Source organism: Triturus cristatus, chromosome 1_2 (assembly GCF_964204655.1).
Source record: "Triturus cristatus chromosome 1_2, aTriCri1.1, whole genome shotgun sequence".
NCBI classification, from domain to species: domain Eukaryota; kingdom Metazoa; phylum Chordata; class Amphibia; order Caudata; family Salamandridae; genus Triturus; species Triturus cristatus.
Genome location: NC_140580.1, coordinates 838444155 through 838516243, shown reverse-complemented (window position 1 = coordinate 838516243; position 72089 = coordinate 838444155).

Sequence of the window (72089 nt, the reverse complement as noted above, 5' to 3'; positions counted from 1 at the left end):
GTGACATAAACCCAAAACCTACTCTGACTTTGCAGAGGCACAATTCTTCCTCCTCTCTCAACAAAAGCTGTCTCCACTCCAATCTCATTCCATACCTACCAATAACCTTTCAAATCTGTTTGCTCTTTCTACCTGGCCCCCTCAACCTCATAAGAAGCACTGTTGCACTCTCTCGAGTAACTCATCCTTCTCATGTTCAGTCTTTCACTCCTCTCTCAATGGAGTGCATGCCTTCCTCATCCACTGAAGCAATCTGTTAATAATTCCACTTACTTTTTGGGAGTTCTCTTATGGGTAACGGCGTTCGGCATAGCCAATAGGTCTCGCCTTTGGGACCTTATAAGTATTTAAATCTGCAGCACAATATCCTTTGTGCAACGTCAACTGTTGCATGACTAAACACTTAGAATGTCCCAAAGGCGAGACCTATTGGCTATGCCAATGCTTGTTTTTAGGGTGCCCGGGCCTACATTTGATGTAAATCCAACCATGAGTACACTGTACACAAAAGGATGTGTCAGCATTTAATTTAAAGTGGTCTGCTTTTATTTGTGTACCAAAACACAACCTCCTCCAGAACATCACGCCTATCAATGTCTGTCACACATAAGACTTAACCTTTCTCACTGGTTTGGCATGTCACTACTTATCTTCACCAGTCGTCCAGCGCACCTTTATTCAAGTCTTGATAAAGTCACATTAAATTGAGTACAAATACCAAGAGGCCTTGGCATTCTAACTCCGACCAAGAAGCTCCAGTAAATATGACATGATCATAATGCACACATCCCTGCTCCCATCATGAGGTCAAAGTAACATCAGTATGGATGTGTCCTCAAAGTCAAACACACCTTCTTAGCTACAATTCTGTAGTCAACTCTCACACATATCCCACATCAAAAGGCAATGTCACTCAATGGGATTACATAGTAGCAGTGGGTACAACATTCTAAGGGCACAATGAAAACACTCTGCAGGATACCTAAGCCTCCATCGGGGGAACCCTGAAAGACACGGGCAGTGGGCCACACTTAATTTTGCACATGCCTGATAAATGCCAAGAATCAAATGTATGTTTCAAGTGTAATTGAACACTTGACCCTACCCGCACTGCGTGTGGCAAACAACTGATTTGCCAAATGTATACCAACACAATTTATGAAAACATTTATACAATGCACATCATTTTAATGCTTTGATTTTACAAAAAAACTTTTCATCAAAATAATCTCTCAAAACGTATTTTATACATTAATGAATGATATGTGTTGAAACCAATATCAAATATGATTTTTTTACATCAACATATTACAAATATTAGAAAAAATATCGCATTCTTGTAATTAATTTGTTGTTTTGTCCCAATGCATTTCGGGATGCAAGATCCCTTCTTCAGGGGAACTGTTGAAGTAAAATATAATAAACATGAATTTTCCTTGCTCTATTCAGCACAACTATCTAGTAGAAAAATCACTTGTGACTGTATCTCAAAAATATAATAAGAATTTGAAATTCTATTAATAAATCAAAGAAACAAATCGAAGAAAAACCTTCACCAACATAAAACACCCAGTGTATGTGTCTCCACAGAACAAACATCAAGTTCATATACCACTTACCAACTATAAATGAATGACCAATCTCTGGCGCTATCCAATTCAAAATGCCTATTGTGCTGTAATCAGAAAGTAAATGAATGTATTCAACAATGCAAACCAATGTAGATCGCCATTTAAGTTATGTTCTGTGGTCGACCTAACGAGTTACCTTAGGCGCAATGAAGTTAGACAAATCTGATGTCTATACAAATTCAGCTTGCGCTGATCAAGAACTGCTGTTCGCCTTCACACAAATTTTACCTTGAATTATATGTGGATAATTCACCAAGGCTTGCGGTGATCTTAAGTACGTTAGAACACGTCTGTATGTTCAATGGTTTCCGTCATAATCTACAATCAACCGTAAACCCGGCAATGAGAAAGCTGTTATTTACACGTACCACGTAGCATAATGCAGTCCTTCATACACGCCCAAATAGACGAACGTACCTGTAAAACACCTATTCTTCTCCCGCGAAAACGTGTGTAGTATAACTGCTAACTTCCTGTATCCTCCTCTCTACCGCGTAAATTAAACTACCGGCAGACACATAGAAATGGAAATAAGACTAACGCTCACGTCGATCATCAGCCTAAAACGGCGGCCATCTTTCCCTGAATATTTTCATTTCAGTGCCATTTGAAAGAATGGTGCTCGAAATTAAAAAAGAGATGAAAAAAAGAGTTGAAATGAAAGTTGAAATGAAAAAGTAGAACAAGAATGTAACCATAAATATTATGAACCATGTATTGCTAACTTCCAAAGAGTTATCAATGTAGCGTAAAATGCAAGTTATCGGCGTCAACATACCAAGGGTCAACATTGCAATCAATTTTGTTACAGAAAACATATCATGTCAATTTTGTCATTTAATCCCGTTGGTAGCATTGTATCCAAAAAATGTATCCACCAAATTTCACGTTGAGAAAGCATTTTTGCATTATCGTAATCTGGACGTAATCTAAGTTTTTCTAATACTTGGAACCTTAATTGTGGAATTGTATGGTTTAGTTCAGCCCAATGTGTTGCAAGACTGGAAGTACTGACTTTATTTCTGATTCGACTTTTGTGTTCTGTAATTCATACTTTTAATTTTCTCTCTGTTTTCCCTACATATAATTTGCCACAGGGGCATTTAATGCTGTAAATTACGTGTGTTGAGTTGCAATCTGCCTGATCTTTTAATTTAATATTCTTGCCTGTTAAGGGATGTTGAAAGGATGATCCAACTATTACATTATTGCAATTAATGCAATTCTGGCATCTTTTCATTCCCGGTTTAGTTGTGTTCCCCGTGTTACTTTGAGATTCGGCTGTCACCATTTCTTTCAAATTCTTACTCCGGGTGTAGGCAAATAATGGTTTACTGTTGAATAATCCTTTGAAATCTTCCTCATGTTGTAACAACTCGCAACAATTGTTTATGATCTGCTTGATTTTGTTTGATTCTGTCAAGAATTTAGACACAAATACGGTCCTTTCTAGTTTCTTCTTAGATTTCGATTGTAGTAATTCCTCCCTTGGTAAGTTTGCAATCCTTGTCTCAACTCTTTGTAAGGTCTTCAACGGATATCCCCTGTCTTTAAATCTTTTCCTCTATCTTTCCATTTCTTCTGAAAATGCTTGCTCAGTAGAAGAAATCCTTTTAATCCTCATCGTCTGTGAGAAAGGGATATTTTGTAAGAGAGCTTTCGGATGAAAACTAGTGTGTAATAATAAAGTGTTGTTCCAATCAGTAGGTTTATGATAAACCGCTGTCTCCAATTTAGATCCGCTGATAGTTACCGTTACATCCAAAAATGCTATCTCATTGTGATTAATCGAATGTGTAAATTGAATTCGACTGTTCTTCTTGTTCATTTCTTCTAGTTTGGATCGTAATAATGCCTCAGTTCCAATCCATATTAAAAAGATATCGTCAATGAAACGTTTAAAGAATATCATGTTTTTATTCCATTCTTCGTCTGCCAAAATGTGATCATTTTCAAACTTTGCCATAAAAATATTGGCAAACGATGGGGCTCCTGGAAACCCCATCGAAGTGCCACTGATTTGTAATTAATAATTTTCCTTCCAACAAAAATATGAGTGGCGTAAACAAAATTGTAATAGCTCCAATATGAACACTTTATGTGCCGCTATGTCTGTTAATTTTAATAGAGCCCATTCACAAGCTTCCATGCCTTCTGCTAATGGAATTGATGTGTACAGTGCTGTGACGTCTACTGTACACAATATTGCTTGCTTATTTTCCAAATTCACTGTTTCAATTGTTTGCAGGAAGTGAGCCACATCTCGTACATATGTGGTCCATTTCTGAACAAATGGTTGCAAGAACTCATCTATATATTGGCCAAGCGGTTCAAAGAGTGACCCACAACCACTTACTATGGGTCTCAAAGGAGGATCTTGTATACTCTTATGAATCTTCGGTAACATGTACAGTTTAGGGCACCTGGGATACAAAGTAGTCAAAAATCTTTTAGTATTGGTATTGATCCATTCCATTTCTAGTGCTTTTTCCAAAATCTCAGACAAAGCTTGCATTATTTCCGTGGTTGGATTGTGTGTTAATTTCAAATATGTTGAATCATCATTCACGTGTTCAGCCACTTTTTTCTCATAGAATTTGGTGAGCATGATTACCAGAGCTCCGCCTTTGTCAGCTGGTTGAATGGTTAGTGAAGTATCATTAGCCAACTCCTTAATGAAGTTTAATTCATATTTAGAGATGTTGGTTTTCACTCGAGTGTTTCTTTGGAGTTTATGCAAATCTTGTTTGACCAGTATTTCAAATGTATCAAGAATTTTGTGTGAGATTGGTGGCATGAAAGTACTGGAAGTTTTAAATTCTTTGTACTCAAGTGTTTCTCTGTTCTGTGCGTACTCCGTTGACTGCGATATGATGTTGGAAAAAAAGTGGCGTAATCTTAATTGGCGCATGAATTTAAAAAAGTTGATCTCAATTTTGAAGCTATTGCTGTGATATGTAGGCACGAAAGAAGTGCCTTTATTCAGCACTTGGATTTGTTGTTTATTCATACGTTTGGAGGAGATGTTGATCACTAAGGTTGAGTCTGGCTTCTCAGATTTTGACTGACTGTTCCTTTGTCCCCGCTGGGTTTTCTTGAATCGCTTTTCTCCGGTGGTCTGCCTGTTACCGAACCCTTCTCTAAAAAAAACGATTGCTGTTGTTGTGTGACCCCGCTTGTAGATGGTCTTTCCCCGTTATTTCCAACTGAAGAAGATGTTTCTGTGTTTAAAGGTCTTCTGGAAGTAGATAAATATTGATCTGATACTACACGTTCCTGAGATGATGTGACTGTTTTAGAAGGTTGTCTTCTCTGAGCGTATACCTCAGCCCAGGTATAGACCTCATTCAACTTTTAATCTATAGTGTCTCTTTTATACTTCCTTAGTTTGCGATCTTGAGTCTCCTTCCTTCATTTTTCTAATTTGTTGTTTAGGTCTTTCAACATTGTCTCCCATTGCTCCGTATCTACTTGTTTAGACAGTTCACATTGCAAAGTGTTGATTTCTTCCTCCAGTTCCTTTATTGTTTTAGATAATTCTTCCACTAATAATAATATGAGGTCCAGCGAACATTTATTCAGTATGGCATACCACTTTTCCATGAAATGCTTATTGAATTGAAACCGAAAAAGCATCGGTTTGATAGGCAGACGAAGACCTCGTAGAATCCTTTGTACTCTGTGGTATTGTATGAGCGTCGATGCATGACATTTTTGGGTCAATGCTCCTCTCGATAGAAATTCCAATTGGCATAACTGTTGCGTGACTGATCCACCTTGAGTGCTGAATGTTAGCATTTCCGGAATTAAGGAATAAATATCAGTAGATTGTTCTGTAGTGTAAATTTTGGTTTCAGCTTTAGTATCCGTAATATTTGATATAGAATCACACGACATGTTTAAATAGTGGGTGCTGCAGCCCTGATGGCTGAGATTGCAATGAACAAGAATGTGATTTCTGCTGCGCACACCTAATTTATTTAATTTAACCAAGGTCTGCTTTTAAACCTATGTTTAATCTGGGCGCGCTGGGGGGGGAAACTGAGGTAGCTGTCCTCCCTAGTATTAATGAATCAAATTTATGTTTCAAGTGTAACTGAACACTTGACCCTACCCACACTGCGTGTGGTAAACAACTGATTTGCCAAATGTATACCAACACAATTTATGAAAACATTTATACAATGCACATCATTTTAATGCTTTGATTTTACAAAAAAACTTTTCATCAAAATAATCTCTCAAAACGTATTTTATACATCAATGAATGATATGTGTTGAAACCAATATCAAATATGATTTTTTTACATCAATATACTACAAATATTAGAAAAAATATCGCATTCTTGTAATTCATTTGTTGTTTTGTCCCAATGCATTTCGGGATGCAAGATCCCTTCTTCAGGGAGACTGTTGAAGTAAAACATAATAAACATGAATTTTCCTTGCTCTATTCAGCACAACTATCTAGTAGAAAAATCCCTTGTGACTGTATCCTTTTAATCCTCATCATCTGTTAGAAAGGCATATTTTGTAAGAGAGCTTTCAGATTAAAACTAGTGTGTAATAAAGTGTTGTTCCGATCAGTAGGTTTATGATAAACCGCTGTCTCCAATTTAGATCCGCTGATAGTTACCGTACCATCCAAAAATGCTATCTCATTGTGATTGTGATTAATCGAATGTGTAAATTGAATTCAACTGTTCTTCTTGTTCAGTTCTTCTAGTTTGGATCGTAATAATGCCTCAGTTCCAATCCATATTAAAAAGATACCGTCAATGGGGGGCGTGGCTTGGCTGCAGAGCGGAATGGCTGCCTGAAACCGCAGCTCCGCCGATCGAGCGAATTAATCCGGAAATTATAGGCTACACAGGTACCTGAGCTCGGTCCTCTCGACCCCAGTAAAGTGTGCTGGGTACCTGCCCTTCCCGGCGAAACTCCTGATCCCGTGGCTGGAGCTGTGGCGGAGATCGGCCCGGTGGGGGATGTGCGACGAAGAGGCCTGAAGCGTGCGTAGATGCCGGGGACTGGCGTGAGGCTGGGCCCGTGGAAGCGACGCACTGTGGAGCGACGATCTCTGGGTCGGCGGGGCCCTGTGATCACGGATTGCTCAACTGACACCCCCGCCGGCGGAGTGGTGGTGCTGCATCAGCGTACGTACCGCAGCGGATTCCTGCTGACTATGGGGAAGAGAGGTGAGGAAGCGGTCCTCCGTGCCCCCGGGCTCTGAAGTCTCGAGGGGTGCCGCAGTTTCGGAAGTACGGAGCCTGAGCCGGCGTTCCCAGTGGGCTGAAGCACTACGAGCTACGTGGTCGCTGTGCCCGATCTAGCGCGAAGGGGAGTCGCCGCACGCCCGCGGGGAGCCTACCCACCAATTGAGCACCTGAGGACCGGGACGGGCCCGGGGGCGGCCATCTTCTGCGGGGAAGCTGCGCTGTTGTCCAATGCCAGCGGGAACCCTGTGGTGGCGGCCTGGGAGCGTGATCGACATCGGGGCTCACCTTTTACCCTGCGACAGTGCGGGAGAAAACGCGCTGTGGTGCTGCGGCCCCTGGCGAGGCGGGGGTACCGTTTGCGCTGCCTGAGAGGCAACTGGATCTGGCGGCTGAGGCGCGAGGCGCGGACCGGCGTTCGCTGGACCCGGTGGGTGCCTGCTCTGGGGCGCTGCGGCAGACGGCCGGGTGCGCTGAGCGGCTCTGCACAGTGGAACACGAGTGGCGCCGCTGCGTGGGAGGCAGTCCGAGTCTGAGAGAGCGCCCTGCGGCTGATCTATCCTAGTGGGTCCGGATCTCTGCACTAAGGCCATACCCCAGTACGGGGGACACGGCTATCTGGTCTGCTGAAGACGCTTGCCCTTCCTGCTTTCTGCTGCGGGAGCCTGGTGCGGGGCGGCCTGTGCCGCGAGGGAGCCTGTGGTTCGGTGGCCCCTGTCCACTGACTGTACTGGGAAGCAGCCATGGGCAAACCAGACACGCGTCAGCCAAAACTTACGTTCGACAAGTCCAAACAGAAAGCGTCGGACCAGGATCACCGAGACGCTGACGCTGCGCGTGAAGAACAGAATGGCTCGCAAGAATCGGACATTAAATCGATGTTTAAAGAATTAAAGGCGGGACTGCAGGGCATAGACAGCAAAATGGACGCGCTGGCGGCGCATATGGACGGCATCACGACGCGTATGGACAAGCAAGAAGGCAGAGTAGAGGCGCTTGAAACACGCTTGGCCGACACGGAGGAAGGCCAGACCGATCTGGTCAAACAACTGCGTGGAATGGATAAAGTCCTGGCGTTAATACAACAAAAGAACGAGGATTTGGAAGCGCGCTCGCGGCGCAATAACGTCCGCATCACGGGTGTGGCGGAAACAACAGACATTACCAACATGGAGCAATATGTTGAACAGATGTTGAAAGACCTGTTTGGGTCGGGGCTATCCTTGATGTTCCTGGTGGAAAGAGCACACAGGTCGTTGGGGCCCAGGCCTAAGCCGGGAGCACCGCCTCGGCCAATCATTGCGCGCGTCTTAAATTACAGAGACCGAGACACGGTATTGTGAATGGCAAGAGACATGACGGATCTGCAATATAAAGGTAAACACATCGCAATCTACCCGGATTATACTATGCAAGTGCAAGCTGCTCGTAGAGAATTCATGCCCGCGAAGAAACTTTTCTAACAAACGGGAACGAAATACTCCCTCATCTACCCTGCAAAGCTCCGGGTACAGGGCCCCGGAAAACCGTCTTTCTTCCTGGATGCGAAAGCGGCCCTGCAATATGCGAAACAACTGGCTAGAGACCAAAAAAACCAACCGTCTGCTGAGGGTCCGGATCGACAGGACAGGCTAAGTGATATTGAGTGACTGAGCATGTTTGATGTTTGACATACTGTGGTGGACTCCTTGTCCAGTCCGGGTCGGGGCCTACCGTTTGATTGTTGTGCCGGGAGGGCTGTGTGAATCACTGTGGTCTGGGGGGGGGGGGGTCCTTGAGCCGGCACGCTGGACCAGTGCTCGATCGCCCTGTCACGAGTACGGGGTTAGTAGGCGGCCAACCTGCGCACCTCAGGGGATGATTCCCACTAACAGGTTACTGATGATGGGTTTAGTTGTGTTTTTTATGGCAGGGGGGGTGACCTGGGGGGATATTGCACAACCTAATTGGGGGGTTGGAGCGGGTGGGGGGGTCCACTTGAGATTGGGGGGTGGTTTTGGGGTTTGTTTGTTTCGTAGTGTGGAGTCAGAGGAAGCGAGATCTACTGCTGAATCGTTTACCGTGTGTTTTGCACTGCCCTGTCGACAGTCACTTTGCTTACTGTGCAATGCTCGCTTACATGCTATGTGGCCCTCTGGGCCGTTGGGTTATGCTGTGCACTTCGCCTGGTGGTGGCCGGGTGGCGCGTTACACGGCTTGGGTACGCTGTTTAATCGTGGTTTGTTCATGTCCCTGTCGCTGTGACACGTATAAATTGCCTTACCTGGAATGTGCGTGGTATGAATGATAGACGTAAAGCCAGGTTGGTGCAGGCCTTCTTACTCAGAAAAGAAATAGACATATGCCTCTTGCAGGAGACTCACTTGACAGCTAATGCTACACAGTTGCTCAGACATAATAGATGGGGAGAGATAGTTCATGCATCTTATTCCAACTACTCCAGAGGGGTGGCGGTACTGATAAGACGGGGTCTTCAATGGACGACGCACGAGGAATTCAGGGACGCGGGAGGCCGATACGTGCTACTTGTGGGGACGCTGTGTGGCATGAGACTGGTGCTGGTGAATGTGTATGGCCCGAATGATGATAACCCAGATTTTTTCGGGGAATTATGGCATAGGGTGCAGGCTCGCGGCCCGGCAGCAATCTTGTGGGGGGGAGACTACAATGTGGTACTCTCAGACACTATGGATAGGCAGGGCGCTACTAGAGAACATCACCCCAGGGCATCAGAGGCGCTCGGCGGTATTATGCAGGATACAGGGCTGGTGGACTCCTGGAGGTCGCTGCACCCCGGGGACCGCGCGGGTACATGTATAACGACTCACAGAGCCGCCTGGTCCAGGCTGGACTACTGGTTGCTCTCCAGAGACTTACACTCGTCAGTACTAGAGGTGGTGCACTTGCCGAGGTCGCTGTCTGACCATGCCCCGGTACTCCTCACGATGTCCACTCCATCCCAATATATCCAACCGTTTAGTTGGAAGTTTCCCTCTCGGGCGCTGCGCGATCAGGTATTTCAGCAGGCACTGCGCGAAAAGCTCGAGGAATACTTTGCGATTAATGAGGGCTCCGTGGATTCACCAGGCACGCTATGGGAGGCTTGTAAGGTGGTGACGCGAGGGCACTGCATGTCGATAAAAACGGGTGTGCTGAGATCAATACGACACACCTTGAGCAAATTAGAAACTGAACTTGCACGACTGGAGTCAGACTTGATAGATGCGCCGACGGATAGAGTGCGTGCGGACTATCGATCGCAGCTCACTAGATATCAGGAGGAGGCGGACAGGGAAGTCGCGTACCTGTCTAAAGACTGTCAGGCCAGGCGGTATGGTGAGGGGGACCGTGCCGGACGCACGTTGGCGCACATGCTGCGCGTGCCACGAGGATCGGCCCATATACTGGAATTACAGAGTGCAGAGGGGGACGGGGTACGAGAGCCACCAGCTATCCTTGCAACAATGACAGAATATTATAGGGACTTATACACCACCAGGGTGACACCAGAGGAGAAGGTGCTAAGCGACTACCTGGACACCATAGCCTTAGCGTGGTTCAGTAATAGTGCCAGACAATACATGGACTTGCCGTTCACGCAAGACGACATACGGGCGATAATTGCTGGCCTCCCACCTTGCAAAGCACCGGGCCCGGATGGGCTGACGGCGGCCTTCTACAAGGAATACGCAGACATCCTGGTCCCGCGACTACATAGGGTGTTTGAGGAGGCAGTAGAAAAGGGGGTCCTTCCTCAATCAATGCGGGAAGCACTGATTATCACGCTGCTTAAGCCTGGCAAAGACCCCATAAGCCCGGACTCCTACCGCCCACTTTCACTAATAAATTTAGACGCCAAAATATACGCTAAACTACTCTCCGATCGCTTAAAATACATGCTGCCACAAATAGCGCTATCTGATCAATCGGGATTTGTATTGGGGAGGTCCACTTCTCACACCTTAAGAGTACTATTTGGACTTCTGCATTATTTAGATCCCAAGGTCCAGGCCGCAGCGGCATTGTTGGATGCGACAAAGGCATTCGACTCTCTGGAATGGCAGTTCTTGCGGACGTTATGTACCAGAATGGGGTTCAGTCCGCTATTCGCCCGGCGTATTGGCATACTGTATAATGCTCCGACGGCTAGGGTGCGGGTGAATGGCCAGACGTCTGCCCCTATTTCCATAACCAGAGGGACCCGGCAGGGATGCCCACTGTCGCCGTTGCTATTTGCAATTGCGACGGAACCGCTGGCGGCCCGCTTGAGACAACACCATACTCAGCGTAGCATTGGATTCACGTCACGCGGTCTGCTAATATCTATGTATGCCGACGACATCACCATATATATGATGAACCCGTCGGAGAACTTTGACCCGTTGATGAGAGAGGTGACACGCTACAGTGGGCTCACCGGTATAGATATTAACTGGTCAAAGTCGGCAATGCATCCCTTAACGGAGGGCACGAACAAGTGCCATACGGAATTTCCGATCGATTGGGTCACGGACGAGGTCAAGTATTTGGGCATCAGGATGAGCCGCTCAGTTCAAGACATATTGCTGGCCAACTTTGGAGTGGCCATGGGGTGGCTAGAGAGTAAAGTGCAGAGATGGAAAGCGCTGCCGCTGTCTTTGACGGGCCGCATAGCCATTGCAAAAATGGTTGTGGTACCTAAATTTCTCTATCTATTCACAAACGTCCCCGTGCCGTTGACGATGGCGTTCTTTCGCCGACTCCGCTCAGCTCTGATCGAACTGGTGTGGGCGGGTAAGCAGCCCAGGGTGGCCTGGAACCTCCTTACGCTCCCCTTCCGGCAGGGGGGTCTCGCAGCCCCGGACATTGAGTTGTATGCGTATAGTGCACAGGCCCAATATTTGCACTATTGGCATCACCCGATCCCTTACCAACCCCACGTGGCAATAGAGATGGACATGGCGGCTCCTTGTCCTATATGGACAGCGGTGTACCAGAGATACAAGCGGTCCAAAGATGACATTGACACCGTTGAGATGGTGCGATGGGCCTGGTCGAACATTGCGAAGCGCGCGGGCATAGCGGACTTATATGCCCCGAGTATGCCGTTGGAAGCCAACCCTCTGCTGGGTCCGCTTACAGACACGGCGGTGACGCGACGAGCGCACGCTTGTGGCTTGAGGGTGGCGGGCGACTTGTATCCGGATGATACTTTTCTTTCACTGCAGAACTTGACCGCAGCGCCTGAGCCGACGGCCTCGGAGCTCCTCTTGTACTATCAATTGCGGTCGGCTTGTAAGCACAAATACCCCACGTTCCCAAAAGCTCCGCCGACACTGGCAGCTTTGGAAGACATACTGTCAAACTCCTCCTCGCGTAAATTGATAACACGCATTTATAGGACCACTCAAAACACGGCACCTGTTGCGCACGTTGATTCCAGGACACTGTGGGAGGATGACGCAGGCATACGTATCACAGAGAAGCAGTGGGAATTCTGTTGTACCCAACTTGAACACCTGTCGCCTAATTATAGACTGCGGCTGATACATTTTAATTACCTGCACAGGACATACCGTACACCCATACAACTGCTTAGGATGGGTCTCCGGGCCGACGCGACTTGCTGGAGATGTGGCGAGAGTGAGGCTACGTTCTACCACCTCGTTTGGGTATGTGGACCAGTGCACAGTTTCTGGGTTACAGTCTTCAACATCATAGGGGAAATAGTGGGAGCGGCAATGGAACCGGACCCGCTTATGGCCCTCCTGGGATTTGTGATGAATATACCTCGTGCGTCGCGTAAGCTCGTGGCCCTCTTATTATTGCTTGCCAAGCGCCAAATAGCGATACATTGGAAGAAAAAAGCTCCCCGAAGGCGTCTGGCTGGGTGAGATCAGCGGTATACTGTAGGGAGCAACTGACTGCCTACTGGGACCAAATGCCACAGCGTTCAAGACCTGCTGATGTGTGGCAGCCGTTGGTGGAGTGGCTGGCAGGAGCGGAAGTGGATGAGGATGAATGAGGTAGTGGGTCGGAAGACTGGCGCTGTGTTGCAGCTTGGATGGTGCTGCGTCTTGGGGCACGCAGGTGGTGAAGGTGCCAACCTGGTACGAGTGTTCTGTCAGCTGAAAATGCGTCTAGCAGAGATGGGAAGACTAGTGCTTGTGCAGACAGGATGTTGCGTGGTCGCAAGGTGGTGGCAGCTGGGGTATTTGTCCTTAATACTGGTGGTTCTTCCCTGACTCTCGCTGACAGTTGGTGTTGTTGAAATGTTCATTAAAATGATTTTATTTGTGCTTTACTTCAATGTATGCTGCGGAATCGCTCACGTGGTTAGCCGCGCCGCAACAATGCTGCCTGCCTCTGGGTTGTTGGCTGAATAGCAGTGTACGCTTTGATGAAACAATAAAGGTTTAAAAAAAAAAAAAGAGACCGTCAATGAAATGTTTAAAGAATATCGTGTTTTTATTCCATTCTTCGTCTGCCAAAATTTGATCATTTTCAAACTTTGCCATAAAAATATTGGCAAACGATGGGGCTCCTGGGAACCCCATCGAAGTGCCACTGATTTGTAAATAATCATTTTCCTTCCAACAAAAATATGAGTGGCGTAAACAAAATTGTAATAGCTCGAATATGAACACTTTATGTGCCGCTATGTCTGTTAATTTTAATAGAGCCCATTCACAAGCTAAATAACAGCGTTCTCATTGCCGGGTTTACGGTTGATTGTAGATTATGACGGAAACCATTGAACATACAGACGTGTTCTAACGTACTGGAGATCACCGCAAGCCTTGGTGAATTATCCACATATAATTCAAGGTAAAATTTGTCTGAAGTCGAACAGCAGTTCTTGATAGCGCAAGCTAAATTTGTATAGACAGCTTTGACTGAGTCGACTATTATTGTTTTGCAGTTGACACTGGGAGTTTCACTCAGTGTATCGAGAGAATTATTGAAGTTTACATTGCGGAGTTAAAGAGGTCATCAGGAAAATGTCCAGCGATAGACAGACTCCACAGTTTACTGGTAAACAGCGATGTACTTTAAGGTTGATGTCAGTCCCCTGTTTTAGAATCATTACAGCTGTCTACAATAGAGTTTTTTGTCTTGCAGCGACCTGCTGAGGGGAGAACCAGTTTCATTCAGATTGTGCGTACTTTTACATCAGATTTGTCTAACTTCATTGCGCCTAAGGTAACTCGTCAGGTCGACCACAGAACATAACTTAAATGGCGATCTACATTGGTTTGCATTGTTGAATACATTCATTTACTTTCTGATTACAGCACAATAGGCATTTTGAATTGGATAGCACCAGAGATTGGTCATTCATTTATAGTTGGTAAGTGGTATATGAAATTGATGTTTGTTCTGTGGAGACACATACACTGGGTGTTTTATGTTGGTGAAGGTTGTTTTTCTTCGATTTGTTTCTTTGATTTATTAATATAATTTCAAATTCTCATTATATTTTTGAGATAGTCACAAGTGATTTTTCTAATAGATAGTTGTGCTGAACAGAGCAAGGAAAATTCATGTTTATTATGTTTTACTTCAACAGTCTCCCTGAAGAAGGGATCTTGCATCCCGAAATGCATTGGGACAAAACAACAAATGAATTACAAGAATGCAATATTTTTTCTAATATTTATAATATGTTGATGTAAAAAAAATCATATTTGATATTGGTTTCAACACATATCATTCATTGATGTATAAAATACGTTTTGAGAGATTATTTTGATGAAAAGTATTTTTGTAAAATCAAAGCATTAAAATGATGTGCATTGTATAAATGTTTTCATAAATTGTGTTGGTATACATTTGGCAAATCAGTTTGCCACACGCAGTGCGGGTAGGGTCAAGTGTTCAGTTACACTTGAAACATAAATTTGATTCAGTAATACTAGGGAGGACAGCTACCTCCGTTTTCCCCCTCAGCACGCCCAGATTAAACATAGGTTTAAAAGCAGATCTTGATTAAATTAAATAAATTAGGTGTGCGCAGCACAAATCACATTCTTGATAAAAGTCCAAGAGCATTTGACCTGGGAACTGAAGTGTATCAGGGACAAACAAACAAATAATAAGTGCCAGGCATGTTTAGGCAATGGGTATATGCAACTTATGAAGGCAAACACAGCACCAACACCATCAGGCACACATGTAGAGGGAGTAGCTGAAATGTATACACTGTGAAATAAACACATGGGCCTCCAGAAATACACAAAAAAATGAAAAGTTGACACCCTCCATGTGTGGATAAACAAATATCTAACTTCAACACACCTAGCATATACCCAACCTACATCATAGGGAGAAGGGCAAGCGAAATGTTGTTGACTGTGGCCAAGCTGAAATACTTAACTAATGGAAAACCACACAAGGCAATGTCATCCCTTTTTTCATCCCACATATCCATACAATGAAACTCCAGAACAGGTGCAAAGGTCAGATCACACTCCCCACTTCCAATGGACCACCAATCTGGCTCAAAGTTACACAACTCTAGTCACACTATTAAGGAAGCCATAAAAGCCAATAACATGAAATGGAATGGCAGGACTAAGGTGTCATCAGTTAATAAACAGTTTTAACCCCTTCGGTGCTCATGACGGAACGGTTCTGTCATGAGCGTCGGTTGAGCTGTGCTCATGACGGAACCGTTCCGTCATGACCACGCCCGCGCAAGAAACGGTCAGCGCTCAGCGGGAATCGGCGCCGCATCGAAGGGGTTAATTCAAAAGATAACAACGAAGGCTATTGGCCAGTCCAAAATAGAAATGTGACCCAGCACAATACTGTACTACTCCACTCGCCTAATATGACACTGCCAGGGAAACCTCCCCAGGAAGGGGCATCTAGTGGGAAGGCCAGGCACTTCAAAGATGCGACTAGGGAGGGCTGCGGTCGGTATTGGGATGGGTTGGGTCCACTATGGTGGCGGGGCGGGAGGTGGGTGTGCTGTGTGTTGCCGTTGAGGGTGCGTGCTTACATTTGTATTGCTTGGGACAGGTATGTGTAAAAGGATTTGGGATGGGGAAGAGGCAGGAGGTGGGCTGAAAGACTGGGCTGGGCAGAAGGCTGCAGTCAGTGAGTAGGCTAGAGCCTGAAACAACCTCTGTAGGGCAGACATACTACTGTGAATGCCTACCAGGAACTTCAGCGCCTGCACCATCAGGCTTGACTGCCCCTGATGGCATTCAGCAGCACATCCTGACCAACAGAGATCTGTCTAAGAAGGTCAATAGTCTCCTCACTCAGGGCAGCTGAGGCCACAGTGGCAGAGGATGAGGTGCCTAGACCAAAGGAGAGTGGAGTCGGACAACTTGGTGGGTAGCAATAGGGAGGGTGGCAATGGAATAGGCAGTCGCAGACAAGGTTGGTGTGGACACAGGTTCTGTGGGGTCCACCCCACCAGGGAGCTGTCACCGGGGGCTGACTCAGAAGATTAAGATGTAGAATCTTGATGCTCCATGGCACGCTCCTCACCCTCCATCCCACTGACTCCATCAGTGTCAGTTTCCTAACCCGAGCCACTGTGGCTACCTGCATCCCCAATGTTGTCGGCACCGTCTCCTCTACTTGTCTGTGCTGCTGCTGAAAAGACAGTGGAAATAGGTGTAAGACATCTGTGTTAAGTCAGTGTACAAACAGAGCTCAACAATAACATCATCAAAAGGGCACGGATCACTGCACTGACAAGGTCACCTATAACGTCCATGGAGAGAAGGTGGCCTAAGTATACTGTCAGCAGCAGCACAGCTATCTATGGTAACAGACCCTACCTATGGCTAGAGACATCCCCACTCCACATTGGTCCTGGTGGCAACACCCTCCTCAGGTTGCATGTCTACAAATACATAGAATAGTGAAATGCTTAAAAAGTCAGCTAAGCTCAGTCCATGACAATGACCTGTCACCTGTGTCCAAAAGGGAAGGCACATGACACTACTCACAATGTTTTGCACAGACAAATATCATGGTATCACAATGTTCAAAAACCCACATATGACCACACCAAATCAGCATTTCACTTCCTGAGGCATGTCATTAGTAGGGGAAAGCACCTTCAACTGTGGACATGTGTCGTCCACATGCCTCCACACTCCTATATCAATGTTAGCGAGGAACAGGGGCATGGCTTGGCCGAGCAGCAAGATGGCCGCCTTCTAAAGTGACTATGCCGGCCGGGCACATTAACCTGCATCATCCTTGGAACTACAGAGGCCTTGCACATCCTGCCCTACTGCGCTCGATTAGGCGCACAATGAGAACACGCTCATACCTTTTTTGGGCTGCAAGGTGACTTGAGACGGAGGCTACGGACATCGCATAGTGGAGCGCTCTCGTGGCCTAGATGAGTCCGGGCAGTGGTCTCCATTGCGTGGCCGCCCGCTCCTGCGCTGCTCAGGCTTGTGGCTACGCAGACTGCTGCGGCCGCCTCGCATCTGGGACCCCCCATATCCTGCCCGTGACTGCTGAGAGAGAGTGTTGGACAGGTCGGCGTAGCTGCGCAGGTCATCGGGGCGAGCTGCTGACCCGTGCTGACACCGTGTTGGGGCCGCAGCCTGCGTGGAGGCCGGCATGGTCCCCGACTGCTGCGGGCACTGACGTGTCCCTGTGGAGCACCCAGTTGGATCTCACCAGCTGCTAAGACCCTGCCTATCCCTGAAGCTGCGGTGTGCCGCGCAGCGATACGAGCCGCAACAGGACCTGCAGGTGAGCCGGCGGCTGCTGCTATGGTGCCTCGTGAAGTGAAGGCCAGTCCACACTGCATGGGCTGCTCCTGTGATGAAGCGTTGGAGCTTGGAAGATTAGCCCTGACACCACGTGAGTAGGCCATTGGGCCCTACCTCTTCAATCCTGGGCGCTGGCGGGCGTGGGCTCTGCCGCCTGTGGTGGTTGCCGTGAGGTGATCCCTGGGCGTTACGGGCTGCGTGTCTGCCCTGGGCCCGGTTGGGATTAGATGGGCCCTGGGACATAGCGCTGTAAGTTGCTGGGCAGGTGCGGCGGAGGTGCCGGACTGGGGCGGGGTGGGGCTCCTTAAGTGGTGCTGTTCTCCGTCACCCCAGGGGTTGCTATGATCCGGTCCCTGGTATTACTCTAGAAGCCCCGTCTTGGCCCTCCTTGCGCTGTTCGGCCTGCAAATTGGCCTAGAGCTCGTCTGGCACAGTGAATATCTTGATGCCCTCTCCTGTGATCGCAAGTTTTCGTAACAGAGGCACAACAGCGCTTCTGTGTGCACCATTTTAACCGGCCCACCCGCTGCACACCCTACGCCATGGGGAAAAACGACCCCAAGCAGTTGAAACCACCTTTTGAAAATAAGAGCCTTACCCGCGCTGGAGACGCAGGCTCTGAGCCAGAAGGTGACCCCTCCCAGGCAGGCGACAAACAAAATGAAGACCTGCGCGCCATAATGCTTGAAGTCCGCTCCAATCTTAGGTCTATGGACACTAAAGTTGATGCTCTGACGGCAGGGCTTGACATGGTAAAGCGCCAAGTGAACACTCACGAATCCCATTTGGATGACCCTGAAAACTGCACGGAAGAAGCCCATGAGTATCAAGTCGACTCTAAAGAACCTCTCCTTAACCCCTTCCATGCTTATGACGAGCCCAGCTTGTCATGAGGCACAGTGAAGCTGTGCTCATGACGAGGTGGGCTCGTCATAACGGTCGCGGCACTCCCACGCGCAATTGATTCCCAGCCTGTGCGGGAGAATCAATCAGTGGGCGGAGTCATGACGAGCCCAGCTCGTCATGAGCACAGCTCCACTGTGCCTCATGACGAGCTGGGCTTGTCACGAGCACCGCGCCCCCCCCCTGTGCCGTGGGGGAATTACCCCCGCGGCACAGGGGTTAACATTCAAAGAATCCTCACAGTAATAAGCTAAGAATTGAAAGCGTGGTATCGGCGCAATAACCTACGCATTGCTGGCATCCCGGAAACCACGGCTATTCCCAAAATGGAGCCCTATGTCGAGACTTTGCTTCGCGATCTCTTCACAACAGTTCTCTTTGCAGTCTTTGTGGTTGAGCGTGCGCATCGCTCGCTTGGCCCCAAACCACCCTTAGGTGGTACACGCAGGCCCATCATAGCACATTTACTACAAAACAGCTAGAGAGAACACGGCACTATCACTCACCAGGGCAACAATATATCTATATTTAAGGACTTTACCCCCACGGTACAGGCCGAACGGAAAGAATTCTTGCCCGCAAGACACCTTCTCCAACTCGCTGAGATCCTCTATGAAATGCTTTATCTGGCAAAGCTGAAGATATCCCATGACGGCCAAACACACTTCTTCACTGATGCCAAATTAGCGCTCAAATTTGCCAAACACATCTGCCCTGGGCGGACATCCCCCCAAACACACATGCAAGCTGAGGCGGGGGATAGACTCAGTGCCAATGATTGACCATGGGACTGTGCCAATACGACACTAGCTGCTGAGCCTTAAGTCCACTTCTCCGGTTGTTGAACTTTTTGCTCTATGGCAACCTACGCCCTACCATCTGAACAATCATTGCTTGTTGGTTGCGTCCTATATCTGACCTCCATGTTGATATGTACTCCCGGCCACACTACCTCTTGCGCAGGGCAGTACGCTGGTAACCCATGCCCCCACAGGGAGATCTCCCATGGCTTATATTTAGGCTGTCCGGTTTTAGGTTTAAACCTATAATAACTGATAAAACCCCACCGGAAGGGAAATAGCCCTCACCAGTGTAAACATATAAACACTGAAAAAACCCCTGCACAACCACAAACTAAATTCCATTCAAAGAAAGGAAAAGGAGAGTGAAATAGTAATTTTCATTCCTTCCTGAAGGGGCCAATACAATGTAACTTTGTTATATTAGGTAGCAGTAAGAAAGACTGGGCTAACATTATTCTGTTGAGTTTTGTTGTTTAGGGATGTCTCTAAAATATTGTTTCTTCTTCCTTTTTTCAGTTTTGTGGTCTTTGGTCTAAAGATACAGGGGCTAGTAGCATGTTTTAGGTGTTGTTTATTTATTTTATAAACTGTAGAAAATCAGGAAATATCAAAATCATATTTGATTTTTTGGCTACATTTGAGTCTTTCACTGGTAGGAAACATTTAGGTTTTATAAGAATCTTTACCAATATGTACCATCACATTTACCCACAGAGAATGGGTAAAAACCCTTGATACATCAGCCCCCGTTTCTAGTGAGTCAGTATTGATAGTAGGTGAATTGCCAAACACCCAAGGCTTTAAACATTCAATGGAAGGTATAGTGGCAGGTATATGTGAAAAGAGTGCAGTCACAAAGCATCTGGGATACTGGTGAAAACATGACACCAGACTTTTGGAAACCATGGAACCTAGTATCACTTGGAATGCTGCTGCAAATAAATCTTACCAAGTTCAACAAAGATTGGAGTGATTTTGTTTGTATTTGCAACGATTTAACTACGTATATGAAAAGGTTGTGTGATGACCTGTCACAATCGATACCTCAGCTGAAGTGCTTCCCTGTAAGAGATCCTTGCCACTTGTTAGATGGTATGCTGAAAAGATCTTTGCAATCTTCAGAGTTAATGAAGAATGCTATTGACTTTTTAGTCCATTCTGGTGCACTGTTTTGTTATGCATGGACACTAAAATGCAAATATTTCTCATTTTGTGCTTTGTGTGGCATCAAAGAAAGAGTCATCCCAACTGTGTCACTTAGCTGGTGGTTCTCAGTCGCAGAGGCCATGAATGCTACATTATCCATGTGACAACTGTTTACAGAACTTTTGCTGAGCAATGATGCCAAAGGCAAGACATGTGAGGATCTTTGATCACATATTGATAGTGATTTGAAAAAAAGTACACTCTACTGCATTCTTAGATTTTTACAGGGAAGAACGACTGCTGTAGTGGACATAATAAAACATCTAGAGTTTGAAAACACCCTTGTCTACCAAGTGTCCAGCATAATTGGTGTAGATGTGAAACATCTCCTAGAGAGTAGGCTGGGCGACACTTTTAGTGAGTTTGACACTGCAACATCTTCCATGTTAGAGTGCTTGCCACTTGATAAGCAAAGAAATGTAGAGGAGCAATTCACGAACTTTTATTTTACAATGTATGAGAAATAGCCCTTCACCAAACATGGCATTTGAAGTCAATGACGCCTCACTGTGGTACTCTGCACAAGTTATAGATCCCTTCTGTAAAGGGAAATTTTCTTTGGAGTTTTAAAAGTGCTGCCTCATTTTTGACCGCTTCAATAACTCTGAGTGCATATGCACCCAGTTCAACACATATGTTGCAGAACCTGTCGCAGAGAATCATAATCTTCAGGTGCACCAGTATTGGCATGGAAAGCTATGTCAGTGGCCAGAGTTAGAAAATTGTATATTGGCTAATTTGGGGTTGCCTGTCTGAAGTGCTAATGTTGAGAGGCCTTTTCACAGATACAAGTTTACATGGGAAGGAAAGAGCGAGCGTGCATGACCAAAGACTCAGTGAAGTAGTATTGTATGGTGTACTATGATAAGTTCGGTTTGTAAAAATGGATTTGGACCTCCTTTACACTGTACATACACTGTCTATATACCATGCACTATCAGTGCAGAAAGCAAGCAATAATAAAAGCAAAAAGTTACATAAACACCGGAAAAACACTGTTTCTGTAGTTTTTAATGGCACAAAAATTTGTAACCACTGATAACCACTGTTTTTTTAAGGTATTGAAATCACTTGAAAACACTGAAAAAACCCCACCAGAATATACCAAAAATAGAAACTGAAAACAGGAAAGCCTACTTATATTGTTTGTTCTTGGTTTGGGTATGTTCGGGAGGGGGGAAGCAGGGGACTCTCAACCTAATTGGGGGGTTGGAGTGGGAGAGGTATGTTTTTATGTATGTTTCGTTGGACGTTCGAAGTCATTTCAAGGTCACTCACTCTATCCGTTTCTGCGAGTATCATGAGACACAGCTCCTATCACTCTCTGCGACAAATAGGTTCAAAGTGCGATGCCATATTTCATTTAACTAACAGACCGCTCACCACAAATTTGCGCTCCGGCGCTGCACCACACCACACGCCCAATAACCGAAGTAACGTTTCTAACCTGGAACATACGCGGTCTGAACAACCAGAGAAAGGCGAGGCTCACACATGCCTACTTGATCAGACACAAAATTGATATTTGTTTCCTTCAAGAAACACACCTCATGCACGCCGCAGATCCCAAGTTACACAATAGGTATTGGGGGGAGATCCACGCAGCCACATATTCCAATTACGCCCGAGGCACTGCTATCCTGATTCGTTGTAATGTTGGCTGGACTACAATTTACTCTTTTGTTGACCCTGAGGGTCGGTATGTACTGCTAAAAGGCACACTACACACAACACCGCTGACCCTAGTGGCCGTTTATGGCCCTAACATTGATGACCCGGTCCTTTTTGAAACCGTATGGTCCAAGATAACTCTTTTTGGTGAAGATACAATCATTTGGGGGGAAAGGGGGGGGGGGCACTTCAATGCTGTCATGCAGGCCTCATTGGACCGGGTGGGAACCTCTAGGCAACTACACTCCAAAACTACCGATGTACTCAACTCCACTACATTGGACTATGGCCTAATAGATATTTGGCGCTTATGGCACCCAGACACTCGTGAGGGCACGTGCATCTGCTCTTGTCACAACGCCTGGTCCCAGCTGGATTTTTTGGTGGTCACACAGGATGTAGCCTCATGGACCTCTAGCATCAAACACACACCGCACACGCTGTCCGATCATTCTCCAGCCCAGCTTATCCGGACTGTACCACTAACTACGCCGCGCACCTTCAGTTGGCGATTGCCACCACATGCCCTGCGTGACACTGTATTTCGAGAGGAGGTCCGAGAGGATCTTCTGCACTACTTCGTTACAAATGTAAAATCTGTGGAGTCCCCCTCCATACTTTGGGAAGCCTTCAAAACTGTCATACGTGGGGTCTGCATCTCTAAGCAATCGGTGGTGTTAAAATCCATCCGCTCTACTCTGGAACTAATAGAGAAGGAATTACAACAGGTGGAGACGCTATACTTCGAAACGGGTCTTAAGACCCACCTCGCCACTGTTCGTGGAAAAATTTCAGAATACGATGACGAAGCACTTCACGAAACCAATTTCCAGGGTAAACTTGCCAGAGCTCACAGGAACGGGGAGGGGGATCGCCCGGGCAAAGCCTTAGCCTACACGCTCAAACAACAACGCACTTCCGCTTACATAATCGAGCTCTTGGAGGATGACTCCAGTCCTGTATGTGGGCAATCTGCCACATTAGCCAGAATGAGGAGATTATACGAATCCCTCTATGCCACAACCCAGGACTGTCCCCATTCGGAGCTGCAGACTTATCTGGACACCATCGAACTGGTCTGGTTGAGTAACGCTCACCACAAATATTTAGACGAGCCATTCACCAAAGAGGACATTGTCCAGGTCATTAACAGCTTACCTGGAGACAAAGCGCCTGGCCTAGACGGCCAATCAGCTTCCTTCTAAAAAAACTTACGCTACTGAACTTGCTCCTTACCTACTAGAAGTGTACCAAGAATTCCTCAAAATAGGCCACCTCCCCCCGACGATGCGCGAAGCTGTGATTGTGACAATTCTGAAGCCACATAAACCGGAAAATACGTGCGATTCTTACCGCCCGCTTTCCCTTATTAACATTGACGCGAAAATACTGGCCAAACTGATCGCCAACAGATTACAGCCACTTCTACCCATCGTCGCTAGACCGGACCAATCCGGCTTTATCCCTGGGAGATACACCTCGCATAATCTACGCACCTTTTTCTCCATACTTCATCAATTAGACCCCAACCTCTCTGCGCTTTCTGCGTTTTTAGATGCCACAAAGGCATTCGATTCTCTTGAGTGGCTATTCCTTTTCACCATACTCCCCAGGATTGGCATAAGTCCAAATTTCCTGAAACTTATTTATTTGCTCTACACTAACCTGATGGCCAGACTCAAAGTTAATGCCTTCCTTTCGGAACCGTTACCCATAGCTCGTGGCACTAGACAGGGGTGCCCCTTGTCCCCTTTATTATTCGCGATATCTATGAAACCTCTCGCAGCCAGGATGCGCCAACACCACACAGCCAGGGGACTAGGCCTCACAGACAGAGGCCTAGTCCCCTGGCCTCTGGGGACATATCAATCATATCAATGTACGCAGACGACATCACATTAAACGTTCGCAAGCCTGATACGAACCTCAACCCGGTGCTGCACGAGATTCTCCTCTTCGGAGGCATGTCAGGCATACAGGTTAATTGGTCCAAATCGACCCTCCTTGCCTTAACACCTGTTCCAATTACATTGGACCTTGATTTTCCACTCACCTGGGTGGATACAGCGGTCAAATACCTTGGGATATGGCTCTCTAGGGACCTGCAAGAGATCTGGTGCTTGAATTATGGTCTTCTTATTACCTGGCTGGAAAGCAAAATTTCCATTTGGGCTAAATTGCCGCTGTTGCTTGCTGGAAGAATAGCAATTTCTAAAATGATTATTCTACCTAAGTTCTTGTACCACTTTGCCAACATTCCTCTTCCTCTCACGCAGGCCTTCTTCCGCCATCTACATTCCCTTTTAATCTCTCTTGTCTGGGCGGGTAAACAACCGCATATTTCCTGGGAAGTCCTGACACTGCCGTTGACACAGGGCGGTTTTGAGGCACCGGACTTTGAACTCTATGCCGTGAGCGCTCAGGCCCAATACCTACATTACTGGGTCCACCCGGTCCCGTTTCAACCACGCCTGGCAGTGGAAATTGATGTTTCTTTTTCCAGCACCACTACCAGCTGCTATTTATTATACCTACAAATGGCCCAACGAGGAAAACAATACAGTGGAAACTCTACGCTGGGCATGGGAGGGACTTCGACGAAACTTCCACTACTATACGTCCCATCCATGCCACTAGCCTACCACCCTAGCTTTCCCCCAATACAAGACACTGGCTCTATCCAAAGAGCCCAACGGATGGGGCTAGCCACTTTTGACGACTTGTATCCAGCCAAGGAATTCTTACCTCGGCCACAAAACTCAGACTACGCATGCACCCCCCTCTTGGAATTGCTATTTTATCACCAATTCAAAGCCAACTGTCGGCATATACAGAGTTCAATTCCCACTGCACCTTCACCCCTGCTCCCATTGGAAAACATATTGATGAATTCCTCGCCCAAGAAGCTCATTACCTGCATTTACAACATCACACAACTGTCTACCCCGATCACGACACCTAGTGCGCGGGTGCAGTGGTCTTCGGACCTTCAGCCTCCGCCCACTGATAAACAATGGGCTTCTGCTGTGCCCAACTTAAATGCCTCTCTCCAAATTACAAGCTGCGGTTAATACATTTCAAATACCTGCACAGGTTAAACCGTACACCATTGCAACTACATAAAATGGGCTTGAGACCGGACGCCACATGTTGGCGCTGTGTGGATACATAGGCTTCCTTCCTACACTTGGCATGGCTCTGCGGCCCCATCTCATTGTTTTGGGGAAGGGTGTTTGATATTATTCACAAAGTGACAGGCTTCCAACACTCTCGAACTCCCCTCACAGCTCACCTTGGTCATGTGGCTGACGCCCCTCCTGGCGCTGGACGCCTGTCAGCCATGTTGCTCCTCCTGGCCAAGCGCCACATCACAATACACTGGGGATCACCACACGCTCCCAACATCAAAATGTGGATAAGAGATGTTACCTACTGCGAGGAGATGCTATCTGCTTACTGGGATCTGCTGCCCAATGTATCCCGACCCAAAGACATCTGGGCCCTGTTCATCACATGGGCAACTGCACGTTCCGTAGCAACAGCTCATACTCCACCAACGCACCCACCTCCATAACCTGCCTGAAACAAACAGTTAATACACACTTCCTACCTCCAGTTCTAATCTTTAGATACTGGGTCCTTGCTCCAATGCGCCATATCTTGCATGCCTAAACACTTGTCCTCTATATTGCTGTACGCATGAGCAGTAAATATAATAGCTCTTCTACCTTATGGGTCCTAACTCATATCTCCTCTGCCTGACAGTGCCTTGTGGTTGTAATGTACCATTTACCCTGCTTGCCCATGAATGTTGCAATATGTCGCTGCCATCCAGATGCTTGAACGTATTCATTTTGTCTCTGTATTCGTATCAGCCATGACGGCAATGTGACCTGCAAGTTACCTTCATGTTACGCTTTAAAATGTTACCAAGGATCGGTTTGTAAGACACAACTGTAAGTGGACATACCCTCCTATACATAGCCTTAACATTAGGACATGACTAATAAGACAGACCAATGTCTCTACGTATGTCTAACAAACACTCCCATGTCTACGCATCCCAGTCTGTGTATACACATCACCTGCATTCCCAGCATGAATAAACATTTACCTTTACACGTTGGCCAACACACAGATTTTGTGGACCCCCAGCCTTAACCTATGTACACCCTTACATCATGGGTCATGTGCTTGCACAGATGATTTAAAAATGTATAAAAACTGCACATGCTATCATGTAGGCATAAATACAGATGGAACCAGTGTTGTCATCTCACAGTGCTGTACATACCCATCTTACCAAAGCCAAGTATGGCTCATTCACTGCATCCTATGTGCACTGTAGCCCATGTCACATGTAGCAGATCCCCAGGACAAGATACACAGTATTGGGGAACCATCACTCTTGACACAAAGAAGACACGTGGTCTGTGTTGGACAGCTGACATCATGCACCAACGTCACTATCTACACATGTATGTGTTTTTTGTAAAGCGCACTGCTGCCGAGGCGTCGTGGCGCTGTAGACCGCTGGGGAACCCGTCCTGGCTATCCCTGTGAGATGGTCCCTCCTGGGTATCTCCAAGGTGAAACCAGGCATCCCCGGCGAACGTGGGGGGCCGTTGTGGAGATGAGGCAAGCTAATGCCCAGAGTTGCCGAGTGTGATCCCTGGTTAGAGTAGGCACCGAGGCGAGAAATATCGGTCCGCTGGCCCTGGTCCATGACCCTGCCGTGTCGGGAATTGAACCCTGGTCCCGGGCCGTCCTCTGCTTCAGGGTCTGCCGCCTCTAACCAGTGAGCTCCACTACTCCACATGCAACAACACCGTTAATCATTAGGACACGCATCACCTACAATGTTAATGGAGCAACTGCTGCTTGTAACAGGAGGAAAATGTTAATGCCCAATGTCAGACTCTGCACAATACTCATCTACTCCTAGCTGCTGTTGGGCCCTCAACTGCCCATGAAGCTCTGGGTAAGCCACCACCAGGATGCGGGCCATTAGGCTAGTCCGACACACACCCCAAAGACCTGGCAACGACTTCCTCAGCTGGACTTCTGCAATTGTCCTGGTCCAACTTCCCAAGTCCTCCCAACTCTTCCTGCAGTGGACACTGCGCTGGCGATAAACTCCCAGGGACTGCACTTTCCAGGCAATGACTTTTCAGAATCCCTGCGTCAGATCGGCGTTGACCTGTATTGAAGCAAGAGATGAAGCAAGGTATTGTAACTGATAGTAAATAGGTCAATGTGGGGTCTCACAAATGTTTTCAGACATCTAGCATAAGTAAGTAACAAATCTTAATAAGCTACATTTGTACTCATCACATGTTTAGCACCATTTATAGGGTATACACAATTTTGTAGTCACCAGTGGACTATCCTCTATCCTGGTAGTGAACTACACTGACTAACACACACAACCAACACCATGTTGGGCAGGGCCATCCCAAATGTTACCTCCTGTGAGCAACAGTGGCACACACCACACCATTCAGACCTTCTGATGGGGAAACCACATGGACATGTATGTGCACACCATGTAACCGCCTGGCCCATTAATTACAGACATGTGCTACATAGAACCTGACACCAAGGCTCGCATATGTCACCCTGGCATATGTCACCCCGGCATATATCACTCTGGTATACTCTGGCCATGTAGACTACAGAAAGGGATAACATACAGTGTGTCACTGATTTGAAGTGGATGCTACTACCATCACAGGACATACCGCCTGTCACATTTGGCACTGAAACATGGATGATATTAACAATCTTTAGAATACCTAGTTTTATATGTTGCCTTTTAACAAGCTGCTGAACAACAAAAGACGATTGTCTCACACATGAGCAACTACCAGGACAGGCAACATGTCACATGAGCATTAGGCCTCTACAATACAAGCTATATGGAGGGTAACAACTCTCCTTGGGGAGAGGATGTAGCCTTATAGCTAGAGCGGTCGACTCCAAAGCTGGGAGACTGGGTTCGAGCCTCGGCAATGATGCTTAACGTCATGTGATTCTGGGCAAGTCACTTAATCTCCCTGTGCCTAACAAAAATGAATGTGTCCATCTGTAACAAAACTGGTGCTCATGTAAAGCGCTCTGATACCGATGTCTTGGGTCTAGTTAGCGCTATATAAAATTCTAAAATAAATTAAAAAAATAAAATGCCATGAGCCAATTAAATCACACACATCCACAGTGTGGGCCAACCTAAAGAAGTCTCAGGTCAGGGGCTGAGCTCAGAGAACATAAAGAAACGATTACATGCACAGTCACTCATGAAATAGTAGTGGGGGAAGGGACTCATTTTGAAAACATCCAAGGATCTGCAGGACTAAATGGAGCTGAACCTGTTCCTCACATGGCCAGCCCAAAGTGACTGTGTCTCTCCGCCTCTACCATGGCCAATGATGGGCACAAATCTGTGTCTATCCTTATACCCTCTGCAGCCAGCCTAGACTCAAACCACATTTACAACATTTACACAGCACTTCAAAGAAGATTGTACATATTTGTGCCATTTTAAATGTGACATGACCTTTGTGTGGCACTCTGAGGGGTCCATTGCGATATAGTTATCTCCGAAAGCATACTGTGATGACTACAGATCTGGCCTGAGTCAGTAAAACTACTGTACACATGCCTCACTTCATCCTTACCTGCTCATTACAGTACACATACACAGCACAGCCTGTGAACCTAGAAATATCCACCACCCTCCACCAGGATTTTGTAACACAAGTGTTACATGGCACCAATAACAAAACATATACATTGAAATGTGCATGCTACCCAGGAATGCTCTGTGCCTAAACAAATGTCATAATGATGATGTAGAGTACACAGAGAAAAGTGCTTCACTATTCATTACATGGATATGTAATGTAGGGACACCAAACTTAAACATATTTCATACCATATGACTGGGCACCAAAGTACCTCATAGCCTGGGAGACAGGAAGCAATGCAGGCCTTTAGAGTGAAGAAAGTATGTGAGGAACTTAACTGCTACTCTGGTGAGCCATAGAGCTGGCCATACAGGGGGAGAACCCCTTCCACCATCTTCTCCAGCTCCTCTCGAGAGAAGGCTGGGGCAACTCACCCCTTTTGCATGGGCAATAATAGCTCACAGAGACAGCAAACACCAGCTGAAGCCGAGAAGGTGTAGATTGCAGCAGTGTCAGTAGGCAAGTGAAGAGTTCAACCCACCACTCTGTACATGTATGCCACATAGGCGGTCTTCGGCATATGCGGACACAGCCATTGGTCCGCAACCTTCAAATTAAAAAATGCAACCAAATGGCTGTATCTGCCGTAGTCGACTTCCGCCGGCTCTAGCCGAGTATTCAAATGTCTTATAAGCAACGTCAGGCAGCTGCCATTTTTTAGATAGAAAGTGGATTTTATGGCAAGGCACGGAGGCCAATATTATGCATATACTCTTTATTGGAACTCACAGCAGCAACTTCAACAAACAATAGAACTTAGAATGAGATTGTTGAACACTCCAATCCAACATAAATCCCTGGCAGGCAGCCATCTTCCTTCTTTGTTGCTGCTAACTTTCAAGATAAGTATCTGTAATTATCCTTGGTTTTGGATGTGTGTTAAGTACAGTCTGTATGTTCGGAAGATTAACCGATTAAAAAGAAAGATGTGAAGCACTTGGTGATTTTAAAGATGATATTAGCAGATTTTATTTACTAGTTGTTTGAAAACTATAAGTGAACAGAGGCTTTCAAAGTAGGTCAAATTCTTTGGAGCGGTGTTAGATTGATAGTTTAGGAGACTACGTCCGTAGGGAGTAGCACAGGAGGTGTGGCGCAGAAGATATGGGAGAACCTTCAGTGTGTGAAGAAACGGCGAATCAAATAAGCCATCTGGAAACTTTAGGTAAGTCAAAGAATTTATTATATATAAAGGCCCTCAAGCAGCCAGCAGGAAGCGCAGCTGTCAAGAGAGCAGCGGTTAGTAGAATCGCGAGAATTCCATGACATAATTTAAATACAATACCAGCGTTCCATATTACATCATAAAGGCACTAGCAAGTGTAAGGGGAGAGGGTGAAAGGCAACTATGCAATGGCGATAACTTTATACATATAAATGCTAGCGTACAGTTATGGATGTACAACATCTCCCTTTCCCAAAAGAGGAAGAAAAGTATAACAATAAGGGATCAAAACATTACATAATGCTTAAACATTTTAGGAAATAATGATCAACAATTTACAGTTGCTTTCCAAGATGTTAAAGGGTCCTGCAAAATCAATTGCAATTTTGTTCCACAACATATTAGGAATAGAAACCAATTGCATTTAATTTACCCTTGGTTTCCAGTGCTTATCAGATTTCAGCCAAACAACACAATTGTCCACATATAAATCTACATCAGAGTCTAATCCTGGCCACCAATAATACATTTTAAGCATTTTCTTAGTTAGTGTGGAGCCAGGATGGCTTCTATGTGCTACATCAATTAAACGCCTTCTCAATTTTGACGGTGGTATTAACAAATCTCCTCGTAACAGAAAATCATTTACAATACTTAGTTCATTTGCAACTTGGAAGTAAGTTTTAAGATCAGAGGATAAATTCCTCACTGGTGGCCAATTTCCTACAATAAATTCCTTAACTTTAATAAGGATAGAGTCATTTTTACATAGGTCTAACCATTCACTCTCATTGCATGCTTGTTCTGTGTTTGTGACAATATCAACTGAAGCTACAACACATTCAGTATCTTCTTCTACAATGGGCTCAGAAGATGTTAAAGGTAATCTAGATAAGCAGTCTGCATGAATATTATCCTTACCTGCTATGTGCTTACTAGTAAAAGTGTACTCCTGCAGTCTTGCTATCAACCCTAATAACCTAGAAGAGGCCTTACCATTGCCTCTCCCATAACCATCTATCATATAGGTTAAAGGTTTGTGGTCAGTTACCAATTCAAATTTTTGCCCTACAAGTACATTTTCAGCTTTTCTACAGCCTAAACGCAGGCCAGTGTTTCTCTCTCTATGGTGCTGTAGTGACACTCAGAATCATGTAGGCGCCTGGAAATGAAAGCGACAGTATGTGCAGAGTCTTTAACTTTTTGAGTAAAGATAGCTCCAATACCCACAGAGCTGGCATCAACAGTCACTATATTCATGCCTTCAGAATCGTAATGGTGTAAAGTGGGAGCATTAACAATTGATTGTTTCACAATTGAGAATGCTGAATCTTGTTTATCAGACCACACAAATTTCTCTGCTTTACGCTGTCACCAAGGGCAGGTAGAGACGTGACACCAGGAAAGCTAAGTAAAGGTTATTTTATTAAGGGCAGAAATATAACAGTTGTTTAAGGGAATCCAGGCGACGTCGGCTTCAGGTGGATGGGCTTTCTCCTCCTTGACGTCTTCACTGAACCAGGTAGGGTGATACTCCGGCAGAAGTGGGGAAAGAAAAAAATGAAGAGGCACTCGGATTAGTGCTCCAGTGGCGTAACAGTAAAAGAGGGAGGGAATGTGAAGGGAGGCAACACCTGTCAGGTTCTAGGACAGTGCGGGAATAGGGACCATCACCATGGAAGACAAGGAATTACGCAGCACGTCCTGCTAGGATAGCCCAGTCTCTGTCTAGGTTCCCGGCTCTCCCCCGCCTCCCGGTAAGGCTGTACTCAACCTCCCGGGTCCCCGGAATCGAGCACGCACCTGCTCTAGCCACGTTCCCCCTGGAGCGTTGCGGGGCGCAGCATGAGATCGTTGGCCTCCAGGCTCTTCTTGCGGTCTTTCCGCAGCTTCTCTGCTCACGATACTCTCCTTCTCCCGGTGTTCGTCCGACTCTCGGTCTCTAGACTTTCGTCCTTCTTCCTCCTTCCGGCTCTCGAACACACCCTCATTGGCTAGCGGCTCCTTTTCTTTAGATGACGCATCATGCTCCCACCTCCAAGAGGCGGGGTCGGTCTTCTCTTGGATCGGGTCCTTAAAGGACCAGCAATATGAGGCGCAGGAAGCCTCAACTCCGGGCAGACACACCTCTTATTCAGGCAGCTGGAGGGGAAAGAAATGGTCAATTCCGTCAGTCCGGCAGGTACGGTCGGGGTCCATGAGAGGATCCTGACACACGCAATAAGAAGCGTAATGGTTCTACCTTATCAGCATAGTTTTCTATAAAGCGTGAGTAATATTCGCTGAGACCTAAAAAGGATCTCAGGGAATCTTTGTTCTCAGGCTTAGGTGCATCTGCAATGGCTTTAACCAGATCAAGTTTTGGTCTGATTCCTTCACTACTTATGAAATGGCCTAGGTACTCTATTTCTTGTTGAAGAAACTTACATTTATTTTTAGCCACAGTCATACCTCTCTCATTAAGTTTTCCTAACACCGTATCCAGAATTTCATTGTGCTCTTCTATTGTAGGTGTATATATAAGAATGTCATCTTAAAATTTCTCCACCCCTTTTACTCCTTTAAAAAAAGATTCCATTAACATTTGGAAGACGCTTGCTGATTCTAACAAATCTGAATGCACCTAACGGTGTTCTGAAAGTGGTATAATCTTTAGAGTCATCAGAAAGTTTGACCTGATGATAGGCCGACTTGAGATCAATCAACGAGAAATATCTGGACCCAGAAGTAGATGCCAAAATCTCCTGAATTTTTGGCAAAGGATGGCAGTCCACCAGTATATTTCTGTTCAAGGACCTCAAATCGGCACACAAACGAATTTCGTCATTCTTTTTCTTAATTATCATAACAGCAGAAATCCATTCAGAGGAATCAGTTGACTCTATCACCTCTTCTTCAACCAACCTATCTAATAACTTTTGTAAATCCTGCTTAATAGACAAGGGAAGTGCCCTTACCTTATGTGTAACAGGTATTGCATTCTTCTTCAGTTTGATTGAATGTTCAAAACCTTTTACACATCCGATGCGATCCTCAAAAAGTGAACTATATTTGCTCACTACAGCATCTAAACTATTGTGAGATGGAGAAGTAGAACAAGAAGACTGTACAGAAGCAACCATAATATCTCCAAGAACAATAGGGTCATCAGCACCGGGTTGTAGAATAATGCCTAAACGTGCCAAATCCTTCCACCCAACAATGTTTCTGCCACATATATTTTGGTCAAGATTGACCTGCCTTTTATATTCAACATGTTTTTTTAAAGTACCCTAACATATTAATGTCGAACTCACCAAAGGCTTTTGGGTTGACATCTGATGCCAATAAACCAACATGAGACCAGTTGTCTTGATATTTTGTGTCAGACACTATAGAGATAGGCGAACCTGAGTCCGCCATTATATGCACTACAACTTCACCAATATGTGCATCTCCGAGTGGTCCTTTAATAGTACCACTTTTATCTTCAACAGTCAACACAATATTTGAAAACATTTCCTCATTGAACTCATCAACATTGCTTACTTTTACTTTTTGAGGCTGAGATGGTTTAAAATTATTACAGACACCTGCAAAATGCCCTATTTTATAACATTTGGTACATTTGTTACTGAGTGCAGGGCATCCCGGAAAATCTGCTTTATGAAATTTTGAACCGCATCTGAGCCAGATAAAAGATTAATCTACAAATGTACTAGGTTTGCTTCTAGTCTAATTTTTAACTATATTTCTTCTATCCTGTAGTGAAAAAACACTAGTTTTAATGTTTCCATCTGCTGACAGCTCTTTTGAACTCTTTAATGATCGTTCAATCCCTTTGGCAATGTCAATAACTTCCTGGAGAGATAGATTCCTGCAAGCCAACAGTCTCTCTTGTATCTTCTTCTCGTAGCAATAAAACACAAACTGATCTCGAATGTAAATATCTACCATTTCATTAAATTTGCATTTAGTTGCTAACACCCTTAAGCAGGCAATGTATTCATCTACAGTCTCAGTCTCTAATTGCTTGTGCATGGCGAAACGGTGCCTACCAATCATTATGTTCGGTTCCTCACCAAAATGTTTTTCTAAACGTTTAATAGCCTCTTGATATTCGTCCAGTGGTATAAATTGCTCTGCTGGAACTTCATATTCAGGAAGACTATCAATTATCTCTTGACCAGCCACACCTAGTAACCAAAACATAATAGCCTTCTTCCTTTCTGGTTCGTATTATTTTCCGTCTATAGCAACTAGGTAATTTTCAAAAGCACGTAGCCAGTTTTTCCACTTCATATTAGGCTTTCCTGGTTCAGCTAAAGATGCTGTTGGTGCACTAATATTAGAATTTTGTGGCATTTTGTCTATAGCGCAATAGTCTTCTTCTGTTTTAATTTTAAAATCAATTTTGAAAATATTGAAATAGTCAATGTTCTCAAGAACAATGTAAATTCTTCTCACTTGTTAAAAGTGAGTACCAACCGTAACTTGAAACGGTAGAAGATACTTATGAAATAAGATACAGTGAAAAAGAACAACTACAAAATTCAACTTCAAAATCCATACATTTTTGAAATATCAATATCAATTTAAAAGAAAGTTCTTAGACTCTAATTCAGTAAGAATTTGAAAAGTAATACCTTATTTATTACGATTAGCGTAGCGTTTTTGTTGTTCGTGTAAGTGTGAGGGAAATTCCAATCGGCTTACACTGAAACTGACTGACTTAAAGATGGAGTAACGCACGTCACGCGCCATGCGTCCTTAGACTCAATAGTCGAATACGTCACCGTGTCATTTGCCGTTGAGATGTAGAAGCGGCCGTTGACAGGTATCTCAACTGACAACTTCCAACTGTCACAGAACATTCAAGGTGAGCTATAAAAGACGAATAAATACAGAACGAATGCCAGAATTAGTACACAAACAAAATTAGTACAATTTACGAAAACGTAGTAACTTGCCTCGAAAAATATTTTTGGAGTCCTGGAAATCTTTTTCCTGATAATTTTCCAAGCTGTTATGGGCCTCGAATAAAATTCATCTTATCGCCGGAGCTCCTCGTCGCCAAACTGAAGTAACGGCGAATGAAATAAGCCGTCTGGAAACTTTAGGTAATTAAGTCAAAGAATGTATTATATATAAAGGCCCACAAGCAGCCAGCAGAAAGCATGGCTGTCAGGAGAGCAGCTGTTAGTAGAATCACGAGAATTCCATGACGTCATTTAAATACAATACAAGCGTTCCATATATTACATCACAAAGGGACTAGCATGTGTAAGGGGAGAGGGTGAAAGGCAACTATGCAATTGCGATAACTTTAAACATAAAAATGCTAGCATACAGTTATGGATGTACAACAGTGTGTAACTGGTATTTTAATTTACAGCAAGTTGCTGTGAATTCAGCAGTTAGTTTGGGTGAGAGTGGGCCAGTTTATTCAGTGTTGCGAGGCACTGGTAACAACAGCTCCTTTGCCTTCCACACGCACGTGCGTGCATATGTTTGAAGTACATGTACGGCTACTTCTTTTATCTTTAAACCGAGGCAGTTCTGGTTTGATGTGCTAAGGGTGTTTAAGCGCACCATGGTATTGAATAATTAGAGTTGCGTAATTCAATACACATTAGAGAATAAAAAATTAGCTAGTATTCGCGCCAAGAATTTTCAATTCTATTAAGGACACGGAGGCGAGGATTATGCTTCTCTTTCTTTTATTTGCTACTCACAGCAGCCAATGAAAATCGTTTTGTATGCAAATAAAACTACATTTCCCATGATGCTTTTCCATACATCACATCCTGTATAGCCCTATAAGAGCCACAGCATCCTGTTTCTGCTACTCTTTCTTTGCTCTAACTTTGACAGTCAATGACATCAATAACACCAGTCCAAAATAAGGAACATGAGTCCCAAAAATCATCCTCCAACGTGGAAGAAACCATAATCAAACTGGAAAGTTTATATCCTCCAAACCAGAAGCACTTCTGCTCCATCTTCTTTTTCAGAACCTGAAAGGAATGAGACAGGAAAAAACCCGTAACTTCTGCTTATACAGAATATCAAGTACATGTGGGTGGGTAATTATTACCAATCGTAATAAAACCAGGTGGGATAACCCTCGCCTCCGTGTCCTTAATAGAATTGAAAATTCTTGGCGCGAATGCTAGCTAATTTTTTATTCTATTACAGGACCGGAGGCTCCGGATTATGCTAGTTTAACGCTTATTAAAACATTACTACAACTATATCACCCACCGGTGTACAATAAACTGTTTAAATGTAGACTGAGAAAGAAAAAAAAACAGTTAGCAGAAATCAAGATGTCTGGAACAGTAGAAATCATCATACAATATTGAGATGCCATGGCACCACGAACAGAAGGTGCCCCAACTTTGGGTATGAATACCGATTTTTGTCAACTGACTTTAACCATCTGGCTATAAAGCTGCAGACAGATGTTTAAAAACGTATGTAATGTGATCACCAATCAGGGTGAAATTCCCTTCGTAAGCCTTAGGGCAATGAACCCCACATAATTTGCAGTAGCTGGAAAGCACAATTTGTAACAGTTCTTGACAAAATTATAATACCGACAAGAATACTAAATGGAACTCCTTCTGGAGTAGGTACTGTACCTGCGAAATCCAGGGCTTCCTCGTCGTAGAAACACCGACAGGTAGATAGGTTCCGAAACGTCGGTTGGACGATACTAGCTGTCAGCATATTAGTAGTTGGCCGTATATCAAATAAGTAAATAACTATAGAAACATGCCACAAAGGGAAAAATTGTAGTGTGGGAGGTTTTGTTACCCTAGTACCTTTAAATAACTAACAGAATACCGGCGCAAGACCACCGGTTAGCCCATCATCTGACGATGACTTGCAGAGAAACGGCCAAACGGCCGTTGCGAACCGAACGGTACGCCAGGTCCTATGATGTTATTGCTGAAAAACTCCTTCACAATGTGGGGAGATTCAGCCCCCACAGAAACCACTGTCGGATGCTTACCAACGAACCCAGCCTTCTCATATTGATGAGTATCCTGTGTGATTGGAAAGACCCAGGTTTGTGAAATGAACGCCCGGAGCGCGTCCAACTCCCGGCCAGTTCCCTTGGTGCCGGAAAAAAACACTATGCCATAAAGAATAACTGCTCAATCGCCATCGGGCGATTGAGAGGTACGGAGCACAGGTTGTAGCCCGTCTCAAGGAGTACTGGGAACCAAGAATGGGATATGCTAAGATTGCCTCCGCTACTTGACGTGATATTCGTATCCGTTCCCTGACAATTGGAATGAACTGATGAAAACATAGATCAGTCCCACCGACAGACGTGGGACAGGACCTACAACTGTTTTCCAATGGATCCGATCTCCAGGTGAAAACAGTTGAAAGGGATGAATTATTCTTGACACTAAAAGGTCTATTGGACAAGGACCCTGAAACCAACAACCACTGAATTTCATTTGGTCGAGGCTGCTAAGTACTGTAATGTCGGAGCTACCTGGGGTACCAGTGTGACATAGAGTGCTATTGTTGTGGAATGTATGCTGCAATGACCGAACTCTGGTGCCTTGAGGCAGAAGGCCCGAAGTCCTTCACTATCTTCACTAGGAAATGACCTCATACCTTCTAACTTGTTGATGGTGCACATTCCTCAGATATTGAAATTCGGGAATTGAACCTATGACCTTTGGGTTAGAAGTCTGCAACCTTATTCACTAGGCTACGGTGCCGCATCGTATGTTGGGTCGGAAGTGTCAAAGACCTGTGAGATGCCAATGTCACCATTACTATGGCAAGTTATAATCAAATGTTTATGTTTATTTTTTGGCAATTTTTATAGCGCACAACTACCCGTGGGTGTCTCGGCGCTCAATGAAACAGAACGATAGCTAAGGCAGAATTTAATGTGGGAAAAGCCAGGTTTTTAATTTCTTCCTGAAGCTAATGAGCGTTGGGGCCATTTTAATGGAAAGGGGGAGTGCGTTCCAGAGTCTAGCTGTGGAAATGCTAAAGCATCTATCACCCCAGTTGACCCTCTTTGTTCGTTGAATTTTGAGCAGATAGGCTGAGGAAGAGCGAAGAGTTCTCGGATTTTCCAGCAGACAGAGGGCATCCTTGAGGAACTGTGGGCCCAAGTTGTTGACAGCTTTATAGGCAATACACAATGCTTTGAATTTTGTACGGCTCCTGACGGGGAGCCAGTGAAGCTGTTGGATATACGGGGATCTGGAGGTAAACTTAGGTATGCCCAATAGGATTCTGGCTGAGGCATTCTGTACCAGCTGGAGCCTGTTAAGGACTTTCTCCTGGGCATTAAGCAGGAGGGCGTTGCAGTAGTCTGTTTTGGCGAAAACCAGAGTGCTAATAAGGGTTTTGCCAGCTGAAATGGGAAGGTAAGGGAGAAGTTTTTTGATTTTCTTCAGAGTGAAGAAGGAAGTGGAGACTACGGAGTTGACAATGACATGGTGGTGAAAGGTCAATTTGTTATCGAAGATAACTCCAAGGTTACGAACCTTGGTGACAGGTTCTGGTGGAGGTCCCATCTCAGTTGGCCACCAACGAGGGGACCTGGTAGGTTCCAGTTTCCCGAATGTCATCACCTCCGTCTTATCAGAGTTTAATTTAAGACAATTTGATGACATCCAGGAACTGATTGCAAACATTCCTTTTTGAAAGTTTGCCGCGATTGTCGCTCCGTCATTGTGTACGGATAGGACCAATTGGGTGTCATCGGCATAGGTCGTGAGGGCAATGCCGAAGGACTTGATCACCCTCGCTAAGTCCGAAACATATATGTTGAACAAGGTCGGACTTAGCGAGGAGCCCTGTGGTACTCCGCAAGAAGGAGAGAAAGTAGGGGAGGTGAAAGGGCCCATCTTTACTGCCTGTGATCGGTTGGCTAAGAAGGAGGCAAGAAGTTCTTTGGCCTTGTTCTGGATGCCTATTGCTGAGACACGGTCGATCAGGATGGCATGATCGACCGTGTCGAAGGCTGCGGAAAGATCCAGCAGTACTAGTACTGCCGCTCCTCCTTTATCCAATGTCATTCTTATTTCGTCTGCCGCTTTTATTAAAGCAGTTTCGGTCCCGTGTCCCTGCCTAAACCCAAATTGGGTTTCATCCAGTAGATTGTTTTCATCTATGAATTTCGAGAGTTGAATATTCATAGCTTTTTCGAATACTTTTGCTGGGTAGGGGAGACATGCGATGGGTCTGTAACTGGATGGAAGGGAGGGGTCAAGGGTGGGTTTTTTAGGAGTGGCTTAATGATAGCCTTTTTCCAGATTGTGGGGTAAGAGCCGGTAGTGAACATAGAGTTGCAAATGTTCGTCAAAGCAGGGGAAATGGCTTCTGGAATGAGATTGAGAATAGCCGGAGGGCAAGGATCTTGGGGGGAGCCCGATTTGGTGCTGCAGATTAAACGGTGGATTTGTACCTCAGTGACTGCTTTGAACACAGAGAAGGATGGAGCGTTAGTGGAAGATGATTGATTGTTTATAGTAATAGACGGAGATTTTTGAATGAAGGCTGAGAAGATAGAGGTGACTGTGTCCTTAAAGAAATTTGCAAGGGAGTTGCAGAGCGTTTGGGATAGTTCGTAAGGGGGGGCCGGTGGGTTTGAGAGATGGTTAACCACTTGAAACAATTTTTTTGCGGAATTTTTTGCCTGTTCAATTCGGGAGGTGTAATACTTAGTTTTTTCGGACGTGATGAGGTCTTTATAGTTGGAGAGGGCGCTTTTGTATGTGATTTTGTCGGTAGGATTGTAGTAACGGCGCCAGTGTCTTTCTAAATTTCTACAGTGTTGTCTCTGAAGACGGAGAGATTCCGTGAACCATGGGGCAGAAGGAGACTTTCTATTTCGTTGTGAAGTTTTCAAAGGTGCTAGTTTGGAACAAGCCATGTCTAAGCTGTTGAGGTAATTACTGGAGGCTAATGATGGATTATCAATCAATCAAATAATCTTTATTTTCGATCATTTAGATCATCAAAGATATAAATACATAGCAATTTTAAAAAATTTGTAAAATTTTCGTTATTTTAGCATTTACATGTAAACAATGGCTTTCGAAAATTTCATAATACAACCATTAAAAGCATGAAAAAGTATTCTAAAATCTTTTGGCATTATACAACCCCCCCCTCTTTTAAAAGGCGGATTCGAACATGCCACATAGCCATTAAGTACTTTGCCACTGCAAAAACAATTGGAGGTGACAGATCGTTTTTTAGAATTCTGAACGCAGGCAAATATTTCCTGAATCCCATGTTTTTAAGAATGGGTACGAGCCAATACTTCCTCGCTCTTTGGTAGGCTTTACAAAAAAGGGCCACATGTAAATCACTTTCCTGTGGATATGCACAGGCTGGGCATTGCTCTGTTGTTGGGGGCTGGGACCAAGAGCTGGTAAAGGCCCTCAGAGGTAGAGAACCATATCTCCACTGCAAATAGAGCTTTCTTGCCATCACAGGAGCCATACCATCCAAAACACTTTCTATTAGGTAAGAATCTTTCAATTGTATGAATGTATTAGACAATGAACCGACCCGCATACTGTCTAAAGCAGTGGTCAGCTTTGACTGGTAGTAGAGTTGTGAAAGTACCTTTCGAGGGGTCCTCCTGCTTGAGTTTACAGGGTCGGTCCATAGATCCACTAGACCTAAACTCTCACATGATCTTTTTATATATCTTAACCATGGGATGTTACTGATGTTTGGTAAGGTTAGGAAGTCCTGCAGCTCGCTTCTGTAGTCACTAAGTTCCTGGCTACTCCAAAGTCGTTGCCAGAAGGTTAAAGGTTTTAAACCAAGTTCCTCGGAGATTGGCCTGAGGCCTAGGTCCAATCTCAGAGGAAGCAACGGCGTACTCGGGGGGAGAGCCACCAGCTGCCTGAGAAATTTGTTCTCTGTGCTTGTTAGGTTTTTGACAGGAGTATGACCCCATAATTCACCCCCATATGTAACTGAGCCCCGAGCTTGAGATTTATAGATCTGTATCAAGGGGCTCAGCGGACGATATATAGATTTGCCCACCATTCTAATGATACCACCCACTTGGATGGATTAAGTTCGGTGGTAATGATGCTCTTGGTCAACATAGAAGCAAGATGAGAAGTATTGATGTTTTTCCAGTCTCTAAAAGAGGTAGGAGAAGGTATTCCGGTTAGAGATGGTGGAGATTTGATTTTTATGGAGAAGCAGACTGCTGAGTGGTCAGTCCAGATAAGAGGAATTACATCTGAAATCATAATGTGAGGGTTATTGGTGAATACACCATCTAGGGTATGGCCTGCTTCGTGAGTGGGCTGGGCGACAGTTTGCTGGAGTCCGGCTGCTGATAGATCGTTAATTAGCGCAATGGTATCAGTGTCGCATGGGGATTCAAGATGGAAATTGAAATCTCCTAGTATGGTATATTGTGGAGCTCCAGCCGTAACCTCGATTAAGTTGTTACGGTTATTGAGGAATTTGGATCTGGACCCAGGCGGGCGGTAAATTAGCATACTTACAAATGACTGATTGCCTGAGAGGCTAATGGAAAAGGAAAAGGCTTCACATTCATTGTATTTAAGATCGGTAAATTTGACTTTGAAGTGGTTCCTATAAATGATGGCTACCGTCAGAAGTCCACCGTCCGAGACGGACAAAGGAATGAGATAATCCTGGAAAGTTCTCACCCAAAATACAAAGATACTGATTTTAAGTCGGGACCGGCCATTACACATTGCCTACCCAAAGGAAAGGGAAGCTGGAGAGGAAATCTGACGTCAGGAAATTTGGGAGGCTAAGACCCATGTCTGTAACAAAATGAATATATGTATACATCCCGATAAACACGAACCGAAGGCTGCCCTATACCCCTAAGGGAGCAATCACCGAATGTAGTCATATGGTGAAGCCCTAGAGAATAGGTGAAAAATTGGAAAGTAAGTTGATAAACTCTAGTAGGAATCACTAAATAGTCCGTGGAGAACTGGCATCGTGAAGAAAATCCTCTGGAAAGGATTTGCGTCTCTCGGGAGAGATGGCGCAGATGGCGTCGCTCATGGTGCTAAAGGTCCCATGCATAAGTGTTTGTCCTGGCAACCCTGCCTGGTCAAAAAACCCTTTTTTGTGATCTTCACAACTAAGAAGAAGGAGGGTGGCGTGTACGTCAGGCGACTCCGCCACCGTAATTGGAATATCCGGCTGTAGCACCCTAATCGTCGTCTAATGCACCCTTCAGGGTGAAGCCCCGTTGAACACGTGCGCGCTTCTGCACCGATGTCCGTTGGGGAAAAAAGAAGGGGAAAAAATCCATGCCCAGGGGTTTGTATCAGTCAACATAATGAAGGCGGCAAACCAGGCTTGCTACACAGTGTTAGAGACTGTAATTTCTGAGGCCCTGGTGACCGACTCTAGGATGGGGATATCCTGAGCGTCAACAAAGTTCTTCTAGGGGCTTTTCTGAACCCAGTATGAATCACATCCTCCCTGTATTTCACCCATGCCAAGCTTAAGGGTGTCTACATGCAATATTGTAGTGCAAAGCACAGAATCACGGAGGAGTAGAGGGGGAGCCAACCCTATGCACACGAAAATGAAGAAGAATGTATCTAGCTCCTCAGCAAAGCTGTAGTGCAAGTTGTTTCATCCCACAAGGGCGTAAGAGCCATATATACATATCAGGAACGTGTGCACACTCCAAGGGCCAGCCTGTTGTTGCAGCCGGGAAGGCGTAAAAGAAAAACTGCTCCGTCTAATGTATGAGGCCTTATAAGCCTCGGAGCAAACGGGGGACGCGAGCGAAGTGCGTAACTCAAACGTCCAAATATATCTACATATATAGCCCAATTGGGCTACGCACCTCGGAGCGTGATCGGCTCCATCCCGCACTCGGCAACTAGGGAAAGCCTTTGGTAGTTAAGCGCGATGACGCTCAGCAAACATAAAATATTGCTTCAGGAAAAATATTATTGAAAGAAGAACGTTATCGAAAAACACCAGAAGTTGAACATAACCTTGAAAATCAGAGTCAGATACCTCAACCACTACATCACAGCGACTCATTAGGAACGCTGTTGGCAACAGCGCGGTATCCCCGCTCCCGAGGGGGAGGGGGGTCATGATTGTTTGCGCCCAGCCGGGCAAATCCGTGTAATGCCAACGCTCATCTTTGTCCGCGGGAGTCTCATATCCTGTGCCCGGGGCAACTACGGAGCGCTCTCACGCAGTAAGAAGGAGGGTATCAGGTTGCCCTACAGGTGGGACTTAAACCCACAAGCATTGGCTTGGAAGGCCTATGCCTTATCTCCTAGGCCACCGAGGAATACATCTACCAAGCATGGAGTTTCGAGCGTGCCTCGCGGTATGGCACCTGTGCCCACAATTGCTAAATAAAAGCTTTAGAATACTTAACACAACAGTGCTAGACAGTAACCCAATAGGACTATACACATGAAAATGTGATAGTGAGCAGGCTCTGGGCACATCTGGCCAATGAGAGGAGTCTTGCCCTGAAAGAGCTTGTGGGCTAAATGCTGTTTAAATTACTATTGCTTATATTTTCAATTGAAGAAAAACAAATACATTGAAATTCCAGGAATTGAACACGTAACCTTGAGAGTAAGAGTCAAAAACCTTAACTATAAAGCCAGCACACTGCCGTAAAACTGGCTATGCATAGTATAAAGAATACGAGCTCGCAGGTCGGATTCGAACCTGCTTCCTCTACGTGCAGAAATGCTGAAAACAAAGCTCGAGTAGCGCTGTGAAGGAAAAAATGGTGGGGCGTGCCCGCTTAAACTGTAATCGCGCTGAAGGCAGCGCGGAGCTCTGAGGCCAGCAGGGAGGGAAGCGAAGCCCAATCGGGTTGCCAGTATAAAGATAACTTCCCGCTGCGAGCCGCTCAAGACGCTCACAGGCCAGCGGGAATGAAACAATGCCTGGTTGGGCCGCCCGCAGTAATCACACGCACTGCTCCCAGCGGGAGCGCCTCACAGATCCTGCTGCTCCCAGCGGGGGCTTCTCAAGATGCCCGCAGCCTGAAACACGATAGCGCCAGCGAGAGCTAACGCGGGAAAACAATTTCCCAACATTTATCAGATAAAGTACCATTGCCTATACATTTATTTCAGAAATCACAACCATTGAAAAACAAGGATGACATAATTAATGAACCTAGCGCGATATAAGCACAAACATAAGTGCAAGATCGCAAAGTCAGTTTAACAGTCAATTAAGACATAAATCACAATATAAATGTATTGAGCACTTAACTTCCTGCGTGAGCAGAAAAGTAAGAGGAGCAGAAACAGGATGCAGTGGCTCTTATAGGGCTATACAGGATGTGATGTATTGACAAGGATCATGGAAAATGTAGTTTTATTTGCATAAAAAACGATTTTCATTGGCTGCTGTGAGTAGCAAATAAAAGAAAGAGAAGCATAATCCGAAGCCTCCGGTCCTGTAACAGAATTCAACCTTACCTGGAGTGGGAGCGCAGTTCAAGCTCCGATCTTCCTTGAACCAACGTTGTAGCCGTACGAAGATCAGGTGATCGGCAGCCATTTTAAATTGGGCTGCTCTTTGGTATTGTAATAGAACGCAGCGAGGCCATATTTTGGGCAGTACATTTGCGTATTCCTGAGGCATTTTTAGTCAGTTTATCGCGACAGCGTGCGAGCGGGGCGAGACACTAAGGGATTGTGGTAGGTAGAGTTTATTTGTGAGGAAAGTGAACATTTTGAAATTCTAAAGTAGGTTTTAGAAGGAGAATTGGGAGATTGGATAAGATGATAGTAGGCATAATTTAGGAAATAAGCAGGTCATTTCTGGTGAACTGTGTTTTTAGTTACTATAGATAGAAAGACGGAACAAAACACTGTACCTAAGCAGACTTTAGATGATAAAGTTCAGGAATGTGTAAGTACAGCAGTGTTTACTTTGGCAACCCAGATTGGTAAGAACCTGGATGATTGTACGCAGAAGCTGGAGGGAAAGTCTGTAGGCAGTAAGGTGGAGAACAAACAATTTTGGTCTGTGGAGAAGTCGGCTAAGACAGGTGGAGTAAAAGAAAGGAATAAGGTAGCACAGAAAAGAAGGCATCTGAAGAAAGAGAGTTTTTAAGGCAAAAGGACATTATGGTCCGAGGGAAAGTCAAAGCACAATTCGGATAGAGTTGAGTGGAAAGGCTATAAAGGTGGGTAAAAGGGATCACAGAGCATTGGCATGTGATGATCCTCCTGTAGGTCTAGAAGACAAGGATGATGAAGAGATGAAAAGCAAGAGCAAGGAAAGAGGTTGAGGGAAAGGATGAGATTGATAAGATGAAAGACCCTTTGGGGGAATATATGTTCAACCCTCATACCATTCAGCACCCTTTGTCACCTCAGTGGTTTCCGGCACGGCATGTGGCAGAATGTGTTGAATTTTGGATCAGGAGAGAGATGCCACAGGGAGTCAGAACTAGACTTTGGTCTGAGTACCCAAGGCTGTGTTTGGCCAATAAAGTGGCTTTTACTCCAGAATTGTATGCAAAAATGTATTTTTTGAAGACGTCAGGAAGAGATCCTAGAAGAGGTTTGGATGCCGGTCTTAAGGGTTGTCAGAATAGTTTGCTTGATGCTTTTGGTCCTATAACCAAGATTTTTGATATGTGCGAAGAGGCATATCTGCAGGAGACTATGGTGGATGTTTTAAAGCTGTGACAGTGGGTGCAGCGAGCTGCGTGTTTATTGGGAAACACTAATGCAGCTTTGTGTAATGAACGTAGTAAGAGGCTTCTTATGAAGATAGATCCAAAGTTAGCAGAGCTTGCAAATAAGGAGTCGGGTCATGAGGCGAAAGGCCTACTTTTTGGGGCCAAATTTGTTAAGAAAATGGCAAAGTATGCTGGAACTTTCAATTCGAAAAGTGCAAAAAGACATCCAGCAGGTTTTTGGTGGGGTCAGGAGGATGCGGGGTTGATTCTCCGGCTGTGCTTTTGGAATCACGCAGGCTTAATTCTCACGAGGATATGGATCCTCCCGATATAAGACATCTAATTTCTATTCCCAGAGACAGAGGGGAAGAGGAAGATCGAGAGGAGACAGAAGGCCAACAAGATAGGTTTGGTAGAAGACCCTTTGTGTATCCCAGTAAAATTAGGTGGCAGACTCGCCTATTTTTAGGTCGATCCTGGCCAGCGCATGCGCTGCTCTGCGAGCCATGCTATATTGGAGTATGGAATAGAAGCCCCGCCCAGTCTCCACCCATAGTTGTCATTCGCTTGTGTCATTGTCCTTCGTAAATGTTGCCTTCTGATTCTTTAATAGGCTTGTTAGTCCCTCCTTAGTACCGCCTTATCTTAATTCATAACCTCCAATTAGGACTGGCCCTTTTACTTCGGTTGTTACACAGTGAGTTTTTTAGTCTGTAAGCACCATTTTATTTAAATAGCTTCTCCTACTGCAGGCACGCCATGCTTTCCTGCAAAATTCCTCGTGCCATGCGCGCTTTCACTTTCTAAGCAGCCCGAGACAATGGTGGCTGCTTCTTTGAATAGGTCTCGCATTTACAAGAGTTTGAGCTATTGGCATTGTACACGACAATGCCTTTTATTTATGAGTTAACTATCAAAACATATAAATAAAAGGCATTTTCATTTACAATGCCAATAGCTTACACTCTCGCAAATGCGAGACCTATTGCATTGTAAATGCTTGTTTGGAAAGATGGAAAGAGATTACGGCCGTTCCATGGGTTTTGCGAACTGTGCAGGGTTATCGAATAGATTTTGTAGAGGAACCAGTACGGGAGGGTTGGCCAAGGGCCCTAAGATTTTCATAGAGGGAAGAAAGGGTGGTGGATCAGGAAGTGGGAGATCTGGTGAAGAAAGGAGCAATAGAAGAGGCTCAGGATGTGACAAAAGATTTTGTGACCAATTTATTTTTAGTGGTAAAGAAAGACAAGGGAATGAGACCAGTAATAAACTTAAGAGAGTTGAACAACTGGGATCAATACAATAATTTCAAGATGGAAGGAATATATGTTGAGAAATGTATTAAGGTAAGGGGACTGGTTAACATGTCTGGATATGAAGGACACATATTTGACGGTCCTGGTTTGGGAGGTGCAGACAGATCCTTTGACATTTCTTTGGAGAGTGGTAATGTGGAGGTTCAGGTGCCTTCCGTTTGGTTTGACATCAGCACCCTGGCACTTCACCAAGGTAATGAGGCCTATGGTGACGTGGTTAAGGACAGGGGTATCAGGCTAATAGTATACTTACATGACATATTAATAATGGAGGAAACAAAAGAGTTGGCGTCAGAGCAAACAGAACTTGCAGTGAGGGTTCGGAAAGATCTTGGTTTTGTAGTAAACTGGATGAAGTCTCGTCTGAAGCTGGCTCAGGAAATGGTATTTTTGGGATTTCAGATTTGGACATTGGAATGTGTGTGAAGTTGCCCATAGAAAAGATAAAGAAAATTCGCAGGGATATAAAGAGAATGTTTTTGAACAAAGAGGTGACGTTACGTCAGATAGCCAGGGTGTAGGAAGCTGGCTCTGTATATACTATACCAAAGTAAGGTATAGTGTGCATAGAGTCCAGGGAGTCCCCAGAGGTATAGCAGAGGCTAAATTAGGTAAGTACTAACAACTCTCCTTGTGGTAATGTGGGCGAGCAGTTAGGCTTATCCAGATGGTGTGTTAAGCATTTATTGTATTCACTCAATCAAGACTGATGGCACACACTCAGAGACAGATTCCAGACTAATTGGGTAAGTATAAAAAAGGTATACTTATATTTTATTTCGAGAACCAAGCAGGATTGGTACAAGTAAATAAAATATACTTTCAATTGTAAACCTTTACACAGAAATGCAACTGAGGATGGATTTGCAATTGTTACAGGTTGTTATATTTTATTGATTTATAAAGTTTTATATAGCACGAACATGATCCCGAAGGATATCAGAGAGCTTTACAATTGGAGGGAAGGAAAGGAAATACATGTAGTTTTGGCATCAAATAAGAATACCAAACAGAACATTTTACAAACAAATGGGGTCAGCCGATAATAAGACAGAACTGGTACATATCGAACTAGGAAGGGAGCAGATGATAAGTTAAAGAAGAATAGCACCAACGCCGGCCTTAAAGGTGTAAGTCCAATCCCTTATAGCAGAGGATCCACACCCATTTATGATAAGAACTTGTTCATCAGGAATCTTTTAGCTTCCAATTTGAAAGCAACCGTGGAGGAGATTCAGCATACTTCCGGTGGGAGAGAGTCCAGATCTTCTGGCCAGAGCCTGAGAAAGCTCGGTGACACGTTCTCTTTTTGCGAAAGATCTGTGGTTTCAGGAGGAAAGAGTTAGCACTTCTAGAAGGTCTACCACCTTCGGATAATACTAGATTTTGCACTAGATAGCTGGGGGTTTTGAAATGGAGGGCTTTGTGAGGCAGGCAATCTTTAGCTGTATTCTTGCTTCGTAAGGCAACCAATTTAGGGATTTCAGGACTGGGGATATGTGTGCATTTCTTTTGGTACCCGTAACCAATCTGGCAGCAGCGTTCAATGATGCCCTTAGTGGGGCCAAGGTATATTTGAGGAGGCCACAGAGCGTAGCACTGCCATAGTCTATCCTCGGCAAAACAAGCGCTTGGACCACCTGCTTCAAGTTATCTTGTGGAAGGAATGGTTTGAGATTCCTGAGTATCCTCATCAGGTGATTAACTCCCTTACACACATTACTAATATGATTCTTCATGTTCAGATGCTTGTCCAGGGTGATTCCGAGAGATTTGGCTGAATCGATAATGAGGGGGGAGCAGTTGAAAGCAGTGAGGTGGTTCATCTAGAGGTCCAATTTGGGGATGTGATTCGGAGGAGAAATGAGAAGGAATTCCGTTTTGGAGGTGTTGAGCAGGAGGTGGTTCTCGGTTAACCAATTGTGAGTATTCGTTAAAGTAGTGTTGAGTGAAATGAGGTTATCAGGGGAGGAGATTTTCAGATAGAGTTGGGTATCATCCGCATACATATGGAAGAGAATGTTTGTGGAATTTAGTGCATTAGCTAATGGTTCCAAGAACAAGGGAATGGGAGATAGGGCATACCCTCGGGGGACCCCCAAGGATACTGGAGAGGGCTTGGAGAGAGAGTGGTTCACCTTGACTCTTTGGGATCTGTGGTGGAGGAAGGACAAGAACCATTGCAACACCAGCCCAGAAAGGCCCATCCTGTTCTCCAAAATGAATAGGAGGTTGATTTAATTGACAGTGTCAAACGCAGAGGAAAGGTCAAGGAGGATTAGGAGGCAAGATTCATTATGGTCAAGCATTTTTAAAATGTCATCTATAACGTGAGTGAGAGCCGATTCAGTGCTGTGCCCACTCCGAAAGCCAGATTGATGTTGGTCCAGGAGTTGGAAATTCTTGATGTGAGCACAGAGTTGTGATTTGACGCATTTTCTAGGAGTTTGGCTAGAGTGGGGATATTAGAGATAGGGCGGAAGTTGTTAAGGTCAGCACTATCTGTGTTCGTTTTTTATTAGTAGCGGTGATACCTGAGCTGCTTATAGGCAATCCAGAAACGTGCCTTGTGCCAGTGACGCATTGACAATCTTTGTCCAGATGGAGATGACGACATCCTTGATTTCATTGAAGATGGAAGGAGGCAACGGGTCGCTGAAGTGATTAGATGGGTTGATACTCTGGAGAATCTTACTAATGCCTCTTTCACTGAGGGGAGTGAAGGTGCCCCATGAGGCATTGTTCTTGGTGCTCAGGATGATTGGTTTGAGCTTCTTTAAGAGGGCCGGAGGGGGCGCGGACCCATAAGGTGGCAGTAGAGCCTTCTTAGAAACAAGTTCAATATTGATGAGTCTTGATTTCTCATTAAAGAAAGCAGCCAGTTTGTTGCATGAAGGTGGGCTGACTCCAGAGTGGTTTGGAGCTTCCACCAATTAATGTTTAACCAGTTCAAAAAGTTTCTTGGGGCGATTAGAGGCTTGATTAAGTTGGGATCTGAAGTAGTTGGCCTTAGCGCTCTTGATTTGTTTGTTATAGGAACTCCTAACCCCTCTAAAGATTTTTAGCTGATCCGAGGATGGTTTGGATCTCCAAGATCGTTCAAATGCCCTAAGGTTGCAGCGTTCTGAGTTTAAGTTGTCGTTGAACCACGGTTTGGATATTTTTGTTGAGGCGTTTTTTTGTTGGTGGGGTGCAATGGAATCCATGATGCTAGAGATAGTAGAGTTGTAGAAATCAGTGAGTACATGAACCTCATACATGTCATCTTGGGAGAAGAGGGCATCTTTACAGTGGGTTGCTAGTTCATCTGTATTGATAGATCTGAGGTCCTTTTCCAAATCTTCGATTTCGTAGGTTGAGCCTTCCTCAGAGACACCTCCCTATTAATATAGAAAACGATACTGTGATGGTCGGACCAATCACAAGGGGTAATGGTATCCATAGTGATGGTGTGTCCTTTGGTGATGGTGAGGTCCAGAATTTCTCCTTTATTATGGGTTGGCCGGTCGCAATGTTGAGTCAACTCGTGATCACTTAGGAATGATTTAAGGCATGTTACAGCTTGGTCATTGGGGTTAGACCAGTGAAGGTTGAAATCACAGAGGAAGATTTGGGACATTATGGAATCGACATTGCCGGAGATGATTTCCATTAAATGTTCGATGAATGGGAGATTGTCCCCCGGGGGGTGATAAAATGATTGAAGTTTGTACACCAGAAGGTTGTTGTAGGAGAGTAAGCTCTGCTTCTCATAGTTACCCCCACTTTTTGCTGATGTTTCCCTGTTTTCCACTTAGTCTGGCTGGGATCCTCCTATCCAGGACCCCAGCCTAGATGCTTTCTCTCTAAATTAATTGCATGTACTTTAGGTACACTTCAGATTGGATTCTGGGGTACCCTTATAAGTCCCTAGTATATGGTATACTATGTACCTGGGGCATAGGTACCCCAGAGGCCTCTCAGGGGCTGCAGCATGTATTGTGCCACCTCTGGGAGACCATTCAAGATGTCACAACAGGTCTGCCACAGCAGCCTTTGTACGGTGGTGCATGTACCCCTTACTTAGATATAGATTCACTATATCTATCCATATCACTGCACATATAAACCTATCAGTCACCCCTATGGCAGGCCTTATCAATCCTGAAGGCAGGGTGCTGGGCTTTATGTGAGAGTATGCAACTGCAGGAGCACAGCCCCTCTGCAGCCTTCGGAACCTCTATTCGGGGGTTGTTTGTGATGCAGCCTACCCATATACTCTTAACTTTAAAACGGCTGCATGGAAACATGTTGTGTTTGGTGTCAAACACCTTGGAATCATACCTCCACACCAGTAACTGATGTGGGAGGTATGATTCCATCCTACTAGAGGGAGAAATATGACAGCACCGGTACACCCGGTACCAGCTTTACAAACCCTGGCATCACAAAATGGAATGCTGCCAGCCACAGACACAAGTCTGCCCTCCTGCTGCTGGACGAAACTCCGGCAGGGGACGGATGGACAATAGGTTTCCTGTCACAGGGAGGTGTGACCACCTCCCAGACAGGCTTTAGTGTATTGGGGCTGGGTGGGTACACTCTGAGAATGCTTTGATGTCTGCACTGGGGGGCACATTTGGTGTCCCTGTGCATAGTCCAGTTCAAATCGGTTGCAGGGGCTCTCAGCCCCTGCTCTGGCGCGACACTGGACAAAGGACATGGGTGTAGCCACCCCTCTGTCCTGACCCTCCCATAGGTGGGTCCCCAGAGCTTGTCCTACCCCTTCCTTGGGTATAAAGTAGGAACCCCTGGCTACAGGACTTTAGATTTACCTGAACAAAACTCTGCTACAGAAACCAAGTACTTCAACTATCTACAGTTTGTTGGATGACCGAAGAATCTCCCTTGGAGTAAAGTAGTTACTCCCCTGCAAGGCAGGCACCAAAGACCCATCTGACCGGTTTGCATCTACACAGCTCCTGATGGACTCCGAAGATTTTGCAACACAGGAGGTGGGTTCCTAAGCTTCCCCGAGGTCGACCAGTGCTCTCAGCAAACCTGAGACCCGCAGCCCTCGTGGGCAACGTGCAACTCGAAGCCCTGGACACCATGCACATTTGCAGCAGCATATGCTTTTTGTCGATCCCTGAGGCTGTGCTTCGGGCTACTTGTAGCCCAGACCCTGAGCAGTGATTCCACTGAAGATTACTGACCTATCAATCAATCAATCAATCAAGAAATTTGTAATGCGCACTACTCACCCGGAAGGGTCTCAAGGCGCATGAGGGAGGGGGTCTGCTACTGCTCGAACAGCCAGGTCTTGAGCTGTCTCCTGAAGGCGAGGTGGTCCGGGGTCAGTCGCAGGTGGACGGGCAGGGAGTTCCATGTCTTAGCCGCCAGGTAGGAGAAGGATCTTCCTCCGGCGGTGGTTCTCTGGATGCGAGGGACGACGGCGAGGGCGAGGTTTGCGGATCGTAGCTGGCGGGTGGGCGTGTAGAAGGTCAGGCGGTCATTAAGGTATCTTGGGCCAAGGTCGTGGAGGGATTTGTGTGCGTGGGTGAGGAGTCTGAACGTGATCCTCTTGTTGACGGGGAGCCAGTGCAGGTCCCTCAGATGGCTCGAGATGTGGCTGCGTCGGGGGACGTCCAGGATGAGTCGGGCGGAGGCGTTCTGGATACGTTGAAGTCTTTTCTGAAGCTTGGCTGTTGTACCGGCGTAGAGGGTGTTTCCGTAGTCTAGTCTGCTGGTGACGAGGGCCTGGGTGACCGTCTTCCTGGTCTCGGTCGGGATCCAGCGGAAGATCTTACGGAGCATGCGAAGGTTGTGGAAGCAGGCTGAGGATACGGCGTTGACTTGTCTGGTCATAGATAGGGAGGAGTCCAGGATGACGCCCAAGTTGCGTGCGTGGTCCGTAGGCTTGGGTGCGGTGCCTAGGGCCGGGGGCCACCAGGAGTCGTCCCATGCGGAGGGCGATGGTCCCAGGATGAGGACTTCTGTCTTGTCCGTGTTCAATTTCAGGCGGCTGATGTCCATCCATTTGGCGACGTCTTTCATCCCTTCGTGTAGGCTGGTTTTGGCGGTGTCGGGGTCTCTGGTGAGGGAGAGAATCAGCTGGGTGTCATCGGCGTAGGAGATGATGTTGAGGTTGTGTTGGCGTGCGATGGCAGCGAGGGGTTTCATGTAGATGTTGAAGAGAGTGGGGCTGAGCGATGATCCTTGCGGGACGCCGCAGATGACTCCGGTGGCCTCAGAGAGGAACGGAGGGAGGCGTACTCTCTGTGTTCTGCCGGAGAGGTATGAGGTGATCCATTCCAGGGCCGTCCCTTGGATGCCGGTGTCGTTGAGGCGTTGGACTAGGGTGCGGTGGCAGACAGTGTCAAATGCTGCGGAGAGGTCTAGGAGGATGAGTGCCGCTGTTTCACCGTTGTCAAGCAGGGCTCGGATGTCGTCGGTGGCTGCGATGAGGGCGGTCTCGGTGCTGTGGTTGGCTCTGAATCCGGACTGTGATGGGTCGAGGGATCCGTTCGACTCGAGGAAGGCGGCCAGTTGCTTGTTGACGACCTTCTCGATGACTTTGGCGGGGAAGGGAAGGAGCGAGATGGGGCGGAAGTTCTTGAGGTCGGTCGGGTCCGCTGTTGGTTTCTTCAGCAGAGCGCTGAGCTCGGCGTGCTTCCAGGTTTCCGGGAAGGTGACTGTGTCGAAGGAGGTGTTGATGATGTCTCGGAGGTTGGGTGCGATGGTAGAGGCGGCCTTGTTGAAGAAATGGTGGGGGCACGGGTCTGTCGGCGATCCGGAGTGGATGGTGTTCATCATGCGTGTTGTGTCTTCGGGGGACACCTTGGTCCACGTCTGGAGGATGGCGGTGGGGTGCGTAGGTTCGACCGATGGGTGCGGGGGTGAAACGCCGAAGCTGTTGTGGATGTTGGCGATCTTGCAGTGGAAGTACGAGGCGAGGGAGTCGCAGAGCTCCTGTGAGGGAGTGATGTCGTTGTTGCCGGTGCTGGGGTTGGAGAACTCCTTGACGATGTTGAAGAGCTCCTTGCTGTCATGGGCGTTCTTGTCCAGTCGTTCCTTCAGAGATTTCTTCTTGGTGGTGCGGATGAGCTGGTGGTGTCTGCGGGTAGCGAGTTTGAGGGCGGTCATGTTGTCGGCGGTCTTGTCGAGGAGCCAGGCCTTCTCGAGGGTGCGGCAGGCCTTCTTGGAGTTCTTGAGTTCGTCGGTGAACCAGGGGGCCTTCTTGCTTCTGTGCCTGGTGAGTGGGTTCTTCAGTGGGGCGAGGTCGTCGGCGCAGGAGGTCAGCCACTGAGTGAGGTTGAGGGCTGCTGTGTTAGGGTCCGATGTCCTGACAGGTGGGTTCTGACTGAGGGAGGTGGCGAGCTGGTCGACGGTGATCTTGCTCCAGTTCCTGTGGGGAACCCGCTTCGGGTGGTGGTGGACCGTGTTCTTTTTGAAGCTGAAGTGGACGCAGCTGTGGTCAGTCCAGTGAAGTCCGGTGGAGTGGCTGAAGGTGACGTGCTTGCTGGATGAGAAGACGGGGTCGAGCGTGTGGCCGGCGTAGTGGGTGGGGGTGTTGACCAGTTGCTTCAGCCCGAGGTTGGCCAGGTTGTCCAGCAGGGTGGTGGTGTTGCGGTCGTTGTTGTTCTCCAGGTGGAAGTTGAGGTCCCCGAGGAGGATGTAGTCGGCGGAGGGGAGGGCGTGCGGGCTGATGAAGTCGGCGATGTCTTCGCTGAATTGTGTGCGTGGTCCCGGGGGTCTGTAGATGAGGGTGCCTCTGAGGGTGGTCTTGGGGTTGAGGTGGATCTGGAAATGCAGGTGTTCGGCGGCGTTGAGAGTGTCAGTGGAGTCAGTCGAGATGCGAATGGTGCTTTTGTGGACAATGGCGATGCCTCCTCCGGTCTGGTTGACGCGATCTTTCCTGATGATCTTGTAGCCGTCCGGGATGGCGATGGCGATGTCGGGGGCTGAGGAGGCGTTCATCCAGGTTTCCGTGAGGAAGGCGACGTCTGGAGAAGCGGTGTCGAGGAGGTCCCAGAGTTCCACGGCGTGTCTGTGGACGGAGCGGGTGTTGAGCAGGATGCACTTCAGGTGGTTGCTGTTGTCCGTCTTGGTGGGTGCGGTGCCGGTGCGGAGGCAGGAGAATTTGCAGGATCTGCAGGCGAAGGGTCCGTGGGTGTGTCGCGGGGATGCTTGGTGGCACCCGGGGGTTCGGGCGGTGTTGAGTGCGATGAGTGTGGTGGCATCGTAGGTCCTGCGGGGGGGCTGGCGGGCGCGGGGCCAGGGGGTCTGGCGCTGGGCGCGGTCCAGGCGCGGACGGGCGCAGACGGGCTTACCTTTGGCGCACCTTCGGCGCTCAGTCGGCGCTCCCGCTGCGCGCGTCCGCTGCGCGGTCGCTGAGGGGGCGTCATAAGTAGTGAGCCGGGAGGGAGGGTCAGCTGGGAGGCGGGAGGCTGGGTGGCCAATGGGAAGGAAGGGGAGGCGGGACTGCGGGGTCAGTGGCGGGAAACCGGAACTGGGAGGCGGGAAAGGAAGGCGAGTGACCGGGGCAGCGGCGGCGGTGAGCTGGCACGAGGAAGAAGGGCAGCAGAGCAGGCAGCGAGCGGAGGGCAGTACCTGGAAGTTGCGGGGCAGAGGTCGGCGGCGGATGAGGTAAGTGGCGTCAGGGGGGTCAGCGGTGACAGCAGGCGAGCAGGCAGGCGTCAGGTAGTGGCGGGGCAGAGGTCAGCGGCGGCGGAAGAGGTAAGTGGCGTCAGGGGGGTCAGCGGTGACAGCAGGCAGGCAGGCAGGCGTCAGGTAGGCAGGCGTCGGGTAGCAGCAGTGGAAGGGGAGCGACCACCTGTGAGGAACAGGGGGTCACAGTGACCAGCGCGGAGTGGACCCCTTAAGTAGTGAGCCGGGAGGGAGGGTCAGCTGGGAGGCGGGAGGCTGGGTGGCCAATGGGAAGGAAGGGGAGGCGGGACTGCGGGGTCAGTGGCGGGAAACCGGAACTGGGAGGCGGGAAAGGAAGGCGAGTGACCGGGGCAGCGGCGGCGGTGAGCTGGCACGAGGAAAAAGGGCAGCAGAGCAGGCAGCGAGCGGAGGGCAGTACCTGGAAGTTGTGGGGCAGAGGTCGGCGGCGGCGGATGAGGTAAGTGGCGTCAGGGGGGTCAGCGGTGACAGCAGGCGAGCAGGCAGGCGTCAGGTAGTGGCGGGGCAGAGGTCAGCGGCGGCGGAAGAGGTAAGTGGCGTCAGGGGGGTCAGCGGTGACAGCAGGCAGGCAGGCAGGCGTCAGGTAGGCAGGCGTCGGGTAGCAGCAGTGGAAGGGGAGCGACCACCTGTGAGGAACAGGAGGACAGGGGGACCTACACTCCTCGAGTGTTCCGTGGGCTGGTATTTAGTGATTCCTCTCGAGGTCCCTTCGCGATCCCATGTCCGTCGACCTTTGGGTCCCTGAGAAGGGTACTTTAACATCCAGTGGGCTTTCCTGGTTGCTCCAGATGTGCCCTGACTCTCCATCGCTTGGGAAGTCCACAGGACCTTGCTGGTCCACACCGAAGCATCTTTTCTCTGACTGCGTGGGTTGCAGTTGCCAAGGCTTGGTGGTCTCCAATCCGGACACTGACCCTCCCAATACTCAACATCCTTTGTGGGACAGCTCGCCTGTGGACTTTGGTCATCGTCGACGTCTCCTGGTCCCCGTGGGTGCAAAGTCAAGCTTTACCTCTTCACACCTGAAACACCCGACATCGGTGGGCATTCGTCTACCGAGCCCCTGGTCACTGGCAAGTGACCCAGACTCTGTCCCCTCTGCTTTCAGGTTCTTCTCAGCTCCGATCCAGGCTTGGATCACACTGAGCACTTTTCCTCTTCACGGCAGCAGCACTTTTCAACATCACGCCATTGTAAAAGACGAAGATTCCCGACACCATTTGACACCTATGCACCCGGCTTCCCTGGGTGAGGTAACACGAGTAATCTGGTGCTCACAGGGGTGCTGGCCTTAGAACCTTCTAAGTTTGAAAGGGTTTGCTCCAAGTCCTCTCCTAAGTGTCCTTAAGCTTTAAAATTCCAACTGCGACTTTCCCATAGGACTGTACAGAACTCGCAGCTGTGTTCTCATACTGCACGCATCCCCCATGGGTCCTCTGTGTCACTACCTTGGGTGGTTCCTTGTGGTCCCAGCGATTCTACGTGCTCTAGAAAGCAACCGTGGAGGAGATTCAGCATACTTCCGGTGGGAGAGAGTCCAGATCTTCTGGCCAGAGCCTGAGAAAGCTCGGTGACACGTTCTCTTTTTGCGAAAGATCTGTGGTTTCAGGAGGAAAGAGTTAGCACTTCTAGAAGGTCTACCACCTTCGGATAATACTAGCTTTTGCACTAGATAGCTGGGGGTTTTGAAATGGAGGGCTTTGTGAGGCAGGCAATCTTTAGCTGTATTCTTGCTTCGTAAGGCAACCAATTTAGGGATTTCAGGACTGGGGATATGTGTGCATTTCTTTTGGTACCCGTAACCAATCTGGCAGCAGCGTTCAATGATACCCTTAGTGGGGCCAAGGTATATTTGAGGAGGCCACAGAGCGTAGCACTGCCATAGTCTATCCTCGGCAAAACAAGCGCTTGGACCACCTGCTTCAAGTTATCTTGTGGAAGGAATGGTTTGAGATTCCTGAGTATCCTCATCAGGTGATTAACTCCCTTACACACATTACTAATATGATTCTTCATGTTCAGATGCTTGTCCAGGGTGATTCCGAGAGATTTGGCTGAATCGATAATGAGGGGGGGAGCAGTTGAAAGCAGTGAGGTGGTTCATCTAGAGGTCCAATTTGGGGATGTGATTCGGAGGAGAAATGAGAAGGAATTCCGTTTTGGAGGTGTTGAGCAGGAGGTGGTTCTCGGTTAACCAATTGTGAGTATTCGTTAAAGTAGTGTTGAGTGAAATGAGGTTATCAGGGGAGGAGATTTTCAGATAGAGTTGGGTATCATCCGCATACATATGGAAGAGAATGTTTGTGGAATTTAGTGCATTAGCTAATGGTTCCAAGAACAAGGGAATGGGAGATAGGGCATACCCTCGGGGGACCCCCAAGGATACTGGAGAGGGCTTGGAGAGAGAGTGGTTCACCTTGACTCTTTGGGATCTGTGGTGGAGGAAGGACAAGAACCATTGCAACACCAGCCCAGAAAGGCCCATCCTGTTCTCCAAAATGAATAGGAGGTTGATGTAATTGACAGTGTCAAACGCAGAGGAAAGGTCAAGGAGGATTAGGAGGCAAGATTCATTATGGTCAAGCATTTTAAAATGTCATCTATAACGTGAGTGAGAGCCGATTCAGTGCTGTGCCCACTCCGAAAGCCAGATTGATGTTGGTCCAGGAGTTGGAAATTCTTGATGTGAGCACAGAGTTGTGATTTGACGCATTTTCTAGGAGTTTGGCTAGAGTGGGGATATTAGAGATAGGGCGGAAGTTGTTAAGGTCAGCACTATCTGTGTTCGTTTTTTATTAGTAGCGGTGATACCTGAGCTGCTTATAGGCAATCCAGAAACGTGCCTTGTGCCAGTGACGCATTGACAATCTTTGTCCAGATGGAGATGACGACATCCTTGATTTCATTGAAGATGGAATGAGGCAACGGGTCGCTGAAGTGATTAGATGGGTTGATACTCTGGAGAATCTTACTAATGCCTCTTTCACTGAGGGGAGTGAAGGTGCCACATGAGGCATTGTTCTTGGTGCTCAGGCTGATTGGTTTGAGCTTCTTTAAGAGGGCCGGAGGGGGCGCGGACCCATAAGGTGGCAGTAGAGCCTTCTTAGAAACAAGTTCAATATTGATGAGTCTTGATTTCTCATTAAAAAAGCAGCCAGTTTGTTGCATGAAGGTGGGCTGACTCCAAAGTCAGAGTGGTTTGGAGCTTCCACCAATTAATGTTTAACCAGTTCAAAAAGTTTCTTGGGGCGATTAGAGGCTTGATTAAGTTGGGATCTGAAGTAGTTGGCCTTAGCGCTCTTGATTTGTTTGTTATAGGAACTCCTAACCCCTCTAAAGATTTTTAGCTGATCCGAGGATGGTTTGGATCTCCAAGATCGTTCAAATGCCCTAAGGTTGCAGCGTTCTGAGTTTAAGTTGTCGTTGAACCACGGTTTGGATATTTTTGTTGAGGCGTTTTTTTGTTGGTGGGGTGCAATGGAATCCATGATGCTAGAGATAGTAGAGTTGTAGAAATCAGTGAGTACATGAACCTCATACATGTCATCTTGGGAGAAGAGGGCATCTTTACAGTGGGTTGCTAGTTCATCTGTATTGATAGATCTGAGGTCCTTTTCCAAATCTTCGATTTCGTAGGTTGAGCCTTCCTCAGAGACACCTCCCTGTTAATATAGAAAACGATACTGTGATGGTCGGACCAATCACAAGGGGTAATGGTATCCATAGTGATGGTGTGTCCTTTGGTGATGGTGAGGTCCAGAATTTCTCCTTTATTATGGGTTGGCCGGTCGCAATGTTGAGTCAACTCGTGATCACTTAGGAATGATTTAAGGCATGTTACAGCTTGGTAATTGGGGTTAGACCAGTGAAGGTTGAAATCACAGAGGAAGATTTGGGACATTATGGAATCGACATTGCCGGAGATGATTTCCATTAAATGTTCGATGAATGGGAGATTGTCCCCCGGGGGGTGATAAAATGATTGAAGTTTGTACACCAGAAGGTTGTTGTAGGAGAGTAAGCTCTGCTTCTCATAGTTACCCCCACTTTTTGCTGATGTTTCCCTGTTTTCCACTTAGTCTGGCTGGGATCCTCCTATCCAGGACCCCAGCCTAGATGCTTTCTCTCTAAATTAATTGCATGTACTTTAGGTACACTTCAGATTGGATTCTGGGGTACCCTTATAAGTCCCTAGTATATGGTATACTATGTACCTGGGGCATAGGTACCCCAGAGGCCTCTCAGGGGCTGCAGCATGTATTGTGCCACCCCTGGGAGACCATTCAAGATGTCACAACAGGTCTGCCACAGCAGCCTGTGTACGGTGGTGCATGTACCCCTTACTTAGATATAGATTCACTATATCTATCCATATCACTGCACATATGAACCTATCAGTCACCCCTATGGCAGGCCTTATCAATCCTGAAGGCAGGGTGCTGGGCTTTATGTGAGAGTATGCAACTGCAGGAGCACAGCCCCTCTGCAGCCTTCGGAACCTCTATTCGGGGGTTGTTTGTGATGCAGCCTACCATATACTCTTAACTTTAAAACGGCTGCATGGAAACATGTTGTGTTTGGTGTCAAACACCTTGGAATCATACCTCCACACCAGTAACTGATGTGGGAGGTATGATTCCATCCTACTAGAGGGAGAAATATGACAGCACCGGTACACCCGGTACCAGCTTTACAAACCCTGGCATCACAAAATGGAATGCTGCCAGCCACAGACACAAGTCTGCCCTCCTGCTGCTGGACGAAACTCCGGCAGGGGACGGATGGACAATAGGTTTCCTGCCACAGGGAGGTGTGACCACCTCCCAGACAGGCTTTAGTGTATTGGGGCTGGGTGGGTACACTCTGAGAGTGCTTTGATGTCTGCACTGGGGGGCACATTTGGTGTCCCTGTGCATAGTCCAGTTCAAATCGGTTGCAGGGGCTCTCAGCCCCTGCTCTGGCGCGACACTGGACAAAGGACATGGGTGTAGCCACCCCTCTGTCCTGACCCTCCCATAGGTGGGTCCCCAGAGCTTGTCCTACCCCTTCCTTGGGTATAAAGTAGGAACCCCTGGCTACAGGACTTTAGATTTACCTGAACAAAACTCTGCTACAGAAACCAAGTACTTCAACTATCTACAGTTTGTTGGATGACCGAAGAATCTCCCTTGGAGTAAAGTAGTTACTCCCCTGCAAGGCAGGCACCAAAGACCCATCTGACCGGTTTGCATCTACACAGCTCCTGATGGACTCCAAAGATTTTGCAACACAGGAGGTGGGTTCCTAAGCTTCCCCGAGGCCGACCAGTGCTCTCAGCAAACCTGAGACCCGCAGCCCTCGTGGGCAACGTGCAACTCGAAGCCCTGGACACCATGCACATTTGCAGCAGCATATGCTTTTTGTCGATCCCTGAGGCTGTGCTTCGGGCTACTTGTAGCCCAGACCCCGAGCAGTGATTCCACTGAAGATTACTGACCTACACTCCTCGAGTGTTCCGTGGGCTGGTATTTAGTGATTCCTCTCGAGGTCCCTTCGCGATCCCATGTCCGTCGACCTTTGGGTCCCTGAGAAGGGTACTTTAACATCCAGTGGGCTTTCCTGGTTGCTCCGGATGTGCCCTGACTCTCCATCGCTTGGGAAGTCCACAGGACCTTGCTGGTCCACACCGAAGCATCTTTTCTCTGACTGCGTGGGTTGCAGTTGCCAAGGCTTGGTGGTCTCCAATCCGGACACTGACCCTCCCAATACTCAACATCCTTTGTGGGACAGCTCGCCAGTGGACTTTGGTCATCGTCGACGTCTCCTGGTCCCCGTGGGTGCAAAGTCAAGCTTTACCTCTTCACACCTGAAACACCCGACATCGGTGGGCATTCGTCTACCGAGCCCCTGGTCACTGGCAAGTGACCCAGACTCTGTCCCCTCTGCTTTCAGGTTCTTCTCAGCTCCGATCCAGGCTTGGATCACACTGAGCACTTTTCCTCTTCACGGCAGCAGCACTTTTCAACATCACGCCATTGTAAAAGACGAAGATTCCCGACACCATTTGACACCTATGCACCCGGCTTCCCTGGGTGAGGTAACACGAGTAATCTGGTGCTCACAGGGGTGCAGGCCTTAGAACATTCTAAGTTTGAAAGGGTTTGCTCCAAGTCCTCTCCTAAGTGTCCTTAAGCTTTAAAATTCCAACTGCGACTTTCCCATAGGATTGTACAGAACTCGCAGCTGTGTTCTCATACTGCACGCATCCCCCATGGGTCCTCTGTGTCACTACCTTGGGTGGTTCCTTGTGGTCCCAGCGATTCTACGTGCTCTAGGCACTGTGTCTAGTTAAGTCGTGGTTGTTATACCACATTCTTAATATATCGTTTGGTCTCCCCCTGGGCCCACTTTGTAGTGTGCTATTTACTGTCGTTCTAGTGTATTAATATTGTGTACCTTGTTCTCTAATCTCAAAAAGAGGTTAGTAGAGAGTGTTTAGAAATAAATACATATATTTTATATATATACCTTGTGTGGTTCTCCTTTCATTTGGTCATTCAAGAGGTTATAATCTGGTAAACCAAGCTGCTTTACATTCCTTCGAGACTTAGCTTGAAGTCTGCTCTCCATAGCTACCACTAGGATAGCTTTCAATAAAGGTTGTCTTTAACCTAATCATCAATAAGGGTCATTTGGACTGGTGCAAGGTGCCCACTTTAATTAGTGGACAGCATATACCAGGCCAACTTCTCACAGTTTTTACTTGAGATGTTGAGACAAAGGTATTCGCAGGAGGATGGCGAAGAGGACTCCGAGAGAGAAACCGAGAGAGTACTCCGATGTATACATGCAAGGCCACCGCCCAGCTTCATAGTTCTGTCTAGACAAATTATGTCATGGTTAGGAGGCACTAGGAGGTCTAGGATAGGAGTGGAAGAGGGATTGAGCCAAGTTTCAGTGAGGATGATGATGTCTAATTCATTGTGTTGGATGAGGTCGAAGATATAAGAGGCGTGTTTACTGGCTGACCTGCAGTTGAGTAGTACGCATTTAAGATGTATCGGTGTATTGGGGGACGGAGTCTGGATGATGTTCACTCTCTAGAGGTTGTGTTTATTAATGTCTCTAAGATTGTGAGGGGTTCTCTGTTCAGGTTGAATTTGCCCCGGAGGGATCTTGTTGGTGTCTAGAGTAGACGAGTAAGAGTTGAGTAGGTCATCGATATCATTAGACCCAAGATAGGCCTTCAATCTTCTGGGGTGGGAGGGGTGTTAGGTAGGGGTATGGTTTTAGAGATAGGGAGGGGGGGAAAGCTGGCCAAAGCGAACTATATCGGTAGTGGGAGCTCTGGGCAAATTCACAAAGGAGAGGAGGGAGCAGGGCTTTCAAATCATTGTCTAAAAGCAGCTTAAATTACACAGTAATTACTTTTTAGATTACTTTGTCTACTGGGGTGGTATGCCTAGATACCACACCGAGGGATCTCACATTACAAGGTAAGTAAGACTTTTTTTGGTTTAAGTTATACTGGCATTTTTCTCAATACAAAACAACAGCTCAACACTTAGAACATTTTAGGCCCAAAACTCATAACATGGTTCCTATGAGAGCAAAATTGGTATCGTTTCACAGGTAAGTAAACGTCTCACAAGTGGGAGTTTTGGGGGTTAGGACCAATATTCCTTCTAATTATTCTTCCACATGTGCGGCAACACAATGTTTGCATGCACGTTTCTAGCTTGCATGCGCAACCGAGTGATGAGGTGTGCAACTAGGAAAATCGACTAGCTACCACTGGAAGGTTGGTAACCACTGGCAATGTCAATAGGTCTGGCTTATATATAAAGTGCTTACTTAGTCATTGATGAGTTTAGGTATAGAATAAGTTATCATACATGCATTTTGTTATTCATCCTTGCACTCATGTATCTATTTATGACTGAGTAACTCTTATATTCACTCATTTACACAACCACAATAAAGTGCATGCACAAACTATGCAATATATGCGTGAAATTAAAAGAATAAAAACAGAAAAAAGAAAACATAATATCGCCTAAAATGACAGACATACATGCAGTAACAAAATTAATCAAGGCAGCAGGAAGTCGTCTTGCAATTGTACTGTATATAGTGTATTGTTTTATAGTTGCATCTCATTGCCATATTTACAACCAACATGTTGACCATTTTGCAATGTTAAAAGCAACTAAACCCTATGGACAATATTCTTCCACTGTGGTCAGGTGGTTTAGATACAGTGGCTGTACATGTTGCAGTACACTACAGTGAGCGCCAAGCAAGCAGCTTTATTCCTGAAAATAATGAGAAGAGGGAAAGAAATGAAAGGGCCATGTAACTAGAACATGGAAAACTAAAGGACAGGCCTACCAGCCTTGGCACTGAAATGCACTCATTTTCAGGTGCATGTGCACATGTGGTAAGACAAATGTCACTCACAGGGCAAGAGAGTCAATGACTAAATTGGTATTATACCATTGGTATATATAGCAGTGGCATATATGTTTTTCATTGCAAGATTCGGGCAGAAAACTAAGCCTGTTAAACTTTCTAAAGACATTCTAGAAAGAATTATTGCAGTGTAAGTCGTGTACCTCTAAGATGTGTCCAAAGGGTAATAAACAGACACTCTTGCCTAAAAATGAATTTGCGACTTTATGGTTGCAGCATTTTCTGCATATTTATGGATTTTCCGTATTTGCCACATAATCCATCATCTGTTGCATAATATGCAGAGCTTATCAAAAAATATTGTTTACAGAGCAAACAGATAATACGTTACTAAAAATCCAACATCACACGTTGTCACACAGCAGAGGGCCCTTTGCAAAGGTTGACTGGTCCTCTGTTGTCTATTGCTGTATTTGGGAGTTGAACTGTTACAGATAAGGTGATCCCTTTTTCAAGACAGTGTTAACCTGATAGAAATGCCAAAATAAGGAAGCAATACTATCACGAAACATGCAGCATTGTGCAGCATAATTTGCCTTTTATTTCCGCACAATTTAGTCAACTCTAACACATAATTTGGTCTTTCCTGGCCACAATTCCAGTGGTCCAGACTATAAGGATATAGTAATGTGGTACTACTCTCTGTAATCTATCCATTACTGTGGATAGAAGTCCCTGAAAACAGAATTACCTAAGTAGTAGGACTGTGAAGATGAATTTTACTGATTATTTTTGAAACTATGAAAATCTTCAACAGTGAAAATCAGAGGAGTTTTAAATCACACATTAACTTAGGAGCAGCTACCAGATGGTACCTTGCAGACTTGGTACCTGGCGCCACTGCACCTGCTGCACAATTTCTATCCATGTCGCCCTTTAAAACAAGAGAGGTTTAAGCAATGAAAATACACAGTCCTGTCAGCTAGTGAGTTTTAAAACTAACAGTGTCCAAAACTGATGGCTCTCATTTAGTTATTTAGTTCAAGCCTCTGGAATGTTACTGGTGGAAGACACCTGAACGGTGAATGTGTGCCCCAACTTCAATTTGGACTCTCGGGCTGCAGTGAATGCACTGTGATTGCACTCCTGTTGCTTCTGAAGGTGTTTAAACTTCCTCGATTAGCATTTTTAAAGACAAAAACACGTCTTTAAAATTGCATTTAGCAGATCCGCTTAATAATTACGGGGGTCAAAGGCTCAAATTAAGCACTCTACAAGTGCAGAGGAATCCTTTATGGTGCGCAGTGTTTGCAGGTCTCTGCACGTAGAGAAATGCAAGTGTGCGCGCCCGCTCAGGCGTGCAGTTTAGAGGGAACTATGGTTAGGACCACGGTTCCCCAATGTCTAGGTAGTCACTCAAGTTGCATCACCAGCGACACTGGGGCGGCCGGGTGCAGAGTGCAGGGGCTCAATGTTAGCCAATGGGGCTAAGGGGGGGCCTTCGGTTAGGGACTGCTTCCAGGCAGGCCACTCGGGTGTGGGAGCAAAGCTCCTGGGGTTAAGGTCAGCACTGCAGATGCCAATAATCAGCAAAGGAGCCGCATCACCAGTGGCACTGGGGCGGTCGGGTGCAGGGTGCCAAGAAGATGTCGGGGACCCTGTGATTCTCAATGGAGACCTTCGATTTGGGAAAGTCGCTGCAGATTCGGGCAGGGAGACTTCCTGAAGGCAACCACCGGCTGGAGAGGTAAGTTGGGTTCTTGGGGAGGCCTGGTCACCATCGGTTGGGCCACCCAAGGCCATGGGGCGTTGGGTGCAGGGGTGTCTTTTAGCGTCTGGTTTCTTAACCAGCTATGGTCGCGGTCGGGGGGACCCTTCAGGTTCGAGCCTGCAGGTGTCGTCCTGAAACTTGAGGGAGGTCGGGGATCACCAGATCCCAGGTCAGGATTGTTGGAGAGACTTCCTCGTGGTGTTGGGTCACTCCAACATTTTGTTCCGTGGACGTCGGTTGCAGAGTGGTGCAAAATTGCGGAGTCGCCGGAATCCGGATTCTGGTCTTGGAGTCTTTGTTGAGCAAATCTAGTGCCCACAGAAGACAGAGTCTGTAAGGTGAGTGCAGGGCAGATCCTCCTTATCTGCTGGGCTTCTGGTTGCAGGACACGCCGGTTTCTTTGCTGTAGGCAGGTCGGGGCAGGGCGGTAGGGCTGGGGCTAAAGCAGTAGGTGTTCTCTTCATCCTGGGTCAGCACGGCTCTTCTGTCCTTCTTCCTCGAATCTGATTAGGCAAGGTTCAGGGCTGCCCCCAAGTACTAAATTTAGGCTCGTTTAAAGGGGTGTGCATGTCGGGACCAATGGGTCCCTTTCTTGGGATGGGTACACCCCCGATTTATGCTGTTACATTACAGAGCAATGCAGAGGCTGAAAGCCAGATTTCTACACAAAGGAACGAGGTGTTCTTAGAAGGTGCAGTTAGATTTAAAATGACAGAGAAATTGGAGTGGTGGCAGGAGAACTTGGAGACCTGGAATGGAGGGACCATTTTTGATGACTTTCCAGACAGGATCATAGTGTCCGATGCCAGCCGTCAGGGCTGGGGAGCAAGGTGTGGTTCCTTTGCAAAAGGGGAGAAATGGACGAGAAAGGAGGAGATGCAGATCAACTATCTGGAGTTGTTTGCAGGATCGTTCACGATAAAGAGCTTTGTCAGAGAGCAAGTGAAGTGTTGTGTTTTATTAAAAATGAACAATGTGTCCGCAGTGAGATTTGACAACAGGTTGGGAGGTCCTCGGTAGAAGGTGTTGTTGAATGTCCTATAAGTGACGTCAGCAGCCGCCATTTTGGTGGTAGAAAGTGGATTATACATCATGTAATCAACAGAGTCACAATCACTACAAGCATGTACGGACATGTCTACAGGGGGTGTAGACCATATCTCTGGAACTACCACTTCACATACTGGATTAAATTGCATTCCTTCTGATCCCCCACTATTTCTGCTGTGAGTGTGACCACCTCAATGACTCTAAAAACGGGGTGCCAAGATACATATATAGGACAGCTGGGTGAGCATGACACAATTGGAGTATATACAATGTGTACCTTGCTGAAATGCACACATGTGGAGGCCAGATAGATCCTTTAATGCGATACAAATATGTCACTCAGTAAACAAGTGGATGGATGTGTTATGCTTACATATACAGAACTTTCAGCGCAAATGAGGAAAATCGGTTGTTAGCTCACAGATGTCCCTGCAGACACTGTGATCCTTGTCAAAATATGTGTCCATCACACATATAAAACGTTTTGGGCAGTAGCTAGACACCAAGTCTCACTGTCCCTACCATGTCCAGAACTTGAAACCAAGGAAGTAAGAGATGTCATTAAGTACTACATAACAAAGATTAATTTCCCATACATGAGAGCACTCACTCCCCCACGTGGGTACCTGATAGCGTGGGCCACAGTTAACGTTGCACATGACTCTAAATACCCATGTGCACTATAGCTGTGGCCTAATGTTAACCGGAGACTAACATCATCGCAAACAACAGTCATGCTAAGTATGGAATAGTGGAAGTGCAAGTAGGCTCAGCAACCACAGCAGGATGTGTGAGACAGGAAGAAGGGTTAGGTGAAAGGCCAACATGCATATATGATATGCCCATTACAACTAATACCACATGAGGCCTACATATATACATCCATGTTTGGTGATCCAAGTTAGTCACTGCAACACATATCCAAATTACACCATCATGAGACCTTTGAGCCAAATGAGGCTCACAATGCCCAAGAGTAGTAGAAATACCCTCTATATGACCTCCAACCTCATTCCATATCTTCCTACATGTCCATACATGGAACTGTTATCCATCTCCTGTGGTATACCATCACCGGTGCATATTACTGAAGCACTATAATCTCTGCTAAAGGCACATCATACTACATATAGGAGCCCAAAATCTGGTGACACATCACAAACACAATGACTACTTCACAATCAGATAGGAAACAGTGGCAGGACTCATGTGTATCAAACAAAATGTAATGTTTTATTTGGTTCACAGATTTAAGTTATCAGGCCATTAGCCAGTCCACAGTTGTGAAGGTGGGGGTAGATGAGCAATAGGTGTGCCACAGATCTTGGCTACAAAACACTGCCTGGGGAACCTCCTCAGGAAGGGGCAGCTGGTGGGCATGCCATGCACCTCAAGGATCTCATTTGGGAGAGGGGCTGTTGCGCTTGGGAGGGGGGGGGCTTAGCGTTGGGAGGGGGAGTCTTGCGCTTTGGAAGGGAGGCTTGGGAGGGGTGGACTTTGCCCTGGGAGTGGTTTTCTTGGGTTTGCAATGGAGCTTGACTCTTCTCCTGCAGTGGTGGATTTGGGCGGGGTGGCACATGAGGGGGAAGGATAGGGGATGGGGATTGAAAAAAGGGGGGCTGGGTTGAGAGGGGGAGGGAGGTTTTGTCAACAGGGCAAAGTCCAAGGGAAGGGAGTATTGGTCACGAGTACAGGGTGTGGGTAAATAGTGGGTGGTGGGAGAAGCTGGCCTGGTATATGATGTACACTTATGGAGGTGGACACCTTGCACCAGTCCAGACAACCCTTATGATGATTTAAGAGGTCTTAGACAACATTTGATAGCTCTCCAAGTGGTAGTTGTGTAGAGCAGCCTTCAGGCGTAGTCCAGAAAGAGTGTAAAGCAGCTTGTTTTACCAGAATGCAATCTTATAGTATAGATTAAGTGAAGAAGAACCACACAAAGTATTTATAAAAATATGCATTTATTATATAATACTCTCGAACACATAGAATATCTCCTACCCGGAGATATGAACAATGCACACAATACTTTAGCAACACATTAAATAACACAAAATTCACAGTGGCCCCAGGGGGGGACCAAACCATATACTAAGAAAGTGGTATGAATGAAATGAAGGTTTTGTAAAGCGCGTGTTTGCTGTGGTGTCTTATCGATAGCTGTCATTGATCTATGCAACGGGAGGTAGGAACGGCTATGGTTTAGGGAAAAATAGCCATGTTTTCAATGCTTTCCTGAACAACAGTAAATTGGTTTGGTTTCTGAGACTGATGGGTAATGTATTCCATAATTTAGGGGCCAGATGAAGAAAACTTCTGCCACCCCATTTTAATGTCTTTACCCTAGGAACTACAAGTAGGGAGGCCGATGACGATCTGAGGTTTCGCTGTGGAATATGACGCTTGATATGTTGACTGAGATAGGCAGGCCCAGCACTGTACAAAGTCTTATGCACAATACACATAGATTTGACTTGGATCCTTGCCTGGACAAGTAGCCAGTGCAGATCCTGAATTGCATGGGTTATAGGGCTGAATTTTGGAATCTTAAGTAGTAGACAGGCAGCAGCGTTCTGTAAAGTCTGCAGCTTACGTATCGTACTCTTTTTTGCTCCCAGATATGGCGGGTTACAGTAGTCAATTTTGGGTAGTATCAAGGCAGTGATAACTGTTTTTCTGAGGGCCATGGGAATAAAAGGTAAAATCTTTCAAAGGATTTTTAAAGTAAGAAAGCACGAGGAAGTAATGCTTTTGACCTGGTCAGATAATGAAAGATGGTCATCTATTGTAATCCCAAGGTTTTTAAGCTTTTTTACCGGCCGAGGGCGAGGCCCTGCTGCTTCCGGCCACCAGGTAGAATTCCAAAGGGAGGTATCCCTTCCAAACATAGCCACTTCAGTTTTGCCAGTATTTAACTTCAAGCAGTTATCTAGCATCCATCTGATAATATGGCTCATGCAATCATTAAAATTTGCAGCCACATTCTCCGGTTTGGATGATAAGGAGACGACTATTTGCGTGTCGTCAGCGTAGCAAATGGCAGTAAAGTCATGGGAGCGTATGAGTTTGGCCAACGAGGTGACATACACGTTGAACTGGGTTAGGGAAAGTGAGGATCCCTGGGGCACTCCACACGGCAAGGCGTAGGGGTGCAATTTGTGTTCTTCCATCATTGTAGATTGTTCTCTATTGGTTAGGTAGGAACGAAGAATATCCGAAGCTTTATCTACAATCCCTATTTCGGCCAGATGCTGGATAAGTATGTGGTGATCAACTGTATCGAATGCGGCCGATAGGACAAGTAGAATCAGTATGGCCCCCCGTCAAGTTGGACACGTATGTCCTCTGTGGCTGCGATCAATGCCGATTCTGTACTATGCCATGGTATGAGAACCACGACTCGGGTCAAGACAAGGTCCAGAGGATGTAGAAGTGCTGGGACCCCAAGGAACCACCCAAGGTGAGTATATAGGGACCCCATGGAGAGCGTGTGCAGTGTGGTAGCACGACTGCGTGCGCCGTACAACTCTACGTCTAAGTTGAGGTTGGATTTTGAAAGATTAAGGACCTTCCTAGTGGACCCTGAAGAAACCCCGTGGAATACAAAAGGTTGGAGATCCTGGCACCCGTGGATACCCTAGTACCCAAGTTACCAACAGCAGTCAAGCTGGGTGCATACGTGTGAAGTGGTGTCTGAAACCGCAGACGAACCCAATAGAGGACTTGAGTGCTGCTGTTGCAGAAGGAGAAAGTGTCCGGTAGAATCCAAAGGTGGATTCTAGAGGAGAGGTACCTGCAAGCAGATAGAACAGAGCCTATGTCACTCAGGTGTGACGAGGAGACGTGGAAGACGTATGCCCTCCAATGTCAGGTGTTGCAGGATAGATGATGATGCCTTTGACTCTGCAGCTGTGAGGACCAGGTGATGCTGAGGAGGATCAGAGCCGTGCATGAGCTGTTCCACAAAGGATGTTGGTGTCAGGTGGGAGCACCAACAAGCCTTTGCAAATGCAACCAACGCAGGAATCGAAGAAGTAGCAACGTCGGGACCAGCAAGGTCCAGGGGACTCACCAAGAGCAGGGGAGTCAGGGCAGACCGCAAGCAATTAAGGGAGCCCAAAAGAAACAACGGTGACCCTCAAGTGGACCCAAAGGCCGGAGGCACTGGAGTTGCGAGAGGACTTCAAGCAGCTCACCAAAAGATGTAGGCCACTATGCACACGATACGGTATGGCTGAAGATTCTGGTCACTGGAGGTGCTCAAGGTTTGGGATACTTGGAGCCCGAAGATCTTCTTGGAAAGAAGTCAACAAGCCTTTGCAACTGCAAGTTGACACGGTGCACAGAGGTTCGGTTATTGCAACCCCCACGAGGGATTCTGGCCTCTAACTTGGTGAGAGGGCAGGGCAGGCCTTGGGAGCTGTGGAAAAGCACCACCTGTGTTGCAGAGCCATTGGTGTCCGAAGGAGCTCAGGATCAGCAAACCGGTTGACTTAGTTGTGGTCCCTGCGAATGCAGGGGAGTGACTCCTTCACTCCAAGAGAGATTTCATCAAGTGTCTGTGATGCTTCACATGCCTTGGAAGGTTCCTGTATGATGCACAGGCACAGACGATGCAGCAGACTGGAAGGGAGCTGGAGTCTGACCTAAACGAAGTCCAGCGAAGTCCTGAGTGCCCAGACGGTAGAAGAGCAGTGGTGTCGGATCTGAATCTTATCCCACAACGAATCTAGGGACCTACACCCAGGGAAGCCCTTACGTACCCTAGGGAAAGGGTTGGGAAGATTCAGGGGACCCTCCCAGGGGAGGCGCTGGACAGGGGGAGAGTACTCCCATGTCCTTTGTCCAGTTTCGCACCAGAGCGGGAGCCAACGGCTCCCGGGACTGGTTTGAACTGGACTATGCACAGGGACACCAAATGTGCCCTTCATACAGACTGAGTAAAGCTGGCAAGCGCACCCACCCCACCCCATCCCAATACACGAAATCCTGTCTGGGAGGTGGCCACACCTCCCTGTGACAGGATGCCTATTGTTCTGCCTTCCCCTGCTCATGCTTGGCTGCTCAGCAGCAGGAGGGCAGAATCATGTCTCTGGTCGGCAGCAACCATTTTGTGCTGTCCGGGTCAAGAAGGCTGGTATCAGGAA